At 32.8% G+C, this 70,484-nt stretch overlaps 7 protein-coding genes across 10 annotated transcripts; 5 read left to right on the top strand and 2 right to left on the bottom strand.

The window, feature by feature from the left end:
- Positions 1-4,800: 4,800 nt before the first annotated feature.
- On the bottom strand, positions 4,801-12,850 carry LOC130973029 (DEK domain-containing chromatin-associated protein 4). Of its 2 annotated transcripts, none has more exons than XM_057897423.1 (12): positions 12,726-12,850; positions 10,649-11,698; positions 10,439-10,472; positions 9,477-9,556; positions 9,180-9,239; positions 8,924-9,034; positions 8,680-8,760; positions 8,479-8,553; positions 7,172-7,637; positions 6,512-6,618; positions 5,684-5,714; positions 4,801-5,397 (listed from the first exon to the last, which is right to left on the bottom strand). In XM_057897423.1, the coding sequence occupies exons 2-12, from the start codon at positions 11,606-11,608 to the stop codon at positions 5,240-5,242; spliced, it is 2,163 nt and encodes a 720-aa protein (XP_057753406.1). In that variant the 5' UTR covers positions 11,609-11,698; positions 12,726-12,850; the 3' UTR covers positions 4,801-5,239. The 2 variants fall into 2 exon arrangements, with proteins under 2 accessions (XP_057753406.1, XP_057753486.1); XM_057897503.1 differs by having other exon boundaries at positions 7,172-7,628.
- Positions 12,851-21,443: 8,593 nt separating this feature from the next.
- On the top strand, positions 21,444-25,477 carry LOC130960562 (uncharacterized). Of its 2 annotated transcripts, none has more exons than XM_057885990.1 (9): positions 21,444-21,887; positions 23,193-23,398; positions 23,487-23,570; positions 23,697-23,777; positions 23,896-24,035; positions 24,127-24,244; positions 24,343-24,394; positions 24,800-24,862; positions 24,941-25,477. In XM_057885990.1, the coding sequence occupies exons 2-9, from the start codon at positions 23,337-23,339 to the stop codon at positions 25,016-25,018; spliced, it is 678 nt and encodes a 225-aa protein (XP_057741973.1). In that variant the 5' UTR covers positions 21,444-21,887; positions 23,193-23,336; the 3' UTR covers positions 25,019-25,477. The 2 variants fall into 2 exon arrangements, with proteins under 2 accessions (XP_057741973.1, XP_057741982.1); XM_057885999.1 differs by having other exon boundaries at positions 21,444-21,891.
- Positions 25,478-27,466: 1,989 nt separating this feature from the next.
- LOC130948687 (mitochondrial import inner membrane translocase subunit TIM50) lies at positions 27,467-33,781 on the top strand. The gene is made up of 10 exons (XM_057877563.1): positions 27,467-27,753; positions 28,428-28,516; positions 29,221-29,257; positions 31,262-31,323; positions 31,422-31,535; positions 31,720-31,824; positions 31,922-32,023; positions 32,474-32,633; positions 32,725-32,827; positions 33,378-33,781. The coding sequence occupies exons 1-10, from the start codon at positions 27,552-27,554 to the stop codon at positions 33,421-33,423; spliced, it is 1,020 nt and encodes a 339-aa protein (XP_057733546.1). The 5' UTR covers positions 27,467-27,551; the 3' UTR covers positions 33,424-33,781.
- A 7,512-nt stretch (positions 33,782-41,293) lies between these two features.
- On the top strand, positions 41,294-43,446 carry LOC130966408 (zinc transporter 11). Its single transcript, XM_057891209.1, has 3 exons — positions 41,294-41,841; positions 42,517-42,572; positions 42,663-43,446. The coding sequence occupies exons 1-3, from the start codon at positions 41,385-41,387 to the stop codon at positions 43,188-43,190; spliced, it is 1,041 nt and encodes a 346-aa protein (XP_057747192.1). The 5' UTR covers positions 41,294-41,384; the 3' UTR covers positions 43,191-43,446.
- A 5,571-nt stretch (positions 43,447-49,017) lies between these two features.
- Positions 49,018-54,119, top strand: LOC130938044 (uncharacterized). Of its 2 annotated transcripts, XM_057867126.1 has the most exons (6): positions 49,018-49,236; positions 51,112-51,329; positions 51,776-51,971; positions 52,789-53,496; positions 53,645-53,836; positions 53,934-54,119. In XM_057867126.1, the coding sequence occupies exons 2-5, from the start codon at positions 51,169-51,171 to the stop codon at positions 53,834-53,836; spliced, it is 1,257 nt and encodes a 418-aa protein (XP_057723109.1). In that variant the 5' UTR covers positions 49,018-49,236; positions 51,112-51,168; the 3' UTR covers positions 53,934-54,119. The 2 variants fall into 2 exon arrangements, with proteins under 2 accessions (XP_057723109.1, XP_057723108.1); XM_057867125.1 differs by having other exon boundaries at positions 53,645-54,119.
- A 1,394-nt stretch (positions 54,120-55,513) lies between these two features.
- LOC130966924 (uncharacterized) lies at positions 55,514-60,941 on the top strand. The gene is made up of 7 exons (XM_057891747.1): positions 55,514-56,160; positions 56,347-56,843; positions 57,447-57,541; positions 57,644-57,766; positions 57,971-58,777; positions 59,472-59,691; positions 60,131-60,941. The coding sequence occupies exons 2-7, from the start codon at positions 56,549-56,551 to the stop codon at positions 60,658-60,660; spliced, it is 2,070 nt and encodes a 689-aa protein (XP_057747730.1). The 5' UTR covers positions 55,514-56,160; positions 56,347-56,548; the 3' UTR covers positions 60,661-60,941.
- Positions 60,942-61,800: 859 nt separating this feature from the next.
- Positions 61,801-63,479, bottom strand: LOC130973887 (cytochrome b561 and DOMON domain-containing protein At3g59070-like). The gene is made up of 2 exons (XM_057898576.1): positions 62,868-63,479; positions 61,801-62,346 (listed from the first exon to the last, which is right to left on the bottom strand). Exons 1-2 carry the CDS (start codon positions 63,477-63,479, stop codon positions 61,801-61,803), a joined length of 1,158 nt encoding a protein of 385 aa, XP_057754559.1.
- Positions 63,480-70,484: the final 7,005 nt, after the last annotated feature.

Raw genomic sequence — 70,484 nt, 5'->3', positions numbered from 1 at the left:
TTTCAATTTATCAAGAAAAGTATTATATTTTGAGTTTTATTTAGTTAAGAAGAGAATTATGTATTGAGTATGAATTATTGATGAACGGAATGGGAGGTGTGATCATGATAATTGTTGAATGAATTGAATGATGATGAGAATGAATTTGATATAGAATTGTTTTGTGGGGATTGTGGTTATTTACCGCCCACCAGATTTAATAAGAAATTATTTTGTAGGGATCGTGGTTATTTACCGCCCACGTGTGTACTATTTTCCAATTGAAAATGTCTGTGGGAATCGAGGTGGTTTACCGCCCGTAGATGGTGTGGATCGAGGTGGTTTATCGCTCAACAGGTGAGGATCGTGATACTGTATCGCTCACCAGTTTTCAAGAGGACGATGTTCGGGTTAGCTACCGGACATGTCGGGTTGGCTTTATAACCGACAAATGAGACTCATCAGCTATAGGGCAGACATACATCATATGCATATGTGTGTTTCGTTTGATTGTGCATTAATTGGGCTTGCCTATATGAATATTATGCTTATCTGCTATATTTGCTATCTGCTATATCTGTATCCTACTTGTGTTTGCTTTGTCTGTATTGCTTGTCTGTGCACCGGAGTTTTGGAGGATTGGAGGAAGGCAGAAATTAGGGTTTAAGTTAGAAAGGAATTAGAAACAAGAATCTTAGATAACCTACCCTATTTTTGGTTCTCCATTTATAAACTTAAGGTTTAAATTTGAGTGTCGGAGTCCTAGGATCGCCTCTGACTTTTTCGGGACCTATGTATGTGGGCATCATTACTATGCTGAGAACCTCCGGTTCACATTCTATATCTATGTTGTTGTTTTCAGATGCAGGTCGAGATGTGCCTCATTGAGCATCTGGAGGTTTCTCTGGCAAGCGAAGTTGGAAAATTATATTTTGGAGTTGTTTGTTATGTATTTTCTATTCATAGATTCTCTTATGTATATATATAAATAAATGATGTTTAATCCTCTTAGAGGCTTTTTGGAGAACTAGGTGCTTTCTTTATGCATGTTGGGTTATTTTGGAGAACTAAGTGCTTTCTTTAGCTTCGCAAGTTGCGTCTGAAGCCTGATATTCTGTATTTTGGTACTCGACTCTTTGCATATACTCATGTCTTACCCTTATCTTTTTCTGGTTTTACGTCTTTGAGTGTAATGCGCTTTTCTTTTCGCGATTTTTTTCTTAACCACCCTTCAAGGCTCCTCGAATATTATATTCATTCAATTATATTATGTATGTATATTTTATTTTAGATGTCGCAATACCTCACCACTTCTGTTTTACGATTTAAGCAAAAAGTTCTGTGTGGTAGGGTGTTATAATCCCATCGTCATCCCCAACATCACTACCGTTTTACTCGCCTCTCATAATACATTGACCTCTACCTCGATGTCCACCCATCTCTCCCTCTCGATCGCGCCCTCTACCTCGTCGACGACCTCGACTCCTCCCCTCCATGGCGTCAATCGTATCATCGAGCCACCTCCACTCACAATCACTGGCTCATGTACCAACATGACATTTCCGCTCCACTCGATGTCTGTTAGGAACATCTGACACTTGGTCCAATGTTTGTGCCAACTTCGTAGAGTGCCTGGAAACCATAGGTCCCCGTCTTTACCATCCTTTGACATAAAAAAAAATTAATGTCGAGTGTTGGCCGTGGGCGATGCTGTACTCCAGGAACATATCATGCTGTCTCCTCATGCTGGTAATACATCGATATGGCTGTAGCACAAAAAAAAAAATTTTAGAACCATTACAAGTAACAAACTAATTCACTAAAAGACCATTAAATAATGCAGATCCTTTTTAACAAAATCATATCCGAGTGGACATAAACTTTAATACTGGTGATACACTAAAGTATAAAGTATAAAATTAAACTAAATTAAATTACATTAATTTAATAATTAACATTTATGGATTAAATTACATTAATTTTAGATAAATTAAACTAAATTAAATTAATAAAAAATTTAAACAACCCAAACTAAATTAATTTTTAATAAATTAAAAATAAACTAAACTACTGACTCATTAACCTAACGTTTAGGAATTATATTAAATATAAAAAATTAAACTAATTTACATTTTTTTCAAACTTTTACTGTTTATTTAATCTAACATTAAAAAACCTAAATTAGATTTATCTAAACTCCTAAAAAAATTTTAATCTAGTTAATCACTACTCTAACTAAGTATTGTTAATAACTATTCCACCGTACATTTGTACTTTTAAAATTACAGGAAAACACTAAACCATTATTCTAAATACTATTTGTAGTTTAAAAATCTCAGTAGCACATATAATAAAATTCTAAGCAACTTAACATCACAAACTTACTTGTTTTTTACAAATATTCAATTTAAAAAACTAACCTTTTCATGAATGAAACCAGTAATATAGGCGACGCCGCCTAACCGATAGATACGATTCAGGTCGTCTTCCATTTTCACAGTTTCAATCCTACGATTTTTTAGGCATAAACTTTTTCTGGGATTCATTTTTTGGGCAGTGGAGTTCGGTGAAATATAATTCGAAGCAAGTGGATTCGAATTCTTTATATAGGTATATAAACACTAAATCGAAGCTAGTGAATTCGATTTACTACTAGATTTTGTTCAATGTAAATCGAAGTAAGTTCATTCGATTTACTAGTACTTAATTCGAATCCACTTAATTTGAATTATTAAGTAAAAAACTGTGTGTGTAATTCGAAGTTAATGGTTTTGGTTTACTATGGATGTACTTCAAAATCAATTAAATCGAATATAGTCCATTCGATCTATGCATAATCTTAGTAATTCGAATTTAATTGATTCGATTTACTACTATAATGACTAAATCGACTTTAATCAATTCAATCTATATAAAAGTATCTATGAGAGTATGTACATAACGTTTTTTGTTTTAGAAAATCTATGTAATTTTATGATTTAAAGGATTTATTAATGTGCTTTACCCTATTTTTAAGTAAATAACGTATTTTTCTTATCGTCGAACTGATTGAGTGATATTAAAGTTTATGCTTGCAGTAGCAATAATTTTATTTGGGTTAACAATTATACTAATCTTGTCATGTCAAAGAATCACCATTATAAGATTCATAAGGCTTATATTATAATAATATTTTAGGATTCAAATAGAAGAATGTAAAATTAGCAAGTATGTAAAAAAGTATATATTTTGGTAACAAATATTATTAGGAAAACCTTTTAACTGTAAATTGGGACAAAATGACACCAATGAAGTGCATTATTCATATCCTATATGATTTGCTCTTAATTTGAAGTTAATGAAACATTTTTATTTAAAATTTGGTGATTTTATACAAAGTAAATATTTTTTAATATAAAAGTTTGCTAAATATAATTTTTTATTATTTATAAAAACTATAATATTTATTGGTTCTTTTTGTCGTATTTTTAAATCTTTTTAGAACTATTTTATTAATAACATGTTTTAGAAATTTTTTTGTCAGCGACAGAATTTTTTAAATACCGAATTAGTAGTTAATTTTATCTTTTAATCATTGGAATGCTTTAAAAAAAATTTAAAAAATCTATAAGTTGAATTTTGTTCCAATTTTTATATGCACATTTTAAATTAATTATCCAAATGTGTACACAAAAATTTAAATCAAATAGACAAATTATTTATTAAATACAAATATTATTTACCATTTATAAAAAAAATATAATATTTTTTATTTTTATCATATTTTTAAATTATTCAAAAACTTATTTTTTTATCCTTATCTTTCAAAATTATTTTTGTTAGCTATATGAATTTTTGAATACTATTTTTAATAGTTTATTTTTAAATCTACATGTCAACAAAAACTTGGCACATGAAAATTTGAAAAAGTTCTATGCCCCAAAACAATGCATCAAAAGGAGTCAAGGGAATAATAAACAAAGTAGAAGAAAGACCTAACTTAGTCATTGTCTATTTTCACAAAGGATAAGACATCTTTGTCCAAAAAAAAAAAAGATCTGCGACTATATTATCTTATTTCATTTCTTGTTCGATACTATTTTTTTCCTTTAAAAAGTTTGCGTACTAGTACTATAATTACTTTTTTCTCCATTTAACTACCACCAATGAAAGAATTTTTTTAAAATAAACTTATTAATAATTTGCAAAAATGTAAAACCCCACAAATTAAAAATAAAATCCCTATAAAAATAACTTTCGTTACTATTTAACAAATTTTTTCAACAAAAAAATCGTATTATCCTAAAATAAAAAAATTAAAAGTCAAAAAGTCCTTTTTTTTTACAAGAACCGAATTAAATTTTTACTCATTAAAGTAAGAACGTGAACCATTTAACAAGAACGGTGGTTAAGGGAAGTGGAGGTGGTGATATGAATTGAAGCAACACAAATATTTGGGTTGGTATGAACAGAAACTGACAAGCTCAATGAAAAGAGAAATCGACAAGTGGTCTTAGACGGAATTGCTAGGAAAGAGTTGGTATGGTACGGTATGGTGCAAAAGGGTGGGTGATGGTTGGAGTTTTGATGGAGACGAAAATAGAGAACTAGAGGATAAAAGAAAAATTCTGAACACCTTTAAAAATATAATAGGTATTTATTTAAACTAAAATTACTTCAAAAATAGATGGATCAGCTGAGCAGACGAAAAGAAAGAAAAAAACAAAAAACAAAACCCCAGACACACTGCTTGTATATTTATTTCTTCATTAAATAACATATCAAGTTAACACAAAAATAATCAATGAATAGAAGAATGAACAAACTACAGACAAGTGCATCTAAATCAAAGTTCAGAGGAGTTAATTGAACTTTCCCTTAAATAAGATGACATAAAGTAAAAGCAGAAGAGTTGCGAGGGGAATAACCCAACAGCAGCAAAAGTTTATCATGCACAGAAAGGTGACAGCTTCACAGGTAAGTGTTTATTGAACTACACAGACTGTTGAAGCTAATGTTTGGTCAGTAAATATTCACGGATAGTACTAAAACCCTACAGATTCTGTTGCGTACACAAAGGGTTGCTCACTGGCAGCCACCAAATGTTTCTACTAAATTTTCACAAATACTAGTTTCTCCTCCTCTTGTGATTCCATGGATGCCAAGAATAAGTTACAGCCACTTTTACTTGGCAAAAGGCAAAGTGTACTTATGTAGCATGATGGGGGTTAAAAGTATACATTGCTAAACCTATCTCCAAGAAGTCAAGGCTAATCCTTACTCAGGTTTCAACTTCCTGGCCAGTAGGTTGGGTTTCCCCTTTCTCAGCATCCTCTTCATCTTCTTCGTCTGCTTCATCAGCTAGCTTTGTCAGCTCCTCTTGAATCATGATCTTTATAGATGCCTTTCTCGGTGTGAGATCCAAATCAAAACGTGTGGCTGAAAAATGAACTAGTTTGTCAGAGGCACCTGAAGTTTATTTAGGTTCTTATCTTTTCCTGAATGCAAAGTTCTACCATTTCCTTTCTGTATGTATTTGAACATTATGTAACTTGTAGCACTTTAAAATTAGATGCCAGATTATTCAAGGGGGAACAACCAAAATATCAGTAATTAAGTGAACTCATGAGGCACAAACAAAAGCAGAATTAGTTATTTAAAGGCATAAATTTGCACTAAATGACTGTTGAACCAGTTAAAAGAAAGTTAATATTAAAAGACGTACCAAGTTGCTTCAGAATATCAGTAAATGTGGCCTGCAAAGAGAAACTAATATTTAATATTGATAAACAAAAATCTTCAGCCAATATTAGATGAATTATTGAGTTTTTCAAGGATAAAATAATGAACAACAAATATTAACAAAACTGGCCACACAACGTCAAAAGCAGTACAAGGTTTAAGGTGAAGGAAATCTGCTGCACATTACAGCCTACCAAGAGGAATGAACTGCACACATTCAAGCTGCTAAAGAAAATACCCTTGAAAATCACCAAAACTGCCCCCAAAAGGATTTAGCTGCTAACAAAAATACCCTTGAAAGATCAAAACAACAAAAACACCTCCAAAAGATTTTAAAACGTAACAAAAATAACCAAAAGAACACCATTTTTTATAAGTTGCAAACATCTAAACAAAATCTGATCTCTGGACCTCTTCTTTCAATTTTTTGTTTAAAAAAATCTCCTGTTAAAAAAATTAAATAAATAAAGAAAATCCAAAATCCACCAAAAAAAAAAATTACTTGGTGCAAAATCACCAAACTTCATGGATAAAAATGTCTCCATTTTCTTACTAATCATGCTTACAACAAACCACATCAAAATCAAATTTCTAAAGCCCTTTTTAAGAATATATACATTTGGTTATTTTTCACGCTTTTAAATTTTTTTAGAAGCACTTTTGATGTTTTGATCTCTCGAGTATTTTTGGCGGTTTACTCTTATTATGAAGTAGAATGATAAAGATAAAACTTGTTCATCATTGCTTATCTAAAAAAATTATGAAAATTAACCAGCCATAGGATAAGTATATTTTAGTCCTGACAGCATACCGTATTGAAATCAACTTCTTTAAGAATTTCACAAATTGAATTGCGCAGCTGATCATCAGTGGGGATCTTTTTCTGATTCTTCTTGCCCTTTCCTTTGGTAACTTTTTCTGTGATACAACAGAGAGATGTATTAGAAAACCACATAATGGCAGTACATTAAGTGGGGAAAATGCACGTAACCAACTATACTGAGTTGCATTGAGAGTGGGGTTGTTAAAGCTATATGAGGTGAATGAATGATAACAGTTGGAATATCTCAGAAAGTTGGGGCAAAAAACTGGAACTACGTGATATTCAGACCTCTCAAAAGTCTTCGAGCCTTTTACTGTTTTCTTCTATTTCTCAGTAAATAACACAAGTAGGAGTTAGATCACTGTGGTTCTGCTCAAATCCAGCATTTATACTGCTAGATTCAACTTTTCAATAGTTCTTGCAATATGTTCCATAAAGCACAAGGGATGAAAAAGGGTGTACATAATACTCATCCATCAGTTTTATTGATTGAAAACATCTATTGAGGTTAATGTAAAAGGAAAAGTTAACATGCTAACTAATAATCCCTCAATGCTTAAAGTGAAAACTATGATTTTTTCACTAAAACACAATACACATGGTATATATTGAGATTAATAATGACAACAGGGAAGCAGTTTTCTCAACCTGTTTTCTCTTTGGAAGCAGACTTGGATGGAGTTGATGTCTTCTGCTTTCCAGCCTTATCATTTTGCTTCTTTCTTGAAAAGACCTTTGGACTTTCATCGCCCTCATCATCAACCTTGGTAGTGGTGGCTGATGATTTCTTAGGTGTCCTCTTTGGTGTTGACCGAGATTTTTTCGTAACTGTAACGCTCTCAGTTTTACTTTTTGTAGCAGATTCTTTCTTTGTGGATGATGTTTTTGAATTTTGTTTCCTTTTTTTATCATCTTCAGATTCACTTGCAGAATCACTTTCATCCTCACTTTCAGATTTCTCTGGCGTTTCATCCTCAGATTTGTCATGAACACCATTTTCATTTTCCTCCTCATTTTCTTTGTCTTTCTCTTCATCCTCAGACTCATTTTCTGTGTCACTCCTTGTTTCCTCTGCTGGTGAAGAATCTTCATTTTTCTTCCGACTCTTAATAATATGCAAGAATGAACAAAACCAAATATAAGCAGGAGACTGCAATAATTAAATAAATACAAAGACAAATTTACCTTTTCTTAAAATTATAAATTATTGGCAGAAAAGAAGAAAGAGAGAGAATATACTCTCATGCGAAATGTTCATGTGATCTGATCATGTGAATTTTAACTATTGATCCACTCTTGCCATTAATCTTCTCTGGCCCCACCTTCAGAACCAAAGGTCAAAATTCACATAACCAAATGATGTGAATACTTCACATACAAGATCCATTCTTGAAAAGAGAATAGAAATTGAATGACATATAACTAGACTGACATGAAATGTGATACCCTAATAACAGTACAAAGCACAAACAACAATTTGCACTGATGAAGCAAGTAATGGTGTAGAAATACTGGTACCAGACCAGGTCAATATGACACTACAAACCCAACAAAACTCAGACCTTTAAAAAAGTAATATAGCTTTATACGCTCAACACAAAAGTGTGGTATTCACATGTGGAAACGCTATGAGCTGCTCAAACTTCTATCATTTAAATTAATAAATGTTATCAAATAAACAGAACTATAATACAATATAACATGTAATTTAATGGAAGTGACCCCAATTTTCTTCAAACAATTAAAGAGAGGAGTGACAATAATAGTGAACCATGTATATGCTAACTACTCCAATTAAGAGTGCAAAACAAGCAGAAACAATACAAACATACATAGTCTGAAGGCAGCAAGACTGATAATCTACCAAAAAAATTAACTTTGGAATGTACTTCATGACTAACAGCATGTTGCCTAAGTCACATTTCATTCCTGTCGTTACAGGGGTGGGAAAGTACCTTAGTAGAACGTCTTGAAGTTGTTATCCCAGACCTTGAAGTACCTCGTTTCACAACACGCTTGCGCTTTCTTCCCTAATAACAGATAAAACACAAATAACATGAACTATCAAACACAATATATAGGGAAAACCAAAATACCTAACCATCCTGAAGGAGAAATTTAAGAAACAAAAAAGGAAAAAAGAAATTGAAGTAAACCTTTTCTTTTTCTGCAAGTAGCACAGTTGTGGTTGCATGAGGAGCAACTAAGAAGTCAATCAACTTGGAAATAATATCTTCCTGCATGTGAATATATTTAATAGGATGAGATGCAAGAGAGATGTTAATGTTAACGCATCAACCACATGAGATTGAATTTAAGTTCAAATTTTCATAAAGATGAGAAATCACTTGAAACACAGGTTGTGGCAGGAAAAACATTTTCTACAAGAAGCCAACAAACCTTCCTTGTTGTTGCCTTGGCAATTGCTATGTCAAGCACATCACAAAATTCCAGTAGTTTTTCTTTGTTACACTTGTCAAATTTTTCCTTAACTTTGATCATATGCTTTTCCTGCAGCAACAATATTTGGATTATTTGGTGAATACACAGTAAATGAAATGTCGACAAGACAAGCAAATCAATAAACCCTGCAACAGTTACATCACCAGTGGCAAGTTACAAGTTTTTTTTTTTTGTGGGTATTAGGTGTAGTTACCTCGTTGTCATGCCACACAAAACCAGAAAACCTTGATATATTACTCTTGATTTGAACTGCCTGCAAAAAGAAAAAAGCAAAAACAGAACCACAGGGGATCACAACATGAGAGACGCCCACCAATTCCATAATCCTAGACATCCTAACAACGTTTGCCTTTTAACAGTCTCACCCTGTAATATCTTATATCTTAATTTACAGAGATGGCACAATACTGAACACAAGAAATTCAAAAAGTGATGGTGTATAAAACGACTATAACAGAAAAGCAAAGATAGTGGATGAAGCAGAACATACCTTCCCTCTCCTTCCAAAGAGAATTGTATGGAGCAACTTGAAAGTATCATCAGTCTTCCTTCTAGATAATTTAAATGCCACTGAAGCACAAAATGCAAGAGTCAAAAAGTTATTAGCTGCATTGAAGAAGCAGAAACATCATCCAAAACTTAACACAGGCAAACAAAGGCAAAATTATCAAATAAATATATTAGGTTAACCTTAGATATGGAAAACGGTACTCTTCTCTTACTCCCAACTATGGCCATTTACACTTCACCCATTATCTCAAGTGCTTAAGTTTTGGTAGACCAAGTTTACAAGTGATATATTGTCTCATTAAATAACATGGAACAACTATAATTATCTTAAACTCATGCCATAAAACTTTTTAAACTGGAAGAAAGAAGCTAGAATATTTTCAACTTTATGCAACTATTATCATCATTTAAGGTACTGTGTGTGGGAAACGGAAGATGCAGTTGTAAAAAAATTCTTTTACCAGAAAAGGAAGTGAACATAAACCTTTTTATAAAAACGTTTAGAATTGAAAAGAATTCATGTAGCTAGTTAATAAGACAAAACCCAGTGCATGCTAATGGACTTGTCAAGTCATCACTAAAATGACTACTAATAAGTCTGAATAATCATCTTGTGCATGTCTGCAGGATTCAAGATGCAAACTCCTCAACATCTGGGAAAATGCATTTAAGCATTTAGCCTTGTCATACATTATCATTGAAGGTTCACAAAACAGTTATATAATCATAATCTTCAATTGACCATTTGCACATGCGGTGCTTCTTTTCCCTTATAGGGGGATCTCATGAAAAATATATATTCTGCTAAATTCAAAAACCAAGGAAGAAATTGGAAAATTCACACATTGAATTAACTTCTGCTTGTTTGAGTACATATATTAGCAGATTCATAAACCATATTTAAAAAGGCATTCACTATCCAATCAAATGAGAGCACCATACCATTGGGTATATCTTTTAAAGGTGTACCACGACCCTGCAATTCGAAAATGAGAGAGAGAGCAAATTGGGTTAAAACAAAAATATACAATTACAACAAACAAAGCTTTTCCTTTTCTCACCATGTGGAGCCACCTAATGGGATCAAGTAACACCTTAATACAAGACACAATTGTGGCAACATCTTTTAAATATTGAATTGAAAATGATCACCTTTTCAATGTGGAATTCTTTGTTTGCATCTTTCTCTATTGATGCTACCAACCTCTCAACAGATTTCCTCTCTCGAACAGGACGATCAACAGTTGGAGTCCTTGGCTCTATCTTCGTCAATTCCTTCTTTTTCTCTTTCACTTTCTCCCCATTGACCTTCCCTCTCGAACGCTTTTTCGATCCTTTATTATCCTTGCTATCTTCAGCTTTGTCTTCTTCTTTTGACTTTCCAGCATTATCCACATCCTCATCCTCCTCTTCCTTGTTGCCGTCCAGCTCTGCTTCAATTTTCTCCTTGTCTTCCTTTTCCCCACTCTCCTGCATGTCTTTAGTGTTACCATCTATTTCCATTGCATCCACTTCTGGTTTTTCAGCTTCAACCTTTTCCTTTTCTTCTTTACTTTCCTTGACCTCATCTGCATCTGTTTTCTCATTCTCAGGTTTAAGTCCATCATCATCTTTCTTAACCTCTGATACTTCTTTCACACCATCAATTTCCTTATCCTCCTTTCCTTCTTCCACACTAACAAGTTCCTTATTTTCCTTTACTTCTTCGACACTGTTAACTTCCTTATCCTCTTTGACTTCTGCACCATCATCTTTCTTGTCCTCGTTTTCTTCTTCCACATCATCATCTTTCTTGTCCTTTTTTACTTCTTTCACATCTTCAACTTTCTTGTCATCCTTTGCTTCTTCAATTTTCTTGTCATCTTTTGCTACTTCTGCACTACCAACTTTTTTATCTCCTTCAATCTCTTCCACACCATCAGCTCTCTTCTCTTCATTAGCTCCATTTATTTCAGCCCCTTTCAACTTTTTTACTCCATTATTCTCCAAGACATTTCCTCCATCAGTTCCCAAGTCCTTCTTTTCTGCCCCTTCATTTAAAGTTTTCTCCAACAAACTCTTGCCATTTGAATCTGCTTTGGAAACTTCAGTCACAGGTTCTTCCTCACCCATACTGATCTTATTTACAGATTACAGGAATGCTACAAAACTAACTCTTTATAAATACACTTTTGACTGCACTTTGTTAAAATGGACAACAACCTGGGAAAAGAAAATCATTACTCTAAATATGTCAAACAACAAAAGCAAGTAAAAGACATAAAAGGAAAAAGATAAGAAAGACATGTACCATTGAATGATAGTATATGTTCATACAAATTGTTTTAAAGATTTTACTGGAAAACGGTTGTTTTGTTGACATGATATTCGTAAATTTTGAATGCTAATATCCTTGTTGAGATCAATTGAAAAGGCATTACAAGCAACAGATTAAAATTTAACCAAAGTTGAACTGAACTAAATATTTCTGTTGTTGCACCCCACCAACCAGAACAAAAAAGAGATTTCATGCAGTAAATGACAATTTTTTTGTTTAAACTATAATATTTACAGATAAAAATTATTTAAATTTTGGATTCATCTGAGTTTGTGGTTCGAGCATTTAATAGAAATGCACCCCCAAAAAAAATTTTAAAAATTCATGCCAATCAATACTTCAATAGCTATGAATGAACGGAATTTGACCCACATGCAAACCAACAAATGAATGGAATTTGACCCACATGCAAAGCGAGAAAAAGGGGTGAACATGATAAACAGTACTATCCACCTGAGGAAGAGAAATAATTAAAATTTCACCAATTAAGAAGCAATAATTAAAAACTCAAATTTGGAAATTCAATTTTGCATTAACTCCTACCAAACTCAACAAGAACCAAATCATCCACCACGAAACAATATTCTCAACAGCACAGCACACTCACAGTCAGAAACTTAAAAAGTCAAAACACCATAATCTTCTTAATTACACCATAGAGGTAACCTATTCTCTCTAATCCAACTCAAAGAATCAAATCAGATCAAATCAAGCAAGTCCCAGTCTTCTAACCCAATTAACCAATTCAAAGCCCTATATTCCACACCTCAGATTCCACCCCACCCAAAAGAACAAATAAAAAAGACCTACACAACAATTGAAGCTAGAAAATTATAAAGACGCAAGCAAACTTTGCAAATCAAAGAGCTAAAACGGTGCGTTAGAAGGGAAATTGGAAGAGCAGGAACTTACAGATTCAGAGCTTCGAAGAGAACAGAATAGAGCTTATGTTGTTCCTCCCTCTCTCTCGCTCTCTGTGCCACTGTCAGTAAGTGAAGGTGGAGAGTTGTTTCCGACAATATATAGTTCGGACTTCAAATGCGGATTTAAACTGCAGTTAACTCCCACGTAGGAATATTGGCATCGCTCAAATTCGGATCCGACGGCTAAGATAGGGTGTTCGTGACGTACGTGCAAGATCAACGATCGTGACTTGGGAATTCCTTGTGTTTTTAGAATCATCAAAAGTGTACGAATAGATGGATAAGTTAAAATGGAATAAAAAAGTGAGTATTTAATTATTTTTAAATTAAAATAGTAAAACTAATATGATTGAATTTACAAATTTAACCATGATTTTTTTTATGTTATTATATATCATTTGTATAAAAATATATAATAAATTTTTATTGTAAGTACATATTGGAAAAAAAATTTGCACAAGGGAGACAATGGCTTCACAGCTAAGTTCTTTTAGCATTACTAGAAAATCATTAAGAATGACCTAGTTGAGATAATGTGAAATTTCTTTTCAGAAGACAAAATACTTTGAATCCTAAATTAGACTTAAATTTGCTTGATTACTAAGGTGTTAAAAATATATTTTGTGAGTCAAATTAGATTCATCAGTCTAATTTCAATCTTCTATAAGGTAATTAGAGTTTATTGTATGTAATGTAAGACGTTCTTTTTAAGATAATCAGTGGCAATCAAAATATTTACATTAAGTGTAGATTAATAAGTGACAACATATAAATAAATATCCAAAATGGTCTCTAAATTTTAAATTGCTACTCAATTTAGTCCTCTACTTTTAAAAATGATCAACTAAATTCCTTAAATTCCAAAACGTGTATCTTCGTTAGTCCCTTAGATAAGTGTCGTCTAAATGTTAATGATGTGGAACGCAAAGTGTCATGTGCGCATTCCAGCTGTATGCTGATGTGTACCAAACTTGAATAGTTGAATGTGATTCAAATTGGTATCTAGAATTACTTAATAATACCCAAATTAGTCTATTTTTAATTATAAAACCTTAATCACCAAATTATTGTCTTCTCTTCTTTGACATTTTCGCTATCTTCTCGTTCATCTTGTTTTCTCGTCTTCATCTGCGTGAGTGATGATGGGTGGTGGAGAGAGATGCCAAAGTAGCTCAAGTATGAACAACTCTACAGGGAGACCTTATAGCAACAAAAGAATGTGCAATAGGGGAGGTAAGAACGTTGTTTTCTGCAACTGCGGGCTTCAAATAGTGATGAAGTACTCAACGATGACAGAGAATCCTAGTAGACCATTTTATGGTTGTCCAAACTATCAGGTAAAATTATGTCTCTGAAGAAAATGTTAAAATGGTTCCACTTTGAGGTTAGATTCACCTGCGTTTTTTACTTTTTAGTATGGAATCCATTGTAATTTCTTCCATTGGGCTAATGGATGTGAAGAACCATTTTGTGTAACACTCATTCGACAAGAAATTTTGCATGAGTTCAATTAGAGGATGACAAGCTTAGAGAGTGATGTTAAGTGCTTGAAGACGATGATAATGGTGTTGCTAGTTTTTGGTGTGTGTTTATGTGTTAGCTTGCTGGGTTTTATTTTCAATAAATGATAATCATGTTGTGAAATTTTAAATTTCTTAAGTGCTATGTAATGCGTTGATGAAAATGCAATGAAATGAAATATTAAGTTTGCATGAGTTCAACTCTTGAATATTCTGCTAAAATTGTGATCAATTAAACAAACAAAAAAAAGAGATAAATAAAAACATACAAAGAAGCTAAATATGAATTTAAGTTAACATAACATAACATTTCTGGAAACATGAAACAAGTGTTGTTTGTACTAAAGCACAATGTACATAACATACGATCACAACCCAAAATATCATAGGTCATAACAACATCAAAAGCCATAGATACAAGTTTCAAAAATTACACCACAAAAAACATAACATTGTTTAACAGTTTAACTTTAGCAGTCAACCACAACAGTATAACTCAAAAAGTAATTACACATTGTTCTAGCTAGACATTACAAGTTTATAAAAGGGAAATGCATCATGAAAAATTTTTTTAGTGGGTTGAATCTTGGGGTTGAAACAAACTTCAAGAAGGATGTCAATTTTCCAAAGGTTGTTGCACTAGCTCCCTGTCTAGTCTCTCTTGAAATCTCAATTGGATGTGGAGCAGCAACAGTAGCAATAGTGAATGCAATTGTCCTCTTGATAGAGAGTTTGTTGTGCCTCTCACTTTTAGTCTTTAGAAATCCTTTCTTGACATTCTTTGTAGTCTGTAATAGCAATAACAACAATAACATCTATAATGCCAGCCAACAACAACAACAACAACAATAATAATAACAACAATTACCTTAGTTGCATGTTCTTATTCAACTCCTTAACCCCAACCACAGCTCTTGCACCAACAACCTTACCTTCCTGACCTTCAGCACCAGCGTCACCCTCATTTGCAGCATCTTCAGCATCTTTTGCAGCAGCTGCTAGCTCATCAGCCTTTTATTTTTTTGTTTTTTGCTATTTCACAATCCCTTGTTATGTGACCAACATCTCCACATGTCCCACAAGTGAATTTGCCATATTTTCTCTTCAATTTTGTTGCAGTGCGCTCCTAGCTCCCCCCCAACAAGTGTCTCATGTGCATATTTTTTTTCTTGCATAATGTAATAGCCTTCCACAAGGCTTGCTCCTTACAGGTGGTAAGCAATAGAGGTATTGTGAGATCTTCCACAACTCTTGGCCTCTTACAGGGTTGATATGGTACTCATAAGTCTTGTTGTAGGATCCCATTATTAGCCATGCATGAACATAATTCTCGAGCCTACTATCCCATACAATTATATAGAAGCAAACAAAATATTGCTTACTCGATAACTGCTAAGATCTACAGCTACATGTTTGGTTTCCCAAATCAACCACTACATTATGTGGTTCACCATGCACTTCAAACATGATCTCAGCCGCATCTCCAAACTACATTGGTGTATGATACCTACTGTGATACCTCTCCTTTGCAAGTCTACTTTGTTGAATCGAAGGTAGGTGTCCCACATGGCTAGAGAGTTTCAATTAGTTCCTTGCCATATCAATCATAGCATACTTCCTAACCTCATCCAGTAAAATCAAAATGGACTTGCATTTGTATGGTTTAGTGGCAACATTGAACACCTCACACACGTTACACACATTGTTAACCTTTAGAAAGTCCCTGTAGTGACTCCTGGTTTATGCATGCTTAGAAAAAGTTGTCTAAATATGTTCACGCCTTCTTATTCACCCTATTTGTTGACTGCATATGCCCTTTGAATTCCTGGACGGTCATTACTTTAACGCACTTTCAAAACAAGCTCTTCAGGTGTGAGTCCTTCTATTGCTTCTAGAAGTTTTACCATAGGTGCCATGAACAAAAACAGTGATGCGCACCTAGCATAATCTCACGCAATGCTGGGATCAGACCCTACAAAGCAACAAAATAGTCATTCAATATAGGTTATAGTCACTCATAACACAGATAAGTTAATTCAAAATAGTCCTTCACAATGTGTTTATTAATTCAAAATGGTCCTTATATTCATATATCGTGCTTCTAAATGAACCCTATAGGTTACCTTCTGCATGTCAAAGATAAAACACCAACCATGCTCTATCTGGTCTCCAATATCTTCATGCAAGAGCTCCAATAACTACTTTCAGTTGTCTTTGTTCTCAACATGTACCATATCCCATGCAATTGGGCATACAGGATTATTTGCATCCTGACCCATGGCGCACAACATCCAACCTCCATAATAGGTCTTCAAAAAAGCACCATTTAGTCCTACCAAGGGTCTACAGCCACCCATAAAACCTTTCTTGCATCCATCCAAACAGACATAAAACCTTTTGAAGTGCACCGTCTCCATTAGGTATCAGACTTACACCTAACTTGACAGTTTAGCATATTCTGCAGCTTCATTACCCCTCACTATCTTCCTTGCATCACCCAAAGCTCTTGTGATTGTAGTCCTAGACAACTGTATTACAATTTTTACTTTAAAGTAATTAAAAATCTTACAGTGTCTAAATGTGGGGAGCTTCCTAACCTTCTTAAAGAGTATATCAGTCACCCAAGATTTAGTTGCACATCTATTCTTGAAAGTTCTCTCACATGTATGGTCATCATTAAAAGTCTTAATTTGTCAACATCCATTTGTTATAAGAACAAAATACCATTTAGGGACAATCTTCATTCTTGCACACCACCCTACATATAGTAATATCATTTTTCTTATACCTAACACTCCCACCTTCTAGCAATGCATAATTTCTAACCCCTTTCTTAAAAGTATCTCTAGTGGTAAACTTTATACCTAACTCTAATCTCACATGTCCAAACTTGGCAGCATCATTGAAGATGGAATTCACAGCTGGGTCTGCATTGTCTTCAGTTCATCAGATTTCCAACTATCATCATAAAAAGATATTGCCATACAGATTCATGCATTACATCAATAGCAAAAAAAATTAAGTAATTATAATTTATATACATTGCAAGTTTTCTTCCTCATTATCATCATCTACCTCCTTCTCATTATTAAATTCACCCATTGAAAGGGGAGGGCGAATATCTTCGTCACTAATAGCTTTTTTCTTGTCTTTATCATTATCATTGGTAGCCTTCCTTTTCCTCATATCCCTTGAAGGACCAATATCATCATCACTGTCACTGCTTAAGTTCACACACCCAAGTGGCATGTGTGGCTTGTATAAATTGTCCTCTATAGACTTATAGGGATCAGATGAGCTATCAACATTCAAGTGAACTGGCTCATTGTTTACTTGTTTTCTCTAGTCTTAAGATCTTGTGATATACCTTCTAGACATTCTTGTAGATGTGTTAAATTTAAAGTTAGTAGACTTGGCTTGTTTCTTTGATGCACTAGGTTTTTTTATTTGTTCATTGTTGGGGGTTGGGTTAAGAGAGGACTTTGTGGGATATGAGTTTGGAAGCAATGAGATTTGGTTGGGATAGAGATTTAGGGGACTTGGCATGTGAGCAAGGTTTGGGGACATTTGTCTTGGGTGCACTTGAACTGGGAGGTGCTTTGGGTTTTGGTGCAGTGGACTTAGGAGCAGTGGATTTTCATGGAGTGGGATCTATTGAAGTACGCTTGGAGGCAGTGGGTAGTGGGCTTGGGGCGGTGGATAGTGGGCATAGGACAGTGGATTTCAGTTCAACTGGGATATCAAAGGTAATTAGTTCTTCAAGTTGACTTAGTATTGTGTTGGTTTTCTTTACACATTCAACATCTTCTACTCTAACTTCTTTCGTCCCTTCCATTCTAACCTTATGGCTTATAACAGGATCATCATCATCTTTAGTCTCAGACAACTCAATTCTATAAAAAATTGAAGGTCCGCACTCAAAATAGACGTGGATGACGTTGTTATTCTCGTGGCAGTGCCTGATCATATTCCTAAGGTCTTGGTCCACTTGCAGTCTCCTAAGACCGAACTCCAACCCCTCATTTGGGTCCAAAAATCAACATGCTTCAGCCTTGTCATATCCTAATTCCTTATAATAACTTGCTACCATAAACACGTCAAGATAGTCTTCATCAACTACAACTCATTCATCATACAAGGCAAATGTGTAGATAACACTTCCACCAAAATCTGTAACACCCTACCATACAGTGTTTTACACCTAGGACGTAAATCAAAGGTGGTGAAGTGCTACGACCTCTAAAAACAAAGTACGTACATAGATATACGTGAAGAATAGTTTAACCAGGAGCCTTAAAAGAAAAAGTCATGCAAAACCAAGACTATACAAGAACATCACACTCGAAAAGCGTTAAGCATAAAACAAACAGATAACAGCATATAGAAGCATAAGGTGCATATGATATAGGAGTGTCAAAGATACAAATAGCAACTTCCAAGCTCGACTTGCAAAGCAAAGGTAGCCAAAGTATATATATATATATATATATATATATATATATATATATATATATATATATATATATATATATATATATATATATATAATACCCAACCATATCCAATAGACAAAATACAAATCCTAGTTCTCTAAAGTCAACCTCTAAGAGGAACAAAACATGTTTTTATACAAAATCAGAGATAGTACACATGTATAACTAAAAACATAATATAAAAAGCCCAAAATATAGATATTCGCTTCCAAAGAGTCTCCAGCACGCTCAGTAAGGTGCCTCACGTCCTACATTTGAAAAATAACATACATGTATGGAATGTGAATCGGGAGTTCTCAGCATGATAGAGGTGCCCACATAGATAATATATAATGTTCTAAGAAAGCCAGAAGCATTTCTAAAACTTCGACACTCATATTTAAACTTACAAAAGTATACTAAACTAAAAATTTGGAAATTTATTTGTGGATTCTAGTTCTAATCTAACTCTTCACCTCCTGATATTACATTCCGTAGGACAGCAACAGACAAAAGGAGTAAAAAAATTTACTACAGATATCCAACCGAAATAGATGACAATTTGTTTTATAAAAGGTATGTCACAGTTGGCTTGGCTCTATTGTTAGTATGTTTATTAGACCGCAGTTTTGATAAATATTTCTGTTTTTTGAATTAGGTATCGGTTACATGATGACGAGGACGTACGTCTTATAAGGTCGTGGCACAACCGATGGACAAATGTTCATCTATTAGAATTATTCGTGTTTCTCGTTGAGTTGGGTGAACGATGATCATCTGCAGATACTGTCGATGATAGTCTGTTAAGTGGAGCTGTTAGATGGAATATTAGACGGGCGATGATCGATCTAAATATGCCACCTAAATGTAGTCAAGAGGGGTCTAACGTTGAAGTTGGTAATGCTGACATGATGGAAGAGAATGTTGAAGTCATGAGGGTTCTGCTATCAGGGATCCGATAATGGATCAATATGAAGTTAACCCCGATTATAAAGATGATGTTGATGATGAGCCAACAGAAATTTCTGATGATGGTGACAAGGAAGAAGAGATGAACTATTGCGGTGGCACACAAATCGCTCTGTATGCGGATGAGGGTCGTCGGTTTGGTCACATGATGACAAATATCTCGGAGTGCGTTAACGCTGTCATGAAGGGTTCTCGTAATTTGCCAATCATGACTCTTGTTAAGTCAAGTTATTTTTCGTTTGGGTGAACTTTTTGCTAGGAAGTGTTCAGAGGCCCTTGCCCAACTTCAAGTTAGTGATGAATTTTCACGGATGTTGATGAAGGCCATAGAATTCATTTCGAAGCACGTCAACACTATGAATGTTTACCAGTTTGATTGGTCGAGGACTACCTTCACGGTTGAAGAGTTAGCGACTGTACTGGGGTCCAGGCAACAGAATTACCAAGTGCTACTTGATGAGGGTAAGTATGACTGTGGCTATTTGAAGTGCTCGCCCCTGGCATTATCTGGCTGGTACGTAACCCTCTATAATACCGTGAATGATTACACATTATTGCTCAATTTCATTAACTAATTAATGAATTTAATAAATAAAAGTACAAAAACGAATAATACCTCTCAACCAGTGGAAATCGTCGAGTATCAAATCTATTAGGCCATAGCAGCAGAATATGGTGATAGGCCTAGGAGAGCAACAAACCCACGCAACCACCCAAATTGCGCTGGCCATGCTCCGTGGCACGACACATCCGGCGGTACAACCATGATAGTAACTCTGTAACTTTAACATGTAAACAGTAATTTTGTAACTCTAACTAACATGTAAACACTAAACAGTAACTTTAACTAACATGTAAACAATAACTCTAACTAACATAATATACATTGACCTGAAACTGACGATGTAGTGGATAACGAACTTTACGGATGTCGAAAGACAGAAAATCTTGTACAGAAGAATCTGAATATCACAAACGAAGAAGGAATAAAGTGGATTTAGAGGAGAGTTTTGGAATGAAAGCAACAAATGATAATAGCCTTACGCTTATATAGTATGGCGAATTCAACTTGAAGTTCGTCGGGGTGCAGCGAACTTGTCCTAAATGTAAAAAAAAAACCGTATTTAAAAAATTAAAGTTCAAAAATCTTGTTTGGGAAAATATATTTTTTTTATTTTATTCCAGAAAAAATCCCCAATTTTAAGAACCATTTTAAGAATTGTTTTGTAAAAATTGGACCGACCCACTTAGTCGAACCAAAAAATTAGTCAACCAGCCACTAAATCGGACCGAGTTGCTAATAGGATCAGACTTGCAACAGAATCGGTGAAAAACCGTTTTGAACCATTTAGATATAAGAAAACTGATGACCTAGCCGATTTTTCTTTTAGAAACGGGACCGGGTCAAATTTTTTAAAACCTCTAATAAACGACGCATACTATCCAAAATAATCACCCATACTATCTTTGGTCCAATATGAATGAAATGAATATTACCTATACTATCCAAAATAATCATCCGGGTAGTAAGAATAAAAAATTTAAACTGATTTTGGGGTTTACCAAAGATTAAACTTTTAACATTTCGAATCTAGAATTCTAATATTATATCATGAAACTACTCAACCTAAAAACTTAACCTAACAAAAAAAATAACACTAATAGTTATATTTCTAATACTGAATAAACCTCCGTTAAATTTCCATTTGTTCCCATACTTTCTCGTAAAAAAAAAAAAAGAGAAAAAACCCCTAATTCAGCGGCACCCCCAAGTCGCATCTCTCAACCATCCCCAACCTCAACTCACTCTCTCCCAAGAATCACAACGGCAGCCAACGGCGGAGTTCGTTACTTGTCACTCTCATCGCCGGCTCCTCTGCCTCGTCCCCGCACCGTCAGTGTTTGCTAGCCTCTGCCTCCTCCGTCTGTGTCGTCCCGGCCGCCTTGGCTCCGCCGTGCCTCGTCTGTCTCTGCCTCCGCCTCGTCTGCCTCTGCCTCTGCCTCTGCTTCCTCAGTCGCCATCGTGTTGGCTCCTTTGCAGGCTCTGCTCTGCTCCTCTCCGAAGCTCTGCCTCCGCCGAAGCTCTTCCCTCTCTCGCCGGCGGCTTGCTCTGCAACGGTGCAACAACACGGCAACGACCCCAAGTTGGAAAATCGTCCCTGACTCCGTTTCTGGCTTTCTGCTTCTGCTGTAGGTGAATTTTTTTTAGTTATTCTTATTAATTTTTTATACTGGATTTTTGCTGTTTTAATGTATTGATGCTGATTGTACTTGTATGTAGAACTGATTGATTTAATTTGTAATAGATTGAGATGAATTGTACTCGTATATAAAACTAATTGATTTAATTTGTTGTTCTCTTTGTTCTTTTTCCTTTCTTGAGGCTTGTATACTAAAGTTGGAGAAACTGAGAGAGATAATAGAGGAGAAGATATTTTCATTAACACTACAAAATTTGTCTCCTAGCTTGATGATCAAATGATGAAGATTCAATAAAAGGGTCTCTCTTCTGGTGTTGTGTAGCACTCTAATTTCCTCAGTGGATTAATCACTTTGCAATAGTTTGATTTGGAGTTCAGTAGTGATACATAAGAGTTTGTTTTATTAAAAAGAGAGAAAATGGGAAGATTCTAGCAATTTTAAGTTTCAACATGAAATTGTCATTTGAATTGAAGTTTTTTCATTATATTTGTCTTGTTTTTCATTCAGGAAGGGTCTTCAATGTTCTGTTCTTTGGTCCTTTTGTTTTCCTTTGCATGTTTAGAACAAAGATGCTAAAAGGTGCCAAAAAAAGAGTGACTGTAGTGTATGTAAAACTAGAAACAAGAAAATATTCAACAATGAATCTTTGAATGTGGAGGAGATGAAAAGGCTGATTTCGTTTTATTTGGAGTCTTGGAAACGAGGCAGGGAAGGCAGGATAATTGATCATTGAAGCTGTTTTGTTTCGTGCCTGTAGCTAGTGGATTTTTTTGTGTTAGGAGATATTACTAGTTATTTTGTTTTGTGTTGATTGATTAGCGTTTTGTATTCTTGTTTTGGTTGTATCTTTTCGTCTTGTTGCTGCTGGTTGTTGTAGTTGTTTTGCTCCTCACCACCCTCGTTGGGTTTCTGTGAGTGATTTTAAGTATCCAAAAAACAAAGAGAGAAAGTGACCGTAGAAGAAATATTCTGGCACATAAAAACATAATCACAAGTCCGCACACTTGGAAGAAGTTGAAGTGGTTAGAGTGGATTGTTTGGACTGCATCAAAATGTTGCCACCTTATTCTATGTTCCTATTTGTTTAAGTTTGACTTATAGAATATGCTTAAAATCAATGTGTATTTTTTGCTATGGATGTGACTTGGGCTTTTCTAGAGGAATGTTCATGTTCACACACAAAAAAAAAATATTGGAATGCTGCTATATGAGTTTATTTTCCAATGGAACATATTTCCTTGAAAAACAAATAAGTCATAATTTGAGGCTTTGCATTATAACTTTAATTTTCAGGTGTTTTCTTTTTCTTGATTAATCGCTGGATAATTGATTATTCTGGGTCAACCGGTTCATCCACCGACCCACCAGTTGAACCACTCCCAGAGCAAAACTGTCATTTGCCATAACTGAAGTAACGGATTTCGTTTTTTGCTTTCCATGCCGCGTTACAAAGATGATTCCCCTGCCATTCGCGTCTACACTGTTTGCGATGAATCTCGGTCTCTATCCCTTACCCTTCTACTCCATTCCAAATTCACCTCTCAATTTCATTCATAAATTAACAACAATCATATTTGGAAGGTGCAGGTATTTGATTGTGAGGAATGTTCCGTCATTGGGCTGCGGAGATGATCTAAAACAATTGTTTTCATCCTATGGAGAAGTAGAAGAGTGAGTTCATCACTTCTCGAATTGCTCACTCCTTTTGTTCTCCTTCCTCTGTTCCTCATACTTCTTTATAAATGTATTTTCTTTTATTTTATTTGAATGATTTTTTATTTATTTATGTTGGTTTAGGTGTAAGCCAATGGATGCGGAGGACTGTGAGCCATTCACTGATGTCTATTGGATCAAATTCCGTCTTTTCAGCAATGCCAGGTTCTTCTCTCTCTCTCTCATTCATATCATGAGCTTTGAGTAGAACTGTGCATTTGCATTTGCATTTTTATTTGATTTTTGACTGTGTTTAGTACTCTACCACATTTAATTGTTTCAGGTTTGCTAAAAGAAAATTGGATGATTTTGTTTTCCTTGGGAATCGACTGCAGGTTTCATATGCTCCCCAATTTGAGACGCTCTCTGACACAAAGGATAAGTTAGAGGGGAGAAGAAGAGAGGTTTTGGCGCGACTAAACCGTAAGTTTAGGGTTTAAGGGTTAGTGTTGCTTGTTGTATTGACTGTTGTAATTACTTTGTATGTGTGTGTTCTTGATGATATTGAAATCAGCTAGAAGATCCAAAGAGATTGGAGCCCCCTCAAGCTCGAAAACTATGAGTAAGAGTGAGGTAGTTGCTGTTTCCTCAAATACCAGTTTCGTATCGGCACATTTGGATCATAATGAAAGGTAAGTTGTGGTCTGTCTGTTTGCCTATGCTTGATTCTAGTCGAAGTTATGGCAACTTGTATAATTGATTCTCTTTTTGCTTGGGATGTTGAATCCAGAGGCAGTTCACACGTTGGTAATCTTCCAATAACAACGGTCTCCTCTAATCAGGTTTGTCACCTTTTTTGTGTTCACCTTAATTTGACAAGAAAAGCTTTTGTAGGAACGAATCAAACTTTTCCTTGCTAGAATTTCTTTACGAGCATTTTGAAGTTAAATTGTTTTATCTTTAATACCATTATTACTCAAGACAAATTGGAACAAACCTATCTTCATTCCCCAGCACTATTTTGTTAAACTCTTGGAATCTTATGTTTTCTATTGGAAAATCATTTTTCGCGTTTGTAATATTTTTGCAGCCTGTTAGGCCCTGGCCCAGCGGATGATGATATATTATAGCCATGTTATTGGACATATTAATCTTTGCTGACTATGGACTATGGTGTTATATGTAAAGAAATAATACTTGCTTGGCATCTATTATTACCTCTTACTAATAAATTCCATGATGAACAGGATTATTTTCCTTCTGATTCCTTGAATCAAACAGTGAGACTTGTCCGGGATAAGCTTGATAAGGTGATTTATCCAACTCCATAATAGGTTTCTGATGTCTTTTATTTCACTTCCAAGAAATAATTTCACTTTCTCATCCAGATTCAAGCCAGTGGGGAGCATCCACAAGCTGGATCTGCATCCAAGAAAGCAAGAGTTGATAACAGGAGGAGGATTTAACAATCGCAAAATTGTTGGTGTTCCCGTGATTTTATTTGCCGTTGCCTTAATCGAATGAACTCCACTTAAGATATGATTTCAACTCAAGTACACATATAGTAGCTCAATCCCAAAGTGTCTTGGCAATTTTTATTTCTTATCTTCAAGTTTTCTTCCGCAATTGGAATCTAAGGCACTTAGAGCCACTCAATCCTGCGAGGGTCATCCAGTTATAGTATTATACTGTAAATGAAGTAGCTAGCAAGAACTTCACCAAATTATCAGTCACCATGCAATTGTTTGGTGGGCGTGTTCTTTTCCAAGTCAGGCCATCTTGTAAGAAAGCTTATTATTTGAACTGTGGTCAATGTGGTTTCATCTGGAATAGCAATGATGCAAGTTGCCATAAGGAAAACACCTGTGACCAACCAAGCACTTTTGCCTAGTGCCTATAAAGTATAAACCATTGTCTTTAACTTAGACACAGCTACTGGAATATTTACCAATTTTCGGTGGCAAGGGACCGTAGCTGATTTGCATCTATATAAATTTGTATCCTACAAGCTAGATGTAGGTGGGGATGGAGTGAGGGGTGGTTGGAGTTGGGGTTGGGTTTAGTAGAGTTTGGTGTGTTAGTGGTTGGGGTTGGGACGACGGTGGTGTGAGGAGCGTGGCAATGTTGGTGGCAAAGGGTGCAGGATGGTTATTGGTGGGGTTGGGTTACGGTTGAAGAGCCGGGAAAATATTTTTAAAATAAGAAAAAAATTGTAAAATAATAAAGTAAAGAATTAACACACACACACACACATATATATATATATATGAGTCTTTACTCTTTTTATGTTTTTGGGAAGGAAAAGTATAGGTAAATAATAAAAATACTAAACAATGTGAATAATGAATATATCGAATATTTATTTTACTAAGTGTGTGGATAATTATTCTAATATTAAAATTTAGATATGGTAATTTTGGAGGTGTAGTGTGTCTTTATTTTATCGGTGGTTGTTCATATTGTTCAAAAAAGTTATTGATTACCTAGTATAACCCGAAAAGGGAATCATCACTCTCAATTTCTAAAGCTCAAATCCAGCACTTGCTGAAGGACAGGCAGAAGAGGAAGTAATTAATATAGTTTTTACCTATAAAAAAAATTTGAAAAGAGACCATGTTATTCTAATCCAACCTTGGAATTCTTGCATTTTCTTATATCCAATCTTCTTTACAGGGCACGTTCTTGGGATTACAAAAGCAAATTTCATGTTACTATTTTCTATAAATTAACAACATAGAGAGTTGGTTTAGCATTCTAAGACCTTACTAGATTTCATCTCTTCTTTGTGGTCTCAAATTCGAATATTAAAAAAGGTAGTAAAAAATGTTGTTGTTAAAATGAATAGTCACGAATTTTACCCCAAAATAATCTATTTCCCATTTATAGAATCAAATATTAGTAGTAATAAAAATTATTACTACATTGCAAGTTAATTTGGCATCATCATAGTTAAGAACAACGTTTATATTGTATAAAATTTGATTTTTTTTAATAAATAGAAAATATCTAAGAGCTGAAGAAAAAAATAAGGGAAAAAAAAGATATATAAGGTAGTATTTGTTTTTAAATAATGGAATTGTGATTGAAAAACTGAGACTAAAATTAAAATTTTAGTTTTTGAGACACAATTTTGGTTTCTTCAGTATTTTTAAAAGTAAGGACACAAGTGATTGAAATTTTTGAGGACATAGATTGAATCTTTAATAATATTTTTTTAATAATTATGGATATTTTAATAAATATTCTTATTTTATCTTTATATTTATCTTGAATCAAATATGATATTAAGACATATTTAATTATTAAATTGTTAATATGTATAACAATTAATATATATTGATATTGAAAAATAATCTTATTAAAATTTTCTTAATATTAAAATAATATATATTAATATCAAAAAATTAATAGTAAAATATAAAAAAATTGTTAACAAAAATTTTGGTAAAATCATAATTTAATAATTAAAAAAATTATTGAAAGATATCTTAAAAAATAATTTAGTTATTAAATTTTTCTAAAATATTTTGATAAAAAATAATTTATTAAAAGATATTTTGGTAAGTAAAATTTAATAAAAGAATAAAATTTTTGCTATAAGATATTTTTGTAAAAAATAAATTTTTTTTTGAAAAATAGATAAAATTAACACAAAAAAATTTAAAATTAATTAAAGAAAAATTTTTTAAAAGTGACAAAAAGAAGAGAATGTACATCTTATAAATAAAAAAGAAAAAAATGTTATTTTAATATTTTACAGAAGAAAAAAAAGTAAAATTTTTTCTAAAATTTATTAAAAATCAAATTTTAACAATTTAGACCCGATTTTAATATAATCCGAAAATAATATGATTTTACCGAATTTAAAAGTAGTTAAAAATCTCAAAAATTTCTCCAAACTCCAAACACTTGTAATTGTATTTGTGTGCGCCGTGCAAATTGCAAAACCCTACCTGAACCCTCTCAAGTTTCAACACACATTGTTTCCCCCAAACAACAATGTCTCTCAGCATTCTCCGATCGCGATCCATTTCCGTCGCAGCCACCCGCCTCCTCTGCACAGCCAGTTCTGCCCCCGCTTCCGCTTCGGAGTCGGCTCCGCCACCGGAGGCCGAGCCACGCCGCCACGGTGGCTTCCTCAAGTTCGCCGTCGGAAGCATACTCACCGGTGCCATCGCCACTGCCGGTTACGCATCTTACGGTTAGATTTCTCCCTCTTTCCGCTTTACTTCTTTAGCGTTCTAAAGCGAGTTGTTTTTGTTGTTCTATCCGTTGGCGTTGCTATTGAATCAATTTAACTTGGAAATGATAAAAAGATAAAAATTAAATGTGCCTAATGTACTGTTTTCATTGAATAAAGTTGATTTGGAAATTATTCAAAGTGGAGGTTTATGTTTTTTAATGCTGTTACTTATTTTCTGAATATCAATCTTGGAACTTATTTTGATGTAATCTTTACGTAGATTTGAATCAATTTGGTTATTGTTCATTGAGTTATCTGTTCTTTAATAAATTTGGAGGCTTGGAGCAACTGTTTATGCGCTTAGGACAGCTATTTGATCAAATCGATATGGAATGATAAATTTATTCCTTTTGTTTTATACATGCTTAGTGTTTTTATTGAACAAGGGCATGAGTCTTGGCGTAACAATAAGCTAGCTGCCTAGTGAGTAGTGACATGAAGATCATAAGTTTAAATCTTACAAACAGCATAATTTTCTTGCAGGACCATGTAAGAACCTTGTGTGCATTGATCCTCCTTTATAGTGTTGCTATTGATCCAAATTCCAAAGTGATTTTGAATTGAGCGAAAATGAAGATTTACTTTAATTTGTATTGATTCTGCACTTAAATCATTTGGAATTTCTTCTGCAGCTTACAGTTTGAATGAAATAGAAGAAAAAACTAAGCCTTTCCGTGAGTCAGTGAAGAAGAGTCCAGGTGATGGAGCTACTTCACTTGATGTGAGTATTAATTATTTCTCCACCCTCCTTAACATTCAATCTCTTGCGCTAATTCTTTGTTTCACGTTTTTTTTTGGGAACTATTAATTGATAAATTTATTTCAAATATGTTCGGGGTTAATTAGTTGCGTATGTGAAATAACTCTTGGAATGTCGCCGTTCTTGTTTGATGTTGAGAATTTGGCATCAATCGAATGTAAAAAATGTATTCACCGTTTTAACAACTTTCTGCTTGGGTTCTATATGTATTTTTCTACTTGTTGTACAAGTAAAGTTTAACTATAACAGATTAAAGATTATCTTATTTTAGTACTTGAAATGGCAATCTTTTTTAATACATGATGACACTAAACATTGATCCATTTCTGTTTAAGCACCACATGGTTGATCTTGTTCCTACGGATTTTAGGGAAAAAAATGTGATTGAGATTGACTGGCAATTATTCTTGGTTTTGGTTTAGTAGATTGTGTTTGAAGTTTTTCCCATTATATTGAGTTGGAGGACTAACATGATTATGCTAGTAACTCAGTAATTGCCTGGTCCATTAGGATCTTCCATTGCCAATCTTACGCTTTTACATAGCTTTTGGTTCCATTCTTTTTGAAAAGATAAATTACAATTATCTCTTCACTTTTCAGTCTTTCTTTATAGGCCAGAAGAATCACGTTAGGCATAACATATTCTTGTGTATATGGTTCTGCAGAAATTTCAAGGGTTGCTATACTCTGCAGCAATGACAGGTTTTTCCTCAACCCCAAGCTATATGATGTTTACATCTTGTGTTATATATGTGTGCTGCTTCTTTAAATGAGTTATCTGTCTTCTACTTTCTTCATGTGATTGATTTGGATGATTTCTGTAGTTTTGGTGGTTCTTCAAGTAGCCCTGTTTCTTTTTTTATTCATGAACTGAAAATAATGCTTAAATATAAGTCTATGGGTTTTTGTGGACCTAGTTGTAGAATAATTAGTTGCAACAAATGGTTTAGTGATGTAATTAATGGTAACAGACTAACACATAATTGATGGTTGAGTTCCATCACAAACCCCTACTATTTTGTTCATAGTAAGGACCTTGAAAAAAGGGCAGTCCAGTGCACAAGCATCCCGCGTTAAGCAGGGTCCAGGGAAGGGCCGCACTCAAAGGGTGTAATATACGCAATCTAATCTGATATTTTATTCATAGTAAGTACCTAATTAATTTTTTTTTAAATCTAGTATTGAGATATATGCATGCATCTTTTATGTGTGTGGCCTGACGAGATTGGTAGGGAACTTGATTTTAGGCTCTTGTGAGAACAACAATAAAAGGCTCCAGTGAGAAAAGTCAATTGGATAGAAGATTGTCCAATTAATAATGGAAGAAAGACCATTATACATATAAAAAAAAGAAAAAGACAAAGGGAATACCATTATGAAGGACCTTCTGAAAATTTTGTAGTAAAATGTTAAGTCCTTTTATTGAGAAGATTGTGTGATTGGTCTATGTATCCAATTCCCCTTAGTTGGATGAGACTTTGTTGTTGTTGTTAATGTGATATGGTATGAGGACATTCTTTTAGCCACCTGACCAACCGAAAAGATTACCCTCTTGATCAAATAATCAATTGATTAGATACGAAGGGCTTAAAGAAGGAGGCAGTAGTGAGCAGGTATGAAAGCCAACCAAAACAGTGAAATTTAGACAGTCAATTAGGACACGTTTAGTTAGGATTTTAGTTCTATTCTTAAGTTCAAGGGAGAAGTTTTCTTTTCTTTGCCCATAATCTCGGTGGTAGAGAGATTGCGTTAGTGTCATTTTTCTAGTTGAAAGGTATTTGTGTAATTGGCTACTATTTAATTGTTAATACTATATTCTGATGCCTAATAGAGATTCAGCTTATGGCAATTGTGATCTGCAGGGAAGATTGGTGTAGAAAAAATGATTAACTTTCGGGTGTTAAAGTGCTGTGATGAGCCATACTTTATTATACTAGATGTCGGGTGGTGAAGTGCCAGTAAGAGCATAAGATAGTTTTGCGAGGATGAAATTGTTGCAACGTAGGAGTTGTCATTGTACAAGAAAGATAAGATTATTAATGAGTATATTCAAAATTACTGTAGTAAAGGTGGTAAAAGCATGTCTAAAGTAGTGTGGTTTGGACATGTTCAAAGGAGAGCAATAAAATCATTTGTTAGGACCATGGGCCATTAATTAGAGGTATTGAGAGACCATTTCATTTGCTTAGCAGAGTTGATCAATGGAGGATGGTGATACTTTATGGTATTGGTGAAAAGGAGCGAAATGCCTTTCATTTTGATTTGGAGATAAGATAATGGATTTTATTTTTGTTTTGTTTTGGAGGGGGTGGGTGGAGCTTTTGGTTAGGACATACAAGAATAATGGAGAGGAAAAGAAATAGTTATAATGTAAATGTAATGTAATTTGTTTTTTAATTAAAAATTTATACATTCGCCCTACTTGCTTTCACGTTATTTTCCCTCCTTTCCTCTCATCAAGCTAATGAGAGTGGTCGCCATTCTTACATTCCCTTCCCGATCCCTTTTCCGATATTATCTGCATCCAACAGTACTTAAATGATTAAAATGAATTTAGAGCTAAATATTTCACAATTACTTGGTTTGTACTAGAACATGATGGGTTTTGTTTTATTCATGTAATTAATTCTTCCTGGTGGTAAAAGGACTGGTATTGGTGGTGATAGTTATTAACAGAATTTGATTGTTTTATATGTAACATCTCAGTGCCTGCTAAAGCGATAGAGCTCTATTTGGATGCAAGAAAGTTAGTTGAAGAACAAGTTCGGGTACGTGTACAGTTTTCTTCTATAAATGTGATTTTAGTATGTGTTTTTTTTTTTTATCATTATTTAAATAACAGTATGATCTTTTTACTGATCATTAGAGCTACACGGAGCCACATGCAGAGAAGCTTCTTCCAGATTTGTCTCCTCAAGAGCAACATGCGTTTACACTTGTTCTGGATCTCAACGAGACATTGATTCATTATATGTGGACGGTAAGGCTTCAACTGTAAGTCACCTTAAATGAATAATTAGACTGGTTGGTAGCATATTCTTTTAGGTAACCATTTATTCTATACACGGTTACACAGATTTTTTACCTCTTCGTGACTTGCCACTGCTGCTTACTTAGGGATGTGTTGTATGAAACTGGTTTGTATTTTTGTTTGATATGGACAGCGAGAGACAGGCTGGCAGACATTTAAGAGACCTGGTGTTGATGCATTCTTGGAACATCTTAGTAAATATTATGAAATTGTCGTCTACAGCGATGAACAAAATACTGTAAGTTGATATTGTTTCTCCCTTTGATGAACAGATATGTTACTTTTATGACATATTATTCATTTGTGGTTTCAATATATTTATTTTATTTTCCCAGTTTGTAGATCCTGTCGTAGAAAGGCTGAATAATCCCAGGCCAACTATACGATTTGCGCTAGCAAGGACAGCTACGAAGTATCAAGATGGGAAACATTTCAGAGTATGCTTAAGTTATTATTCTTGTGTTCGCTCATATTATATCCTTGTTCTTGCTGTTCTTTACTTTATTGTCTCAAATTGTATCTGTGATCTTGTTGTTCTTTAATGTGCATGTTGCTTCATGATAATTAGTTTTGTCAATTCCCAATGTTGAAGAATAAAACCTTGAATTTTGTATGCATGTCAGAAAATTGATTTTTTGGGAAAATAATGGAAGGGAATTATTTGATGCAGAGTAGAGTTGGATGAAGAGTGAAGATTGTAACTAAATTTGTGAGGAGAGTGTGCATTGCATGTGATTTTTTATTTTTTTTTCCTACATTATAAAATGGACAATCTACACGCTTCATTAAAAGAGGACTTTGATAAAAGTGACTCTAACATGTTTGTAAAAAAATATATATATTTTGATGTTCTTGTAATTTGTTCTTTTACTCACCTTGCTTGGCAGGATCTTTCAAAATTAAACAGGGATCCTGCAAAAGTTCTCTATTTAAGTGGCCATGCTTTTGAAGGTTGCCTTCAACCTGAGAACTGCGTCCCAATTAAGCCATGGCAGCAGACCGATAAAGATGATACAGCTCTGTTGGATTTTATACCATTTCTCGAGTGTAAGCACTTAGTTATGATATGTTCAACCACCAACTCTAATTATCAGCACAGACAGTGTCTTATATTGCATTAATTATTTTCTTTGTGTAGATGTTGCCTGTAGTAGTCCAGCTGATATAAGGCAAGTGCTAGCATCTTATCAGGGATGTGATATTCCAGCTGAATTTATTAGACGTTCCAAAGATCACCAAAGGTAATATTTGGAGTTTTCTGCATATTAAACTTAGCGAGATCGAAGATGGGTATTGTTTCTTTATATTTGTTTGGTATAATTATTGTCCGATTTCCTAGGTAATGTGTGTTGTGTTGTAAACTGACTTGTTGGATCTTGCTTCATGTACTAATACCGGTCTTAGCATTTTTTTTCTTTCTCCATATACATATACAAGTATATAGCGGTACGTTGAGTTGGAGGAAACTAGCTAGAGATTAGAATTAGTCATAATGGAGGTTTTTCCGTGTTACACCTTTTTCATCCATGAACTTGTGTGTACTGTATTAGTCTGTACTCTGCATTGGGTGTTTCTATCTTCAAATCAGATTATTTCTGTGCAGGTAGTTCTCTCATGTAAACTATATTCCCATTAGTCCAATAGACTCCGGATATTGATAGTTTATGCCAAAATGTTCCTTAGATGGATGGATCACTCTTCGGTGATTGAAGGATTCTATTTATATACATGATTTTGCAAGTTCATTGACATTAACTCCCTGTTTTTCTCCAAACGTTTCCAAATATGCAGGAAAATGCAAGAGCAGAAAGGTCGAGGTCGCTTCTGGAGAAATTGATCCCAGGATTAACGTAAAAATGGAAAAATTATTGCGCCTCCTCATTGCTGCGAGATGAGAATATTTAGTTTCATTGCAAGTTGATGATAATGATGAGTGATTACATTGTATTGATTTTAGAGAAACATTAACCCACATGATTTTTCAATTTCTGCGTTTGCACTTTTTTTTATCATAAAGGGAGAGAAAAACTGGCCTAAAAAAAGTTCAGTGTAAAAGGGGTCTCAAAATTCTAGGAGAACCAGTAGGATTTATCTAGAGAGAAAAATGTAAATTTTTGGTTTTTTTTTTTCCCAATATTTTGCCGTCTGTTGAAATTCTGTTGCTGTTCAATTTATAAATTCCAGCTAGCTTTTGGTCGTTCATTCTTTGCTTCTAACTTTTTTTTCTTTTGTAGTTGGGTGAATGCAAGACAGAAAATAACGGAAGAAAAAAAAATAAGGACAAGTTATTTAAATAAATTGTTTGAAAATTAAATTTTTTAAAAACTAAATTTATTAGATTATATTTTTTTAATATAGCATACAAAATTGCAATCTTTCTATATCTATAGAAATTGTTACAGGGTATAGTAATTTTCAATTGAACGGAATTCGCTCGCTACAGGTGTAGCTGCCAAATATTGCTTTGCATAAACCGTGGCATACATGAGCAATTTATGTATAAGGGGATTGTCTATATAAATAAAAAAATAGATATTTAAATAATAATAATGATGATAATAAATACCTTTTAATAAAATTCTAATTCACATTAATCTTGATAGTAATATAAAAAAAATTATTATATAGCTAGTGTTTGATGTTTTATTGTGTATGATATAGTTGGTGAAATAGAAAATAAATATAAAATGTGTCATGTATATTTTGTTTTGTTTTTTTTTTTTTTGTTACTCCTACTAGAATTCCTTTCTTTTTTATTGGGATTTAAAACTTACTGAGATTTCATATCAGTAAAATCTCCGTAAAAATAACACAATGGTCTTTTTTTATAAATGACTTTATTTGGATAAAAAAATTATATAAATTTTTTAAATAATTTTATTTTGATATAACAATTAAATCAATGTTTTTTTATTTTTTATTTTTTATATTAAGTTGTAAGAAAATATAATATTTGAAAAAATAAAATATGTTAATTCTTTAATTTAAAATTTATTTTGAATTAAGTTAAATACGTAATTGCAGTAAAAATTGTGATTAAGTTAAATATTTTTACTTGATATTATTTTTTTACACTACTAATATATATGACACGCATTCTTAATTATAATTTAAATAAGATAATTAAATTTGAAATACGATTTCATTATTCTTTCTTCTTGATGAAGTATAATGATTATACTTCAATATAAATTTTAAAAATCGCATTTTTTCTATCAAATAACAAACCAATTACTAATACAATTAACTAGTATAATTTTTTAAGAATTATAATACCAGTCAAATTAATTTTTATATTAATAAATTAAACTATAAATAGAATACTAACAGCTCTCTACATGAACCACTATTGTGTGCTACTGTTTATATAAGACACCGTTATAGTTATTTGCGGTTTTTGATAAGCAAAATTTGTTCAAAAACCGAATTTCGTTCAATTAAAAATCACTACACCTATAGCGATTTCTATAAACATAAAAGAGTTATATTAAAAAAAAAGTTATAATCTAATAAATTTGATTTTTAAAGAGTTTATATACATAACTTGGCTGAACTTTTTAGATATGATATTGGAGTGTGAGTTATGCTGGAATATGATGTTTATGGGTGATTTACACTGTTATGACGGCGTTGCATTTTTGGAATTTTGGGGGAAGAAATCGGTGGCACCGATTTGAAGTAGGAGAAATCGGTACCACCGATTTGTGTGAGCGAAATCGGTGGGACCGATTTGAGGAAGGGGAGGCTGTTGGGTATGAAATCGGTGCCACCGATTTGTGGGTGCTCTAATTTTATTTTAATCCGGGGTGCACCAATCGGAGCCACCGATTTGGGTGTGCAGCGGTCGGTCCCTCCGATTTGCCCTTAGTCGACACAAAAAGCGGATGGTGGTATCACAGAAGCTTCATTTCTTCCTCGTCCGCTAATGTCCATCCTCTTCTCCTCTCTTCTCTTCTCCTCTCTGATTCTTCTCTTTCATTTTTGTAAAAAAAATTTCTGTGAGGCTGAGAATAGATAGTGTTATGGATGATAGAGTTGTATTGAAGATTTATTATTACGGACAGATCTTATTACAAACATATGAGGGAGTTCAATTTGTGTGTGAAAATCCATTAGATGTTGTTATTCCGTTCACATTGTCATTTGAGGAGTTGAAAGGTGTGATTTGTGAGAAGATAGGCACGCAAAGATGTAGGAGAATATCGTGTATTTTGTACAGGTATCCTTTACCTGTGTTTGGCGGATTTGTTCAATTTCAGACCAAGTATGTGATGGACGAGTATGCAGGAAATGTTTTCAATGTACATGGAAAATTGCCACCGAATATCGTGCATCGAGTTATAAAGCTCCCTCTACAGTCACTTTTGCTGGGTGCAATTCTAAATTGGTGCAAGCACTCGGCTTCCAATGCCTCAAAACTACTCATGGTCGGACCTGTAACCGGAAGACCATTTGTTGGCAGACCGAGAATTACCGCCACATCCTCCAAGGTCACGGCACACTCACCAACCGGAAAATGAAAAGTATGAGTCTCGGGCCGCCATCTCTCAATCAGAGCATTAATCATTGCTGACTGGCCTTTAATGACTCCAATTTGGGATACATAATAAAATCCAGTCTCGCGTAACTGTGCCTCAACAATTTGGTTATATGGATCCGGCAGGTGTAAACGATCGCACATCAACATCCTTGACGCCTACAATACCACATTTTCCAGTATAAGAACAAATATAATATAACTATATTATTCAAAAACACAATTATGCTTAACATGTCCATTAAAATTAATTCCCAACATAATTGCAATTCAAACATGTCCATTATTATTATTCATATAAAAAAACAGCATACTAATCTTTTATTATTATTAGTATTATTATTATTATTATTAATTATTATTATTATTGTTATTATTATTATTATTCATATAAAAAAATAGCATACTACTAATTTATTATTATTATTATTATTATTATTATTATTATTATTATTATTATTATTATTATTATTCAAACAGCATACATACTAATTTCTCTATTATTATGATTATTATTATTGTTATTATTATTATTCATATAAAAAAACAGCATACTAATTTTTATTATTATTATTATTATTATTATTATTAATATTATTATTCAAACAGCATACATACTAATTTTTCTATTATTATGATTATTATTATTGTTATTATTATTATTATTCAAATAAAAAAAACAGCATACTAATTTCTGATTATTATTATTATTATTATTATTATTATTATTATTATTATTATTATTATTATTATTATTCAAACAGCATACATACTAATTTCTCTATTATTATGATTATTATTATTGTTATTATTATTATTATTCATATAAAAAAACAGCATACTAATTTATTATTATTATTATTATTATTATTATTATTATTATTATTATTCAAATAGCATACATACTAATTTTTTTATTATTATTATTATTTATTATTATTTATATAAACCAAACAACATACTAATTTTTTATTATTATTATTATTCAAACAGTATATATACTAATTTTATTATTAATCATAATAATTAACGATCAATAAAATAATTAATAAAATTTTCATTATTAATCGTAATAATTTATTAAATTCGATTACTAATACTGATAATAACAACAACAATATATCAATATCTCCCTATTCCAATTTAATATGTACAGATCTTACTTTTTTTTTCTTTCATGTATTATTTTTTTAAACATTTCTTTTTTTTTTTTTTAAATAATATACATTACCCAGGGCTTCATCTTCATCACCAGTACAAACAAACAAACATTCATCTCCATACATACATACATACAAGGTTTATTCCTATTTTTATTTCTATTTCTAACCACCTAATAATAAAATACATACATATATGTTTAATTTCTAATTTCTACTTAGTGTCATTACAATATATACTGTTAATAAAATCTAAAATTATCACTATTATTATCATTAAATAAAATTATTAAAAAAAAAACTTACATGATTTGGATCTCCAAGATAATTAACAATATGAAACTCCGATTGATTTACTTTGGTTTTCCTTTTTTTTGGCATTTTTATTTAATTTTTCTCCTGAGATATGGTGGTCCAACAATGGTGAAGTAGTGGGGTTGAGAGTAAGTAAAAAGGGAAAGTTGAGAGTGAAAGAGAGAGTGTTGGAGAGTGAAAGAGATAGGGGTATCCGGGCGGTGAAATACAGATAAGGGGTCACGGGCCACCCAGGAACCAGCTGCATGCGCGACGTGTGGCAAGGAGGTCACCAATCGGTGCCACCGATTTGAGCACCTCCCCTTCCTAGAAATCGGTGCCACCGATTTCTTTAACAACGTCGTCATATCTCCGTCAAACACCCCAAACTCCCATAACGTTGAAAAACACCTACACCTTCCCCATATCAAAATTAAAAATTCCACATAATTTACCCCAAAAATTAATGTTGAAAAGTAAAAAAAGGATACAGCTAGATAAAAATATAGAAATATTTGGATATATAAAATTAGAAATAAAAGCAGATAAATGTCTGACTGAGCGAGGCATAACATAGGTTTGAAGGTTTCAACTTCAAACTGTTTTGAAATCTGACTCAATGCTAGCAAGCAACTACATTGTGATGCCCCTTAAGAAGATAAAGAACGATTATGAAGCAACCAAGTACCAACTGAGCAGGTCTGTTATGTAAAAACGCGAGTTAATAGTTAAATTTGTCTCAAATCATTTAGTCTTTAAAAAAAAATTTTAGTTATATTAGTACTTAAAAGATAAAACATAAATTAAATTGGTCATTCCGTTAGTTAGATGATAACGACATGATGACGTGTCACGTTAAATGCCACGTGACATGATGACATGGTAGGTTAATGTCACGTATGGTTGACGTATTAGGTCAGTGATACCTAACATGTCACGTGTCACTTGACGTATTAAAAAGTTATTTATAATCAAAATAGTTCTTGAAAGTTTAGACCTAAGTCATTTTTATCCTTAAAATTTTAAAAATTAATCAAATTAGTTCTTATATATATATATATTTTTTAAATTTTTTTTATAAAATTAAATTTAAAATATTTTTTGATAGTACTAATTTTAATATTATTTTTAGACATTAATAAATATTTTTTTTACATAAAATAATAAAAATAATTAAATTATTATAAAATTACTTTGTCATTTGTATTTTAAATTTTATATTTTCAAATTATAATTTTTTATAATGATATTTTTTTATTTAAATGAATTTATCAAATTATTGTTGATTATATATTTAAAAATTTAATATTTTAAGTTTATAATTTTTTCTAAAATAACTATTATATTTATTTAGTGAGATATAAAAGATTAAAATATTTAAAATAACTTTTTTTGGTGACTTAAATATTTAAAATAACTGTTATATTTATTTAGTAAAATTTAAAATATTAAAATTCTAGTTTTTTAATATTTTAAAATAACTACTATATTTATTTAGTGAAATATAAAAGATTAAAATATTTAAAATAACTACTATATTTATTTAGTGAAATTCAAAATATTAAAACTCTAATTTTTTAATATTTTAAAATAACTACTATATTAATTTAGTGAGATATAAAAGATTAGAAAATTTAAAATAAGGACAAATCACTCATATAAGCCAATGGCACAGCAAAATTTCACAATTCAGCCAAAAAAAAAAAAATAGATACATGAATCAACCATATAAACGTTTCTATGTTTCTATGTAATTTAAATTAGAGCAATTTAAATTACACATTCACAGTAATTCGAATCACACTTATTCGAATTACACACAAACTCACATACAAGTTCGAATTGGACTTATTCAAACTAGTACCCGGTATATTGGCTCACAGTAATTCGAAACATGCTGATTTGAATTATAGAATATTTGCCAAAAAGATATTAGAAAAAATATTAGTGAAATATTTATCAAAAATATTAGAAAAAAATACTATATAATATAAAAAAATATACTACAAAAAATATAAAAAAATTATAAATATTAGTTGAACGTGAATTCTATAGCATAAATCTTTTAATTCATACAATTATTTTAATACACCAACAATTATATTTATATAGAGCCAATGCTAAACCGAATTCAATTAGTTCGATAATATGAGTCTATAAAAAAAATTGCATTTTATAAAGTTTAAAATTTTTTATTATGTAATAGGTTAATAAGGAGTACATTACAAATCTTTATCGTAACAATGTTTAATTTAAGAGTAAAGTTAGGGAACCAAAAGCATATCAGCCAAAACCCAGCCAAATATCTTTGGATGAATTCAAAATCTCTACGAGTTAATATATGGATGTTTCTTTTACTAAATATCAGAATGTTTCTTTTTCATATTAAATGGATGTTCTTTTATATATTTTTCGAATTTTTTTGTATTGCAAATGTGAATGTCTCTATTTTTTTAAGAATTTTATATTTTTTTTTAAATTTTATATTAAATTTTTAAATATATAATCAACAATAATTTGATAAATTCATTTAAATAAAAAAATTTCGTTATAAAAAAATTATAATTTAAAAATATAAAATTTAAAATATAAATGACAAAAATAACTTTATAGTAATTTAATTATTTTTATTATTTTATGTAAAGAAAATTTTATTTATTAAGGAATAATATTAAAATTAATACTATAAAAATTACTTCAAATTTAATAGTATGAAAAAAAATAAAAAAATTTATATAGGGATTAATTTGATTAATTTTTAAAATTTTAAGGATAAAAATGATTTGTATTTAAACTTTTAAGAACCATTTTAATTATAAATAATCTTTTTACACGTTAAGTAATATGTGACATGTTAGGTGTTACTAACCTAACACGTTAACCAATTATATTGTGACATGTGACATTAACCTGCCACATCATCAGTCGTTATCATCTAAGAAGGACTAATTTGATTTATGTTTTATCTTTTAAAGACTAATATAATTAAAAAAAATTTTAAAAATTAATTTAAAAAAATGAATAATTTTTTAAGAATAAATTTGACTATTAACTCTAAGATAAAATCACAGAGACACGATTGAAAACGCGGTCCACACTTTACACAATTCATGCTGTCATGATGATGAAAAGAAGATGCAAAAACCGAATAATTTGGTCTGTAATGCTGATGCTTATGAAACCTAATTATTTAAATTTGGGTTAATAATCCTACCTTGAATAAATTAATAAAAAGTGGTATAACTTTCTAAGTTTTTCTATATACCTTTTTAATTATAAAATGAATAAAAGGTAGATATCATAAATATTTAAGTTTAGAAATAGCAAAACTTTTTGTATAAAATTGAAGATATTGGAAAAGAGGGGAAAAAAAAAATTGCGCATCAAGATCAACTGATGGCTAAACCAGCAGTCCAGTAGTCCGCAGCCTAGAATAAAAGAACCAAAAAACCAGGAGAAAGGTCTAATTTTGTAGTAAGCAAACCTTTTTTTCCTTCCATCTTGGTGTAAACATAATTAAGGAAGGTAATAAATCATTAAATCCTGCCCAGCGTAGTACAAAGTACAAACTCTCTCTCTCTCTCTCTCTCTCTCCGTGTACTACACGAATTTCTATCTCTATCCAAGTAAGTAGTACCATCAACCATAGCTGCCAAAGAACCCTTCAAATCCAAAATCCCCAAAATCTCCCTCATCAATGACTCCTCCATTGACTCTATTTAACCCTCTTCTCTTCCACGCCACGCCAATCTTCAAAACAAAACATTCATTTCATTATTTCCTTTCTCCTCCTCCTTCTTCTTCGCCATGTCTTCTCAACTCATCGTCTTCTTCTTCTTCCTCCTTGTCTTATCCGCTTCAGCTCACAGCGGTCACGACGACGACGATGCCGATGCCGATGCCGCTGGAGGCGACGCCGTCAATCTCCGTTCCAAGTCATTGATCCTTGCCAAGATTTACTGCCTCATAGTGATCTTCTTCGCGACATTCATCGCCGGAGTTTCCCCATGCGTGCTGAAATGGAACGAAGGGTTTCTTGTTTTGGGAACACAGTTCGCTGGCGGAGTGTTCTTGGGAACAGCAATGATGCATTTTCTGAGCGATGCTAACGAGACTTTTGGGAGCTTGACGGAGAAAGAGTACCCTTTCGCTTTCATGTTAGCTTGCGTTGGTTACTTGATTACTATGCTCTTAGATTGTGTCATCTCAACTGTTTTGAACAAGCAGGCTCCTCAATCTTCTGCTGCCGATGTTGAGATTCAAGGTTCGTAACTCGTTTCACTAATTTCAAGGCTTGTTTGATCTTTTCAGGGGCTAAATTGGTAATTTAGTTTCGTTTATTTGCTATCATGCAATTCAAATTTTATTTTCATTTTTTTTTAATTTTAATCTCTTATAGTTCTTGAGTAAATTAGAGGTTTAGGATTATATTTAAGTAACTGTTAAAGAGTTTGTGAGCACTTAAATCTTTAGATGGCATGTTACACTTTTATGGGATTTGAATCTGCAATGTTGGTGAATGGCGATACATGATTCATTGTGCTGTAAACTAACATTTTACTCCTTGTATAAAGGGTAAGGAGTTCTAAACCGTTTTAAAGTAGAAATGAACAATCTTTCTTGTACTGCTATAAGTTCGGAAAATCTAAGGATAGAGGGTTGTTTGTACTCTGTAATGATGTTTGATTGTCGTTAGAAAAAATAAATAAACTTCTTCATGAAATACAAAGGAAATTTTACTAATAAACTTATTATAGTCATCAAAATTTTGACCTTATTTCATAGCATAGTGGTACTCTTTGACTTGGTCAATGGTTATCATAAGACATTTGATTCAGCAAACATGAAATCAAATTTTGATTATTTATATATATAAGCAAATCCAAGGTTGACCTTACCTAACACGAGGCTGCATTCTATTTTTATGTTCCTGTTGCAGGGTCTATGACAGTCAAAAGAAGTGGCAATGGAGTTGCTTCTCAGTCACAATTCCAGGTTAGACACTATGATATGTTTACATAACAAATTTCACTTTAGTCATTGTTATCACTCATTTAGTTCTTTATTTGTATGCGTTGGCTGCAGAATAATTCCGGTGCCGGCCACCACCTAGCAAACCCTGCTCTTACATCTATCACCTCATTTGGAGATACCATCTTGTTAATTGTTGCTCTCTGCTCTCACTCCGTGTTCGAGGGCTTAGCCATAGGAGTTGCCGAGACAAAAGCAGATGCTTGGAAAGCTTTATGGACAATAAGTCTGCACAAAATATTTGCTGCCATTGCCATGGGTATTGCTCTCCTAAGAATGATTCCTGACCGTCCTTTACTATCCTGTGCGGCCTATGCTTTCGCCTTTGCAATTTCCAGTCCAATTGGCGTAGCCATTGGAATTGTAATAGACGCCACGACACAAGGTGCTGTCGCGGATTGGATCTTTGCTATATCGATGGGTCTAGCTTGTGGGGTGTTCGTCTATGTATCAATAAACCATCTTTTGTCGAAGGGATACACACCCCATAGGCCAATAGTGGTGGATTCAGCCTATTTCAGGTTTCTTGCTGTGTTGTTTGGCGTTGGAGTGATAGCGGTTGTGATGATCTGGGACACCTAATGTCATCCAGGTGCAGCGAGTCATAATCATCGATGCTGATTCAGAGATAACTTCTCTTTGAAGTTATAGAATATATCTCTCCTATGATTCACGGAGACGAACACACACCCGACAAACACATCAATTTTAAGTTCTTATAAGACATGGGAATATTGCGTATACATATATCTGTAAAATATAAAAGTATTTTTTAGATGAATTGTAATGATATTTTTATTTTTTATTGATATTAAAATATAAATTAATTTTTAAACTATTTTTAATGAATTTTTTTAATTATATATAATATTAAAATATTTTTATTTTAATAAATAATAATATATATATTATTTTTAAATTCAAATTTAAGAATATATTAAGAATAAAATTAAATTTGTTGATACATAATGGTATTTAAATGTGTTTTGACAAGTGTCAAATGAATATCCGTGCTTTTAATATTTGTTTATTATATATAGTTACTTTTAATGATGATACTATACTGATTTTGTATGATTGCTAGGTATTCATGATCTCCCATGGATCATATTGATTTTCAAATATGCCTCCGCACCCAGCTTTGGCATTTTGCAGGTAGGCAGCCGTCAACATTAAATTTGGGATTTGGGGCATATTTGCTAATAAATATGAGAGCTCCATCAAAGGAGTTATCCATGGGAGTTCCATGGAATGCCTTGCCTGGTAACCGTATGATAGGTACAATTGTTTTGGAGAGGTTGTTGGTATGTTAACGCTGATTTTTTGAGATTTGCTATACATATAAGTTTTTTTGGCATATAAGTTAATGTTAATTCTGATCCGACAAAATCTACTTTCATGACGTTCCTTTTCCAGCGTTTGTATCTCGCGTTCCTCCTCTTCCTCCTTTTTCTTTTTCTTTTTCTTTGCGTTCTTCCTTTTTTTTTGCGCGTTCTTTTTTCTTCTTTCCGTGTTTTATTATCTTTGTCATTTTTTTTATTACTGCTGTTGTTGTTGCACTTTTTTTTCCTTCTCTTTTTATTAATTTTACAATATTATGTATTTTTTTAGAAGGCAAAACAAGAAGAAAAAGATGAATAAAAAATAGCAGCAGATGAGGAGGAGAAAGAAAAAGAATTTTGAATTATGCATAATTTATCAGTACAAATCTACTTAAAATTCTGAAACAATACACTTAAATGTCTTAGTTTTATCTTGAAATTTGCTGCAACAAAACAAAAATATTTTATCTAATGTTGCATTTTTTTCTTCGTTTTTTTCTTATTTCTTTCTTTTTTAGTTGAATGAATGTAAGTTCATTCTCTTTTAAGTAATTTTACAGTATTATGTGTTTCTTCTTCTTCTTTATTTGATTTTTTGTTTTTATTTTTATTAAAAAAGAATAAAATAAGAAGAAACTTGAGAAGGTAAAACAAAAAATAAAAGATAAATAAGAAAAAAAGAAGAAGATGGTGATGATGATACAAAAAGAAGCAGCAGCAGAAGATGAATAGGAGAAAGAGAAAGTTTTGAATTATGCAGAATTTATCAGTACAAATTCACCGGAAAATCTTAAACAATATATCTAAATGTCTTAGTTTTATTCCAAAATTTGCTGCAACTACACAAAAATGTTTTCTCTAATACTACATTTTTTTCTTCTTTTTTTTCTTATTTCTTTCTTTCTTTTAGTTAAATGAATGTAAGTTCATCATTTTCTAAGTAATTTTGTAGCATTATGTGTTTCTTTTTATTCTTTGTTTAATTTTTTTTTTGTTTTTATTCTTGTTAATAAAGAGTAAAAAAGCAGTAGAAGATGATGATAAAAAAGTGAATAAGAAAAAAGAAGAATAGGATGAATAAGAAAAACACTTAAGAAGGTAAAATAAGAAATGAAAAATGAATAAGAAAAAAGAAGCTGATGATAAAAAGAAGAAGAAGAAGAAGAAGAAGTAGAAGATGAGGAGGAGGAAGAGGAAGAACTTTGAATTATCCATAATTTATCAGTATAAATTTATCGAAAATTTTTAAACAATACACACCTAAATGTCTTAGTTTTACTCCAAAATTTGCTGCAACTATACAAATTGAGAAAATTTTATGGCAAAAATTTTGGATCAGACAACGTCATCAATATGACAAAATTTTTACGATAACGATAACAATAATAATAATGACGATACGTATAAGAAGAAGACGACGATGCTATAACGATGATGATCATATTGTTGAAGATGAGAGAGGAGAATGAGAAAAAGGAAGAAGGAGAAAAAAGTACAATGAGAAAAGGAGGAGGAGGAGGAAGAGGTGGTGGTGTTGGTAACGACGATAACAAAAGAGAAAAATAACAAAAAAGAAGGGGAAGAAAAAGAAGACGAAGTATCAGGAGAAGAAGAAGAAGAACGTGTAGGGCGCGTAAATATAAATGACTTGTATGGACTTATATGTGTAAATAACTTGTATCTGGAGAATAATTGTTATTTTTGTACCTCTTGTTAAAAATATAGCGGACCACTAGACCTTTCAACTTGGTGTGAAAAAATGCGCTGGACATAGTTTTTGCCCACATTTTTCTTTTACATGATCATTCTGCATGGACAATTCTAATTCCCTTAGACTGCATTTGTTTGCAGAGACAGAACACTGAGACACAAAATCGTGTTTGGCAGAGGAGACATGGATAGAGATAATGTGTCCAAAGATATTGAATTAGTGTATTTTGTGTCTATCCTGACAGGAATGATACTGAGACACTAACAAGAGACACAACTTATTTTTTTATTTTTTCTTTCATTATTCTTGTTAATTTTTCATAATTATATTTTTTATTGTTATATTTTTCATCTCAAATTTTTTGAATGAAAAAAATGAGAATAAATTGAATTTTCATAATTTTTTCTAGTTTATCACCAAATAGAATACAAGAACACAAAATTTTGTATCTCTGTTCATCAGTGTCTTATCCTATCTTGTTCTATCCTATTCTTAAAAACAAACGCAGTCTTAGTGATAAAAAAACAAATACTCCAACCCCTTATTTGCCCACATTGCGTGCTAAGTATTTTTCCAACATGTCTACATGATTAATGCTTGGAAATATGTCAAATTGAGAGTTAATTTTTATATAGTCAATACAACAATTAATATTAGGCTTTTTTATTTAAATAAAATAAAAAAATCAATTTTATCATATTTTTTTAAATGAAATTTTAAAATACGAATTTCCTAAATCTATTAATATATAAATTATCCCAAAATTTTGTGTATTAGATAATATATTAAACACCGCACCCTAGAATAATTTATACATGAAACTCCTTCAAGAAATGTACATAAATCGTTCCAAAGCACTGAGCTTTTCAAGTTAAATATAACTTGTCCTAGAGTAGTATGGTTTACATGTTTTTAACCTAAATCACTAGGGATAGCACAATTTATGTGTTTAGCACAACACACAACAACCTAACATGATTTACGGTGAAAAAATCTAAAGCACAATAGGTTAGGATGATTTATAGTCGAAAACATAAAGTTCAAGATCTTGGGATGATTTATGAAGATAAAGAGCCTATAAATAAACGAGTATGATATATAATGAGCCATAGATGAATTGAAAGTTTTGAAAGAGATGATTGAAAGTGTGTTTTTACTAGTTCATTATTGAGAAAAATTTGATGAAAACACAAGTGAGGGTGTAGCCTTCTCTAGTAAAAAGCATATTGGAGTGTTTGTAAATCCTTCAATAAGTTTATTGGATTTACAAAATAGTATATTACAGAAGTTAGAAAAGTGTGGCAAAAAATTTGTAAAGTAATTATTTTTCCGGATTCCTATCTCACTCAGGCAAGGTTATGTTAAGTTTGGAAAGTATGAGATGCTAGGCGATGACGACATGCGAGTTATATTTCACAGTCAATCTAGATTTCTAGATTTGGGGGCTAATGAACTTGTTTGCGAGAATGGTTGATGTAAAAGGTAGTTCGGGTGGATCTACAACGGCGTGATAGAAGGAGGTTCTAGCGCCATTCCAACTCATCATGAGGTTACGACTCATGTTTTGTTTCCGTCATTTGCAGCAGATTTGCCCATTAAGGCAAATAATGCAGATGGCTTGGGTGATATGCGTACCTTCGAAGAGATTGCAGTTGGAATGAGAGCATCACCTATATTGGATGGTGCACCAGCATTCATGGAGGTCAGAGATAGAGATCCATTTACTGAGGCTATATGCAATGATAGGTCAGATTCGGAACCACCTATTATTGGTGATGATATCAACAACGAGAAAGACACAACACGAGTTGGGAGATCACAAGCTCAGTCAAGCTCTCAGACACAACAGTACCCTCCACACTTCTCTAATTTGGATATTAAGGCAATGAATCAATCGGCATTTTTAGATCAACAACTGCCTAATATTCATTGAGACAGGCCTGGTATGTTTGGCACAAACGAGTTTCAAATTTGCCAGCGGTTCCAAAGCAAAGAGGATGTTGTATTGACAGTGAAGAATTATAATATTCGTTGGGGACTGTTTGAGTCTGATTGATTGAAGTATCACGGAAAATGTGTGCAGTTTGGGAATGGATGTAATTGGCTGATACGTGTAATTATGTAGCAGAGAAAAGGCTACTGGAAAGTTTGAAAGTACAACGGGCCATACACATATTTTGCAATCGAGATATCCACCGATCATAGGTAGCTCAATTATTATGTCATATGTGCGTCAATTCTATTGCTGGTCATGGTGGATAGGGGTATTCAAAATCGGTCCGGACCGAATAAAATTGACCAAAATCAAAAATCAAATAAACCAAAAATAGAAAAAACAAAAAAATCACGTTTTATTATTTTTTCCACAGTTCAGTTAGGTTTTCGGTTTTAACATTGAAAATTCTAACTGAACCGAATAGAACTGGTCCACCTAAAAAATCCTAACAAAACCAACCCTCCAAAGGCCCAAATTCCACCGATATATTTTGCTTAGTTTTTGGTGTTTTTTTATTTTATTTTATTTTTAACAGTTATTTAGATGTCAAGGTACATAATTATTTTGGGATTTAACTAAATATTAATTTAAATGTTAATATATATTATTTTAAATAGTTTAATATCAACTCAAATTATCTAAGGATTCTCATATGAATAATTATCATGGTTTTAAAAATTGGACTGAATCGGCCGGTCGAACCAGTTCAATCGAGAACCGACAATAAAAACAGTCCGATCCGCTACATATACCCGTTGGAGCGAAAACTAGGGGTGACAATACTACTCGAACCCGCGGGTATCCGCTCCGCCCCTACCGTTCGGGGCGGGTAATTACCCGCACCCGCACCGAGGCGGGTTTTAGCCGGGTGGGTTCTTGAGTGGGGCGGGGCAGAGTCGGGTTTAGGTTAAACCCGCCCCTACCCGCCCCGGTATATATAATAGATATATAAATATATATATATTTTTAATATATAATATATGTAATATATAAATAATTAGTAAAATGATTAATAATATTGTATCATATTTAAATTTTTACTTTAATTTATGTTATGAATGTAAATAATGGCTATATAATTTTTAAAATTTTATTTTATTTTTTGAATTTAATAATTATTGGGGCAGATAGGGGAGGGACGAATACCCAGGAGTGAGTTAGGATTTAATATTTTACTACCCACAGATAGAAGTGGCGCAGATTTAATGCGAATTTTTGTTGAGCAGGATGGGATCGAGTAGAGCAAAAACCCGCCCCGTTGCCACCCTAGCGAAAACTGCTTGAAAACTGTGAAACGGCCGATTTATTTGGGAAAAAAAAAATAACGAAACAAAAGCAAAACCATTCGTGAACCAAACACTCCCCCCCCCCCCCCCCCCCCTTCCCCCAATCGTGCACTCCTGGAGACCTCTGAACCCAAGGAAAACCGTAGCCCGCCGCCGCCGCCGCCGCCGCCGCCCCCGGGTCCTTAGCGCCGCCGCTGCTTCCTCTTCCCCGTGTTGTTTTCGTCTTCGCTGGCACCTCGTTTTCATCTTCCTCTTTCCCAGGTAGCTCGGCACGTCGTTTTCATCTTCGCTGGCTTCTCGGTAGGGAACCCAGGTTAGTGGCCCTGCTTTCAATTCTTCGCCTCCGCTTCTTCCTTTCAATTTCTGAATGTTCGGTCTTCTTCTTGGTTTGAAGTTCTGAAATTGTTGTTCAATTTTTGTTCCTTTTTTCTTGTAATGTTTTGTAAATTGTAATTGTCTGCTGCTGATGGATCTGTCTTGTATTTGCTGGTTGCTGATGGCTGTAATTTTTTTTTCAAATTTACTTATGGCTCGATGGCTCTGTTAGTCTGTTGCTTTCAATTCTTTGCTCTGTTAATGATGGCTCTGTTACTGATGGCTCGATGGCTCTGTTAGTTGCTGATGGCTCTTAATTTTTTTGTTCACATTTACTGATGGCTTTGTTTGTAGTTGCTCGTTTTGCTGGGTGAAGGTTTAGTGTTTTGGAATGTTTTATAATGTGCTAATGTTTGTAATTGCTGGCTTTGTTTGTAATTGCTGGGTGAAGGTTTAGTGTTCTGTGATTATTGGTTAATGTTTTGGTTTAGTGTTCTCTCTTTTCCAGATTTCCCTTCTCCCTGTATTTCTGCATGTGCCTGAATTGGTAATCAATAAATTTGCCTTTTTGCTGTAAATCGAGACTTTACTAGGATTTGTTAAATTTGTTGCTGTAACTTGAATTTGTTGCTGAATTTGTTGCTTCCCAGTCACAGAATCAGAACAGAATGCTCAGTCAGTGCTTGATTGATTGGCTTTGCTCACTGATTGTATTTGATGATAAATTTTAAATTGTTAACTTTTAAATTTTAAATTTGCACTGCCTATGTTACTGATTCACTGTTCTTTCAGTGCTTTTTGTTGTTGTTAATCATTGTGATGAGCTTTGTTAAAATTTGCACTGCCTATATTACTAAGTGTTCCCTCAGTGCTTTTTGTTGTTATTAATCATTGTGATGAACTTTGTTAAAATTTGCACTGCCTATGTCACTGATTCACGGATTCATCCCTCTCGTCATTATCATTGGCATGAACTCCGAACCAAAACCCCAACTCTTTGGATAAAATTGTAACGAAAGCTGATTGGGACTTTTTCTTCTACTTAAGGTTGAATCAGAATGATGAGGCAAGTTGTGAATACACAAGTGTCAACGGACTATAATATATATTGAGTTTGTGACATTAGAAGGGTGTAATAATAACAATAATGGAGTCATGTTATTTGAATATTGAGGTTTAACATTTAAACTCTCAGCTTCTCAGCCCTGTTTGATTCTTCATCTCAGGCAATTGAATCGAATCAACCAGGCCTTCCTTTTCTTTTTCTTTTAGTTGATTCTTAATTTTTCTAATATATGTAGCTTTCTGAATCAAGTGGATCATATTATGTAGTTTTCTTGATTTGGAATATTTTCGGAGATGCATTAGAAGAGCTATTTTATTATTATGTTTGCTATAATAATATTCACATGTTCTGTATGCTTGTGATTGTTTCGGTGTTTACATTTTCTTTCCAAGTCACTTGCTGTGGTTGTTCTTTGAGTTAAGGCTTTGTATGTGTGTGTGAGAATATGTGATAATGTTGAATGCTGTTGCATCTAATAGGAGTTCTTGGAGTACCCTCATCTTTGGTCCTTTATAATTTATTTATTATTTTATTCTAAAACGGTTTTTTTGGTTGAACCACTAGTTAGATTGGTTGGACCAATAAACCAGTGAACCAGTGACTAAAGCAGTTTGATGACCGGTCCGGTTTTCAGAACCTTGATAATTATCATTACTTTTAGTTCTTATATTGGGCTCAATTGGTAAATGTTTTGTTGGAGGAATCCTTGACCCTCTCCCAGGCATGGTCACCGAAAGCTTTAACCAAAATCAAAACCTAATTAGAATTCTTTGAAAACCAATCCTAACGGTTGTTCTGTTCACCCAGGTCGCAGCAACGCATTCCACAATTCTGAGGGGGAATTTTTTTAGGGTTTTGGGAGTCATGAACAATGTTGGCGATCTCCACAAGGTTTGGGAAATCAACGCTCTGAAGAGGAAGCCGTTGCAAGAAGAAGCCACCAAGATGTTGGAGAAGATCGCCAAACAGGTCCAGCCCATTATGCGCAAGCACAAATGGAGGGTCAAGGTTCTCTCTGAATTCTGGTAATTCAACTATTGTTTTTAATTTGATTTTGCTTTTAGTGTCATTCACTTCTCTTGTGGTTTTTTGAACGGGTAATGCAGCAATGGAAAAAGAATGATCCAAGCAATGGCGGTAAGAGGGGAGGAAAAAACCGCATTTTTAATCAGATATTTTGCTTACTTTTTCTTTTATGGTTCTTTTGTGATTTGTTGATTTTACTAAATTTTATTGGGGTTCCAATGTCTAACAACTAGAACTTTAACAGAATATTTTGAGTAGAAACATTGTTTCTGCCCCTTATGCAGTTTCTTCAATGCTGCATTCGCTTAAATGCAGCATGACTTTTCAGTTTGGGGATTTGGGCAGGGGAATGAAACTGAATTTTTTATTTTTAACTTGATGAGTGAGTCTGTTTTGCTCTTTTCTTTTTGTGAGATTATTGAAGAACTTGCCAAAATGATTGTAGCCCAAACAATCCGCGACTTTTGGGGTTGAATGTTGGAGCTGGTATACATGTGAAGTTGCGATTGCGCAGACCGAACAGGGATTTGGACTTCTACCCATTTGATCAAGTTTTGGATACGATGCTTCATGAGCTTTGCCATAATGCCCATGGTCCTCATAATGCCAACTTCTACAAGCTTTGGGATGAACTTAGAAAGGTTCTATTTGTTCCATTCCTCTTTTAATTGTTCATGCATGTGGATTGTTATACTAGATTCTTAAAAAGAACACTTTCGTTGTTTTATACAATCACATTGGTGTTTGGAATTTATGTATTACATTTCATTTCAAGAGTAACTTTTATCTGATATTTTTCTTGTTTAAGCCTTAAGTTTCTTTGTTATACTAAAGGATATTAAGCTTGAACTCCTTCAATTTGTTCCTGTCATTCTTTTATAGTACATGCAAATAACATTCACCGTTAGATTTTTGAAGTGAAATGTTTTTGCTTAATCAAATTAGCTTGATGTTGTGAATTATTTATATCATTCAATTTCAAGAGTTATTATTGTTGTTGTTGTTGTTGTTTAATCTAATAATGTTCTTATTTAGCTATAAGTATGTCTGTAATATGTGAGAGCTAGATTGTTATAATATTAAGGCTCCATTGATCATTGAGCATTTTTACCTTAGCTCCCAACTTAATAATGAAAAATAATAGTAATATAAAGAAAATGAAAAAGATGGGGAACAAAATGTTCTCTCTCTTGTAACTTTCCTCCAACCACTAGATGTGCTAGACTCTGCAGGTAGTGATATACTTATAGAATCCTCTCCATACTTTCACTTTTGATGTATTGCTTTACAGCTTTAGTAGTAGCAAACAAGTCTTATAAATAGTAGTATTTATTATAAAAGTTCCTGCAAAGTTGAAACATTCATTCCCTGTTGCTGTGAATTCTATGTAGTAAACTATGTCTTTCTTATTAAGTTGCTATTATTCTTCTTGTCCTCCATGTTAATGATCATATACAGGAATGTGAAGAGCTGATGTCCAATGGAGTAACTGGCTCGGGAGAGGGGTTTGACCTTCCAGGAAGGCGCTTAGGTGGTCATTCCCGGCAGCCACCCCTTTCATCACTCCGTAAAACAGCACTTGCAGCTGCAGAAAAGAGATCGCGATTGGGATCACTCCTTCCCTCTGGACCTAACCGTCTTGGGGGTGATAGTGTTATAATGAAGGCACTTACTCCAGTGCAAGCGGCTGCAATGGCTGCAGAAAGGAGATTACAGGATGACATATGGTGTGGTTCTCAAACCTGTGAAGCTTCAGATCATGAAGATTTTAACTTTGAACCTGCTGAGAATATTGAGCGCAAGGGTAAAAATGTGGGTAGCTCAAGACTTCGAGACAATTCTTCTCTACCTTTGGATCTGAAATCTCAGAAAAGGAGTCGTGTCATGGATTCAAGTTTACTGGATTGCTCGTCTAGTACCCCTAAATATGTTGATTTGACCATGGATGCACCACAGATTGGATCTATCATTGAACAATGCACTGTGACTCAAGGAAGGGGTGTTGGTGGATTAGAAAGCATTTCACATTCTGAGTCAAATTCTCGGATAGGATCTACTTCTGCAAATATTCCAAGCTCCTCCACTCCACTTTCTGATGATAATAATACATCTCATTCTGAAGAACTTGCAATGTGGGAGTGCTCAATGTGCACTCTGTTAAATAAAGTAAGTATCAAAATATAGTGCTTTATTCTTTGCAAACCTTTTTTCAGTTTGTCACAAAGTACAATAAACATTTTTGGCGAGTTTACTCTTACAATGATTGTGTTGTGGCCTTTCTCTAATGCATGTGAATAATGTTGAACCACTGCAGACATTAGCTCCATTATGTGAGTTGTGTGGCACACAACAGCCGAAAGATTTTGCCACCAAATACAGTACTTGGTCTTGTAAATTCTGTACGCTGGAAAACAGTGTGAAGTTGGACAAATGCTCAGCTTGTGATCAGTGGAGATACTCTCTTGGTGCACCAGTGTCAGCCCGTGCACCTAACGTCGGCACTTGAGTACGGTAGTTTATAAGTATATGAATGCTTATAAGTTGTAACACTGGTGTTTGTGCAACTTAATGGCAAAATGATTTCATTTATTGCTTTATGGCAGTGGCTTAAGCAAATGAAGATGCCAATGCTTGATTTCTTTAACTTGAAGCTAGGTGGAAAATAGCAGTTCCATTTTGATCTTTTTCACTTGATAGATACGAGAATTTCGATATAGTATGTTGGCATGGAGATCTGTATAGCTGAACTGCTGAATTAGTAAGCATTGTTGGCACTGCTCTGAGTTTTACCTGATTTGCAGAATTTGGATGCTGACTTGTGCAAGCAATTAAGAGCTTTTCACTGAATTGGGTTTGTATGAGTATATGCCATGGTTCTCTCTTCTGCTTGGATTTCTAGTTGATGTTAGAGAATAACCAGAAAAGTTATATATAACCTGTCTTAGAATTTTGGTTATCAACTATCAGCATATTAGTTGTCGTCAACAATTTGACTTGGGGACACTGTTAACAACTAATCACCATGTTGGACTTGCGTTGTCATTTCTTTGTAATGAAGGGATTATAATTTGAAACCAGGAAGTTAATCTAGATACTTTTTATTATTACTAAAATATAAAACTCTTGTTTTAGTTGAGGAAGATCAAACCCTGTTCATCAATTTGCAAACACAACACTTTTTGTTCATCTTGAACCTTATTTTCGTCATCTTATTCTTCATATGGCTGTGTTTCCTATCTCTGCATTTGGGATTTATAAATATAGAGTTTATGCTAGTTTGGTAATTGTATTTGTTATACAAACTTGTATACAAAATAGTCAACATCTGTTCAATTTTATGACCATTCACTTTATATAAATTCTTGTATTATCTCTATTTCAGTATATTTATTTTTGTTAAGATATTTACTAACATAACTATAACAAGAAAAAAAATTAGCTAGACTTTTTGCCAATAATTATGATAGCAGAAGTTCATCATTTTATTTTCATTTTAAATTCAGAATATATAAAGTTTTTTTTCTTAGAGATAAAAAAATAGTGTAAATGCAGTTGATATAAGTTTTCGTTAACTAGTTTTTGGTATCAAATTTAAAGCTAACTAAAGGATCATGTTATAAAAAGCTAAGGGTGCTTTTGATTTATATTTTTATTTTAAGAATTTGATGAAGAAAAGAGAGAAAATAAGAAGTGAAAATAGAAAATAAAATTGTCATTTTTACTGTTTTCTCTTTTTCTTTCACAATTTAAAAAACAAGATATTGAATAAAAAAGTAGAAAATAAAAACGCAAACGAAAACGCATCTAAGTACTTTGTTATTTTTATTTTTAATATTCTTCTAGAATTTTGTTATTTTTAGAATGACTAGTTTTTATTTTCAATATTCTTTTTAGAATTTTGTTATTTTTACTTGTGCCATCAAGTTCCGAATACACAAGATCACTTAAAATGAAAAGAATAGATTAAAAGGCTTTCAAACTATAAAATTAAATTCTTTTATTAACAGAATAGATTTTTTTTCTAGAATAAAAAACTTTCAAAACACGGTTAAAAATTGTACCAAGGAAAGTCGGATATATGCTGGTTTTTATAGATGGTAAAATTTTCACATTATAATATAAATGAATATTCTCATCTTAAGATTATGGGCGATATATGCTGTGGGGAAAAAAATAAAAAATAAAAAAATTGCTGGTCTTCCATCTAACTAAGCATCTTGTATCTAACTGCTCTACCAAAATCTTGCATCTAACCGATTATTTTCACCTTAATTCTTCCAAAAAGGCAAAAACCAACAACCACTTCCCCACCTTTTTCCTTCTTCTGGCATCCAAAACCTGCCGCTTCATTTTTGGATGCACAATCTCTCAGCTCTGCAACTCTCTCAGCAATTTCAACGTACCCTCTTTCTTCTTCATCATCAGTATCACTGACCCCCATCTCTTGTTCTTCCGTGCTCTCTCTGAGCTGCTGTTAGTTCAAGATCCTCTTTTTAGTGACCCATGATCACTCATCAACGTCTTTGATAACTGTCTTCTGTAGAAAAGAAGTTTCAATCTTTTCTGCAATTCGGGACACCCTTTTGCCTTTTATGCAACATCCTCTGGAGCAGCCAAAAACCCAATAGCTTTTTTGCTTACTGGAATTTTCAGATCCTGGATCGGTTTTTCTGACGGTTGTTCTCTCTGATTTGTTTGTGAAGATGCATTAAATTGATATTGCTTTGTGGTTCAGGTCAAGTTTCAAAGAACTTTCAGTTTCAGCTGAGGATCATGCCTCTTCAAGAGGCTTTCTGGTGTTGAGAGAAAAGGCTCAATTTTGTCCACAAGGTGTTTCGTTTTTTCTCTAACTGCATAGTCCTTCTTGATTGATGAAAGGATTTTTTTTTTTGGTTTTTTGTTGGTGTTGCTTTTTTTGTTGGATATCATTAGAAAGGGAAAATCTTTATAATTAGAGTTTCTGAAAGGGTTATGTGTTTTCTGTAGTAATTATCTTTGATATTTTTTGCTAAGTAGGGTGAGGAGATTGAAGCTGTTTTGGTCTTGGGTTTGTTTGGATGATAATATGCTAGAAGGTTATTACTTTATGAGTTTGGATCTGAAAGATTGTCCTTTTGGACAAGTTAAACAAGAGGGTTTGGACCCCTTGCCATTGCTTTGAATTCAAGTGCAAATCTGGTTTTTGCATTAGCTCACTCCTCTTGGAGCTCCTTTCGAGATGGCTGTAACCGACCGGTGTTTCGTGGAATGGAAAGAGCAGTTTGTTTCCCAAGAGCGTGGCAACCGTGTGGTCCACTATTACCTGAAGGATTCTGAAGGGGAATCCATACTCGCTGTTGTGGGCACTGAGAGGAGTGTTAGGCACATGTTCTATGTTGTGGCCGATGAGTTTTTGGAAATTTGTGGGAAGGAAGGTTCTGTTCCTGCCGGTTTCAAATGGAGATCTAGAAGAGAGGTGGTTGATTGGCTGACGTCAACGCTTTCGAAGCAGCATCTTCAGGGAGATAGAACTGGTAAATTGATAATTATTTTCTATGCCTTTATCTTATTACTATTGTTTTGATGCCTTTTAGCTGTTGTCGGTTGAATTTATGTGTGCAGCTGCAAAATGAAAAATAATATAAGGATGTTACAACTTTGTGTTGCAATCAAGTTACAGGAACTTAATGTATAGTGATATGTATATTTTTCTTGTGTAAGCAACTTTATGCATATCTTCTGATACAAATCTTTGAGCTTGTTTGTAGCACGAGTGCATAAAACTCATTCATGTATGTATGTAAATGTATCTTTCTCATAGTTTTATCTTCTTCAATATCTTTGATAATGTCATTTAATCTGGAATTATAAGGAGTCTCTATCATGTGCAGTCTGGACTTTGAAAGCTCTTTAGCACTGACATTTTTCTCTAATGTTGTTTTCTTCTTACTTATTCCTGTTGTATAGGATAATAGCCCTTTCTACAAGTGTCGTTTCCTTTTTTTTCTTTTTTAAATAAAAGCTGATGCTCACAAATAGTATAAATGATAGTGAAAGCTCATTTAAGATTATAAATATTCTCTTCTTTTATATGTATTTACTTATTTATTTATTTACGTATATTTTTTATATCATAGGATCACCTAGTCATTCTTCTGGACAAGCTTATGATACCACAAATGGTAGTGTCAATGAAATTACTGGTCTTCCTGCACCGATAGCAAATAGCAAGGTATATCCCTCTTGTTTACTTTTTCTTTGTCTTCCTTTATTTATATCATTTAATTCCGGTTGTAATTAATATTTTTGATGTATACACACATCTCTTGCTCAGGGATTTCTAACCCAAAACTCTAAAATATCCAAGTCTGACATTGTTTGGTCTGGAGTGGCGTGGACATGTGGCAAGCAGCTTAAACATTATCATGCTTTTTGCAGGAATGGCATCAAAATAATTGTAAGTATCCCTCATCCATCCACTTCCTACACAAACATGGATGTATTGGAAAAGGGACTTGAACTGAGGTTTCAAGTATTGTTGTTCATCCTTTGATATTTTATTCTATAGCTTATACAGAGAAGGATCTGGTGCTTTGAGTTTAGCTTAGAGGAAAATATCTTCCAGTTGTACATATCTCATTGCCTCCTTTCTGATTTCCAGGTTCAATCATTTGTTTTTGTCATGGGCAAGGGAGAGAATCATTATGTTGCTTATTTAGAGGATATGTATGAAGATAGGAGGGGGCAGAAAAAGGTCAAAGTGAGGTGGTTTCACCATAATCAGGAAGTCAAGGGTGTGATTCCTGTACGAAATCCACATCCCCGGGAAGTTTTCATCACACCTTATTCTCAAGTCATTAGTGCAGAGTGTGTTGATGGTCCCACCACGGTCTTAAGTCGTGAACATTATGAAAAATGCATGCCTTGCTTTTCCCCAACTTCATCAGATAGAATACATATGTGCTTTAGGCAATTTAGAAGCAACAAAGTCAAGCCGTTTGACTTGAGTAAACTGCGTCGGTACTATGATCAACCAATTCTTTCTTGCTTGCAATTTGATTCTATGCTGAATCCTAAGGGAAATGGCCTAGCAGGAGGAGATGAAGAGTTGAGTGTAGGTGAAACTGTAAAGCTCAGAGCCAAGAGAAGGGATAGGGGAACCCCTCAGTCTTTGATTGGTCGGCGGGGAGTTAGGAAGTTAGTTAGGAGTCAGCAAATGATGGTATACAAAAACTCACAGGGTGTAAATAATTCTAGGGCAGATAGGAGATTGTTTTCTCTGAAGGAAGTTGAGTCTCAACCTTGGTATAATGTCACATACAGGATTGATGACAAGATAGAGGTCCTCTGTCAGGATAGCGGTATCAGAGGCTGCTGGTTCAGGTGTACGGTTGTGCAGGTATCTCGGAAGCAGATGAAAGTCCAATATGATGATATTCAGGATGAAGATGGAAGTGGGAATCTTAAGGTATAATCCTGCTTTTGTGGTACTCTAAATTCTGTTTCCATTGTTGGTTAAATCCTACAATAGTTGGCATATATAAAGCCAGCTCCTATTTAAGGTTTGTTATCATGGTCAAAAAGATTTAAGGCTCTATTTCTTTTATAGCAACTTGTAACTGGAAAGAAATGTTCTTTTATAGTTATAGGTTATATCTTATGTGGATTATGCTAGACTAATGATGGATCCAAATTGAACTGAAATAAACCACTCCCTGTTATAAATCTTCTAAATGATAAGGATCTGCATACTCATATATGGAAGTAACTGTGCTAAGTATGTTATTTGAATCAGTTTTCTTGATCCCTTATGCTAAGTGATGCTACGAAAGAATGACAGAAGATATGTAGGCTTGTCTTGCTGAGGGATTGAGTTTTTCTTAGTTCAGAAGGATGGAAATTTTGAAATTTTGGGGGAAGAAAAAAAGAGGCTAAATGGGTATGTCAGGACCAATAATGACAAGGATTGTAATCCCAAGTTCAAGTAGAGTATGATATGGTTAGAACCTTTTAAAAAATTAATGTGGAAAAAAAATAGTCTTGGAACTGAGTGGGAAATGATATATTGCAAAACAAAAGTTGTATAGTTTCCTTCAATGCATTGCATTTGCACATCTTAATTGGAATTCAACACTCTTACCTTGATCTTTTCCATGTTTTAGGAATGGATCCCTGCTTTCAAGTTGGCCATGCCTGATAAACTTGGGATGAGACATCCTGGCCGATCGACAATCAGACCAGCTCCTCCAACTTCCAAAGATCAAGAATTGGTTATTGGAGTTGGAACTGCAATTGATGCATGGTGGAGTGACGGCTGGTGGGAGGGGGTTGTAACTGGAACTGATAACTATGTTGATGATAATGTGCAAGCATACTTTCCTGGTATGCTATATTACTGTTCTGTTTTTTTGTTTAAATTTTGGTTTAATTAATGTAGTGTTTATAGTATGACTCAATTTTCAGTTATGCCATTTTAATTTAGAAGTTTTTACTTAGGTCCTTATATTGAATAAAATTGTTTGATGAAGTCCTTGGATGAAACTCTCTTTTATATAATTCAATGGATTCTTATCTAATTTTGTGAGCTAAACTATAACTATTTATTCAATTCAATTCAGTCAAATTTTTTAACAATAATTTGCTCTAGGGACATTATAATATATGTATTTTCCTGTTCTCAATGCATGTAGGATCTGATAAAAAAATTTAAATTATATGGACCTAACTGAAAACTAGACCAAACTACAAGGACCTATAGATTAGATAAGCCTATTTTATTATTTGTCTTCACTTTATAATAGAGTTATTCTTCTGATATCAGGTGAAGGCTTGCTAATGAAAGTACGCAAGAAAGATCTAAGAATATCTAGAGATTGGTCTGGGGACAGGTGGATTGGTATTAAGCCGAAGCTTGATATAACCTCAACTATATTCGCCATTAACGGCCTTAACACGAAGCATTCCACGTCCCCAGCTAAAGATGGGGACTCTATTGGTGTTGCAAATTCATGTGATGAAGTTCCAGCGAGTGACGAGCCTATTAATGAACCAGATTTTGCTGAAAAGATGGTTGAGGGTGTTGCTGAAGATGGGGATAACAATGATGATGGTGATAATGATAATAATGATAGTAAAAATAGTAATCTTGTGTCAGAAAAAGATACTCGAGCTGATAACAATGAGATTGAGATGAATAGCATTGGTAATGAAGATAATGGTGATGATTCTAATAAGGACAGTAATGACAATGTTGATAACAAAGACGGCGAAAACGATAATAAGGATAGGGAGGCATTTGGGACTTCCATGGAGGACTGTAAAGTTGACGAACCCGCTGAAATGGCTGTATAAATATTTTTGTTTGGCTAGAACTGATGACTGATTGTAGAGCACTGCAACCATCTCTTGCTTTGTTGTAATTTGAGTCTAATGTTAGTATGATAGGATTGAATGTAAATAGTGATGTTGGAAAGGTGATTCTTCGTTTTTAACCTTGTTCTAAGTTGCCTTCCATATAGGTGTACAGTGTTAAGGGGTAATGTCTCCAAGTGTGTGTTTTTTTCTATTTGAATATTGATTGTATTAGAATGTAGATTTCTTTCATAAGGGACCGGACAGATATTGTTGATTAATTTCAGTTCTTGTCTAACTAGCTACCACTTTCATTTATTTCATAGCAGCATATTAACAATTTTCTTGTTTGTTCTTCCTTCTATCCAATTTTCCTTCATGTATAGCTTCATGTACAAGTATACTACAAAAGGATTCAGTATGATTATTATGGGAAATCTATTGAACACCTGGGACACCGGGACTCCCAAACTGGACTTGGGTACTGATTAAAGTTTCTTTTATTTATTGATTTTCTTTTTTTAAAGTATCTTTTAACAAAAATATTTAAGTTAGAAATTGCTGTTAGAGGATGATAATATCATAATACAGAGAGGATGACCAGACTAAGATTCAAATGACTGATGCATGAGACTAAATGTAGTCAATTTTGATTACTTATACATTCAGTTAAAGGCGTTTAAATTCAATTTAACCCAATTAAAATTACCATATATTATTAATGTAATATAATCTAAATCAAGAACCAACTGATCTTTTTCTTTTGACTCACAAGGATTTCATTGGATTTTGATATCTTAAATTTAACTTATAATTCTAATAACATTTCTCCTTCGTTTTTCCCCTTCTTTTTTACCTTTTTTTTTCGTGTGAGAGTAACAAGACTAACCCAATTGATAGAGTGGAGAGTATAAAAGTGCATTCTAAGAAACAAAAGGGAAGAAAAAATATATACATAAAAACAAATAAACGATATAATTAACTTAAAAATGTGCTACAATGCGAAATTGTTGTAACAACCTAAAAAACAACCGTCCAAAACGGAAAAGAATATAGTTGCTGATACCTACTACTAATACTAAGATAAATTTAATATAAAGAATAAAAAAACTAGAGAAAAAGAACTGAAATATTTGTTAACTATGGATTCTGTTGGTCAACCACATCAGCTTGGTCCTTAGAGTGGGTGTTAAGCTTGTTTATGCATAGCAATATCCAAGTGATCACCTCCAAGACTATAGCAATTAGAGCCAAACATATGATCACACCCAAATACACACTCTTCCATCCTCTTGCTTCCATTATGTCAATACCTTTGAAGACGTTCCATATGCCAAGCCCAATTGTTAAGTAACCGACTACATAGTGGAAGATGTTCCAGAAGATTCTATGTCTGTGATCCTTCTTAGGCCTCAAGAACACAGCAACACAAACTTGTAGGGATGCTAGGCATATGAGAGTGATTCCAATGCATCCGTGAGAAGAGTGATGACGGTTATGTCGTGTCATGTATGAGCCAGTTGCAAAGCCAATTATGCCAATGATATATGCCATGGATTGGCATGCTCGATGCACGTGAAACCACGTGGCACCCAAACGACCATCGAACGCCTTCAAGTAACGAGCTAATATCGCCCCTATTGGCATCAGTATTCCCCAGCTTATGCCATTCAATATTCCATGAACCTGTTGAAAGCAGAAGTTGTTGTGAGAAAAATATATAAAGATATGATAAGAGGCGGTTATTGGCAAAATATGTTAAATAATTTTAATTGATCCTAATTATACTCTAACATTTTTCCTTAAACTTTTATGAAGGCACAAATCACATTGAAGTAGATCGTGAACCAATGCCTTCTTCTATCTTATGTTTCCACTAAAATTCAGTTGGCCAATTTTTTTACAAAAGTTCTTGGTGTCAAAAAGTTTGAGGCAATATTAATAAAGTTGGATATTAAAAACTTGCATGCTCCAACTTGAAGAAGGTATCAATAGATAATTAAGATATACAAAAAAATATTATATTAATAATATTTCTATAATTTAAATATAAATAATGTCAATGATCTATATGATTCATCTAATATTTAACATATTTTAACAGTTATTTTTAAAAGAAATCTTTTTGTGAAGATATCTTAATATATTTGATTAAAAGGACGGAAGAAATTATTTTACAACACAGAGAGTTTATGCATATTTCTGACCTTTCGGAGTTTGATTTTCGAATTTCCGGCGGTTTCTGAGACCTTCCCGGACACAAAATCTATAGTCCCAAAGGATTGAATGTTAGGTCCTGACAAAGAATGCATCCCAAGAGTTCCATCGTCAGAAACAGGGCCTTCTTGCCAGACATGATTCAGCAGAGTTGTATTCTCCGGGAGTTTGAAACTCGCAAAAAGGATCATATCGCCATTGGAATAAGATGCTGAGACGCTATAAACAGGAAAGCTAAGAGATCCTTCTTCCAAAAGAGTATCATAACTCGTGACAGAAGAGGTGTAGGCTTTGAGAGTAGCGTCAGAAGAATTTCTGAAAGCAAGGAATGCCTGGGATCCAACCATACCCTGTGAGGTTGGGTTGATGGCCCAAGCAACCCAGCTTGAATCCGTTGCGTTGGCCTTCTTGAATGCCACGTCGACTCTGCTTGATGATTGGTGGTAGTTCCAGTGCAGTGATGAATCAAGAACGCCCAGGTCCTTGCATGTTGCGTAGTTAACGTTATTCGGAAAATTGAACGACTTGCATGGTTCACAAGTCGCTGTGATCGACAACACAAGGAGCGAGAGTAACCACGCAAGTTTATGGATTGAGGCCATGGATGTGTGATTGGAAAGAAAAGAAAAGATTGATTGAAGTTTAAGAAGAAAACTAAATATGGTGATTGTTTGAACTCTAGGATGGCACAATGAATAGTGAGTAGTAACTAGCTTATGATGATTTATATAGGATCCAAGTTATAACGTAGCTTCAAAATCTTTATAGAATGATTTCGGATTTGTATCTTATGAAACGGTTTGAAATAGATATGATTTTGTTATCTTTTGTAATTCAGTTTAATTTAAATCAAAATATTTTACTAAAATATTCTTTAGATACTATCCTTAATTAATAATATCTTTTGTACGATACAAATAAGATATTTTAGATATATATTAGAAATTAATTATTAAATCAGTTATGTATATAAAATATGATAAAAATTTATATATATTTATTTTTATATAAAATTGATAGTTAAAAATGGTTAAATAATTTAATATTTTTTATTAAATTATTATTTTATTATTTTTAATTATCAATTTACATGAATACGGTATCACCATAGAACCTTAATCCTGCTTTTGTGGTACTCCAAATTCTGTTTCCATTGTTGGTTAAATCCTACCATAGTTGGCATATAAAAAGCCAACTCCTATTTAAGGCCTGTTATTATGGTCAAAAAGATTTAAGGCTCTATTTCTTTTGTAGCAGTTGTAACTGGAAAGAAATGTTCTTTTATAGTTATAGGTTATATCTTATGTGGATTATGCTAGACTAATGATGGATCCAAATTGAACTGAAATGAACCACTCCCTGTTATATATATTCTAAATGATAAGGATCTGCATGCTCATATATGGAAGTAACTGTGCTAAAGATGTTATTTGAATCAGTTTTCTTGATCCCTTTTGCTAAGTGATGCTACGAATCAAGTTGAAACGTATCCTCAAAATCTTTATAGAATTATTTTGAATTTGAATTTTATCAAACGATTTGAACTAGATATGATTTTGTTTAATTTTGTAGTTCAGTTTAATTTAAATCAAAATATTTTCATTGAAATATTTTTTAAATATTATCTTTAATTAATAATTTTTTTTGTATGATACAAATAACATTTTTGATATTTTATAACAATAATAATCAACATGGACTTACTGACCAACCGACTCATTTCCTAGTTTTCAGTTTGAACCGACTAGTCAGACATGATTTGAAATTTTAATAGTATAGCTTAATTAATTGAATATAATTGATCCAACTCATACTTTTAGTTGGCAAAAATTCGATATATAATTGATTCTGTGATTAATCTCGAACAATTATTTTAGATGTATATTAAAAATTAGTTATTAAATTAATTATATATAAGATTTGGTAAAAGTTTATATATATAAAGTTAATATTTAAAAAAAAAACAGATTTAGTTAAAAATCAATTATAAAGTTGATTCCAATCTGTTAAATTATTATTTAATTATTAATTTATATGAATATAATTACATGTAAATTTTTATTATAAAATATGTATTAAAATATAAAATACACATAAAAAATAATTTTAAATTTATATATAAATACATAATGATTAATTTAATGTCTGATTTTTATTGTGCAGCAATTCAAAACAGAGAATAAAATGATAGAAAAATAATAATAAAAATATTATTTATATATTAAAATCAGCTATTAAAATTATCATCAATATATTTATATATAAATATATGTATAGTTTAATTTATTTTTAATATTTATTTATATTTTAACATATATTTTATACTAATAATTAATTTTAGTAGTTAATTTTAATGTACACGTAATATAATTCAAAAAATAAATAAAAAAGCAACGAAGAAGAAAATCAGCAAAAACACATAAAAGAGCAGAAGATGGTTGATGATATTACAAGATCATATTTAGAAGGGTCCATCTAGTGTGCAGATGTATCTTGTACAGATTTTTGTTTTTTATTGATTCAAAAGCGTGTCACTAAAAGTGTTGCTTAAAGAGAAAGTGTTATCCTTAATCGTTAACTTGGCTCTGATACCAATTTTTAACAGTAAAACGACTTTAAAATTTTTCGAATAATTTGCCAATTCATAGTCAAAAGTATTGACCATAATTCTGATTTTTATAATTTTTCAATCTTGTTTTAGTTTATAATATTCTTTTTTGTATGGATTATTGTATATAAAATCTTTTATCTGTTTGTCTTTTTCTTTAATATATTTTCTTAAATCCTCAAAAGCTTCTTTTATTTCTACACTTTCTGTTGTTTCTAAATATCTTTTTAATTTTTCAACTTCATTCTCCATTTTTTCTTTTAATAGCTTTAATTCTTTTAAGTCATAATATGGTTTTCCAGACATTTATAAATTTTTTAAGTTTAACTCCAACTTGTTTATATTTATTCTTATTTCTATCCTTTTTATTATAAGGTCATCAATTTCGATCTGAAGATTATTTAATTCCCTTTTATACTCCTTTATTTTACTTTTTAATTTTTTCGCCCTTTTCCTTTTTATTTTATTTTCTAGTCTCTCAATCTTTATATGCTTCGTTATTTATCTTAGAATTTCTGCAAATTCTATCATTGATTCATCACTATTTTCTAGATATTCTATTAATTTTTCTAGCTCTTCGACTTCTCTTTTTAACTTGTCATAGATTATTTTTAGAGCTTCAAATGCTCTTTGATTTATTTCAGAAAACTGTAAATAATTCAACCAATTTTCTCTTTCAAAGAGCTCTTGTTTCTTGTCTTGATAAGTTACATATATTTTTTCTTTATTTATTGTCATAATTTAATGTTTAGGGTTTCATTTAATTTTTCGACCTTTTTTATTAATTCTTTTATTTCAGAATTTTCTTCTTTAATCTTTAACTTGGATAAACTTAAAGGGCTATTAATTTTAGATTCTCTTATTTGAAAATTCGATGAAACTAATTTTCCTGATGGTTCTTTTAATAATAGAACTGGATTTTCAATAACTTTATATTTTGGTATTTTTGTTTTTACAATTTTCTGAAATAATTCATCAACATAAATTCTTTCTCTGTTTTTAAATATTATACTATGATGGCTATTTGTTAAAGCATAATTTATTGCATATGTAATTGAAAATGGTTCATCATCTTGTTCCATTAGATTCTTTCTGTAAAATTTATAAGCCAAACTTATAGATCTTCCAAGATTTTCAGTTGATAAAGGTATAGCATATCCAAGATGGGCATTGAATTTAACATTTACGTTTGCCAAGTTTCCATGAACAATTCCAATTATTTGATCTATTGGGTCATCAGTAATTCTTTTGTCACAGATCGCTAAGCTTATTGGTGAATTAATTCCTTTCATATATGTAGATTTGATTAAGACTTGTATAGTACTAATATGAATCCATCCAATTTTAGATCTTTTTTGTTGATCCTTAATTTTCTCAATCTGTTTACTCAATTCTTCATCATTTATCAAAGCTATTTCAAGTTCTCCATTGGCGGATTTTATCTTTATAGGGGCTTCAAGTTGAATTTTTCCATAGTATATTATATTTTTTCTATTAAAAACTTCTTTTAAAAGATTTTGTTTATTAAAATTTTCATTTGATTTGAGATTTAATTCTGTTTTTAGAACAGCCTGTTTTTCATTATCTAATAAAGCAGATAATCTATAATAATCAAATTCTTCCGTTAATTCTAAACTTTTTAAATAATTCATAACTAAGAGATTAGGATAAAGGCGTACCTTTCTGGAGAAAAACTTCCTTTATTTAGAATATTTTACATAAGATGTTTTTATCTCCAGAGGGGAGATTGTAGATACTAACTCCAGAGGGGAGTTTAGAATTGGTTTTTCCTAAGGGAATTCTTCCTCAGACTATAGAATCGCCTCGGCAGCTTCCTCCTTGCTTTCCTAGCATATGAGTATTCTTAGCCTTCTGATTTCTATTGTCTGATGCCTTCTACAATTGCCTAAGCAACCTATGTATAATGGTTGGGTCTGATGGACAATTCCCATCCTTACCCTTCTTATGACGTCATTGCTTACGTCATTGTTTATTATCTTGCACCAGCTACATTGTTAGTGCTCTATGACCTAAGCGCTTACGTCACTATGCAATAATGTTGAGAGATGCTTCAGATGTGCTGTCCTCCTCTTTCATTACGCGTCCTTCAGATGTGTTGTCTTCTTCCTTTATCATGTGGGTTGATTCCGTTTCATTATTGCTTTCTTCAGATAACTCTGAGACACATAGCTGGCACTTGTGGTCTTCTCTGTCTTTTATCAAATAGCAGAGATTCTTCTTTATCCCTTCGGGGAGCTTTTCTAAGAGTCCAGATAAGTTGTAGAATGCTGATTCAAATTTCACTAAGAGTCTCATCTCTCTTTCTTCAATTTCATTCCTTTTACTGGACACAAGCAAAGTATTTCTGCTTTTATAATTGATTCTTGTGTGAGATTCCCTTGTTATCTTTTGAGTTCTTTCGAAGACCCTTGCTAGTGTGCTGGCTAGTCTTCCTTCATAACTGTAGATTGTTAAATCTTGAATTTGATCAATTGGTTGAAAATTTCCTGGGAAGACGGACATGAAGATTACTTGATGTGCTGGAACCAAACATTCTTCTTCTTCATTAAAAATAGGTTGACTATTCGTAAATTTTAGGGATATATCCCTTGGATTTACGTTGTCAATCATATTTTTAAATCTCTTTACTGCATCAATGAATCCTGCAGGAAACTCACTAATAATTTGCAAATCATTAAAAATTAAAATTGTATCAATTAATCCATACTGGAAAAACTAATAGGTGTCAGATGGGGAAGCATCTGGAAATATAACCAGCTTTGTTAGCTGTTCTTTGGCAATAGGATAATATCCCAAGATTGCCCTTTTTTCTTCAGTCCAATTCAGGACTATGTTAAGGGTTTCTCTGAGATTTGATCTACAGACCCTTTTCTTTTCCTTGATTTCAGCCCTTGTAGGAATGTTTCTTATTATCCCTGTTCTTTGGGTTTGAATTGGAGCTTTATCTGTTCTTTTTAGGGTTTGCTCTGGATGAAGAGCTTCATATTCCCTGAAGGATTCTTTTGCTTCTTCCAGTGTTAAAAACCCTTCTTTATGAATTATCCTTGATTGATGTGTAAATGGTGCTGCTTTTTCCCAGGCATCATATACTCCTTTCATGGGGCCATTATAAATTACATAATATTTTTTATCTTGGGTGGATTTTTTGATAATTTCAGCAATTGTTTTATTTTCTGGAATTTTTTCTTCACCTGATTTGTCCACCACGCTTAGCTGGCTGAACTCTGATGGTTTCGGTTGTTGTGTTGATTTCATTGCTTCGATGGCCTTCTTTAGGGATTGGATCTGTGTCCTTATTTGCTGACAATGCTTGCATTTTTCGAGTTCTTGTTCGTATTTTTGAATTTCTTGATCTAATGCGTTGTAGACGAACTCCATTTTCTTGTTAATGTATCTGCAATAACATTTTTGTCACCCTTAATATATTCAATTTTTATTGGATATTGTAACAAAAATAATTGATATCTTACCAATCGTCCATGATTATAATCAACTTTTAAGTTATATCGTATAAAACCTGTTAGGTAACTTGAATCTGTCCTTAATGTAAATTCTCTGGGTAGTAAATCAATTTTCCATTTCTTAAGAGATTTGATTGCTGCTAGAGTTTTCTTTTCATGAGTGGTATATCTCTGTTCTGTTGGAGTAAAAGTCCCTGAAATATACCTGCAAAGTAATTCCTTTGGGGGATATTTAGAATCTAGTGATTCTTTTTCTTGTTTCAAACTTTTTATAGCTTTCTTAGCTTTTAGACATCCTGACCAGGTTATGTCTGAAGCATCTGTTTCTACTATTAAGTAGTCATTTTCTTCTGGAATATAAAGTTCTGGAAGTTTTTCACATAATTCTTTAATTCTTTGAATTTGTATACTATCTTTTTCATCCCATTTCCATTCTTTTTTAGTACTTATTTTTGGAAATAAGCCTTTAGTGTATTCCGTTATATTCTTTAAAAATCCTTGATCCGAAATATAATTTATACACCCTAAAAATCTTTGTAATTGTTTTCTATCTTCTATTCTGTTAGGAAATAAATTTACCTTTTCTAGAACATTTGGTTGAAGTTTTAGCTTTCCTTGAGTGGATAGAATTAATCCAAGAAACTCTATTTCTTGTTTTGCTATTCTTGCTTTCTTTTTGCTAAGAACTAATCCTTTCTGTTTACATCTTTCTAAAACTATTAATAATTTTTGAAGATGATCTTCTTTATCCTGTTTTGTAAAAATTAGTATATCATCAATGTATACTAAAACAAATTCATTTAACTCTTTTAGATTTTCTTCCATAAATCTTTGATAAATACCTGGGGCTTGCTTTAATCCGAATGGTAATACATTCTATTCATAAAGCAACACACTTGTTGATTCTTTTGTTGGGCAAGTAAAAGCGGTTAATTTCTTTGTTTTTTCGTCTAAACGAAGTTGCCAATATCCTGATTTTGCATCAAGAGATGAAAACCAAGTTGCTCCTTTGATTTTTTCTAAAATAGAATCTTTTCTTGGAAGTTTATGAGCATCACCAATAGTTGCTTCATTCATTTTCTTATAGTTTATTACCATTCTTCGTTTTCCCCTTTTAATTTCATTATTGTTTTCAACGTAAAAAGATGGAGCCGCATGAGGGCTTTTACTTAATCTTATAATTCCTTTTTCCAAAAGATCTTTACATTCTAATGAGAACTCTTCTATATCTCTTGCGGAATAAGGAATTTTATTTGGAACATTTATCTCTTTTGTGGGATCTTTTAATTTAATGCTTACTAATTCGTTATTTGTATTTTTAATATCTAAAGGATTTTCAGCACAAATTTCGTCCAAGAGTTCTTCTATCTTTATTTCAAGATTATTTTTTGGAATATTTATCTGAAAGTATAGATTTAAATAACATGTTTCTAATATAGAAAATATTTTAAATTTTAAGATCTTATCTATAGTAGTAGTTGGTATTTTTATACGTTTTGATTTTTGATTTATTGAAG

Source organism: Arachis stenosperma, chromosome 1, assembly GCF_014773155.1.
Source record: "Arachis stenosperma cultivar V10309 chromosome 1, arast.V10309.gnm1.PFL2, whole genome shotgun sequence".
Lineage (NCBI taxonomy): Eukaryota > Viridiplantae > Streptophyta > Magnoliopsida > Fabales > Fabaceae > Arachis > Arachis stenosperma.
This window is presented reverse-complemented; position numbering and strand designations above follow the sequence as displayed.

What these genes read in the sequence shown, in the direction of transcription:
- LOC130973029 (XM_057897423.1), bottom strand. Translation starts at nt 11,608, where the DNA reads ATGGGTGAGGAAGAACCTGTGACTGAAGTTTCCAAAGCAGATTCAAAT. An exon ending in TCTTTGGAAGGAGAGGGAAG is followed by an intron (nt 9,240 to 9,476) that starts GTATGTTCTGCT and finishes TTCTTTTTGCAG; the next exon opens with GCAGTTCAAATCAAGAGTAA. An exon ending in AAGAAGTTGATTTCAATACG is followed by an intron (nt 5,715 to 6,511) that starts GTATGCTGTCAG and finishes TTCTCTTTGCAG; the next exon opens with GCCACATTTACTGATATTCT.
- LOC130960562 (XM_057885990.1), top strand. Translation starts at nt 23,337, where the DNA reads ATGCCGCGTTACAAAGATGATTCCCCTGCCATTCGCGTCTACACTGTT. An exon ending in TCCTATGGAGAAGTAGAAGA is followed by an intron (nt 23,571 to 23,696) that starts GTGAGTTCATCA and finishes ATGTTGGTTTAG; the next exon opens with GTGTAAGCCAATGGATGCGG. An exon ending in TCCGGGATAAGCTTGATAAG is followed by an intron (nt 24,863 to 24,940) that starts GTGATTTATCCA and finishes TTTCTCATCCAG; the next exon opens with ATTCAAGCCAGTGGGGAGCA.
- LOC130948687 (XM_057877563.1), top strand. Translation starts at nt 27,552, where the DNA reads ATGTCTCTCAGCATTCTCCGATCGCGATCCATTTCCGTCGCAGCCACC. An exon ending in TGATTCATTATATGTGGACG is followed by an intron (nt 31,536 to 31,719) that starts GTAAGGCTTCAA and finishes TGATATGGACAG; the next exon opens with CGAGAGACAGGCTGGCAGAC. An exon ending in TTTTATACCATTTCTCGAGT is followed by an intron (nt 32,634 to 32,724) that starts GTAAGCACTTAG and finishes TTCTTTGTGTAG; the next exon opens with ATGTTGCCTGTAGTAGTCCA.
- LOC130966408 (XM_057891209.1), top strand. Translation starts at nt 41,385, where the DNA reads ATGTCTTCTCAACTCATCGTCTTCTTCTTCTTCCTCCTTGTCTTATCC. An exon ending in TGCCGATGTTGAGATTCAAG is followed by an intron (nt 41,842 to 42,516) that starts GTTCGTAACTCG and finishes TTCCTGTTGCAG; the next exon opens with GGTCTATGACAGTCAAAAGA. An exon ending in CTTCTCAGTCACAATTCCAG is followed by an intron (nt 42,573 to 42,662) that starts GTTAGACACTAT and finishes CGTTGGCTGCAG; the next exon opens with AATAATTCCGGTGCCGGCCA.
- LOC130938044 (XM_057867126.1), top strand. Translation starts at nt 51,169, where the DNA reads ATGAACAATGTTGGCGATCTCCACAAGGTTTGGGAAATCAACGCTCTG. An exon ending in TTTGGGATGAACTTAGAAAG is followed by an intron (nt 51,972 to 52,788) that starts GTTCTATTTGTT and finishes GATCATATACAG; the next exon opens with GAATGTGAAGAGCTGATGTC. An exon ending in TGTGCACTCTGTTAAATAAA is followed by an intron (nt 53,497 to 53,644) that starts GTAAGTATCAAA and finishes GAACCACTGCAG; the next exon opens with ACATTAGCTCCATTATGTGA.
- LOC130966924 (XM_057891747.1), top strand. Translation starts at nt 56,549, where the DNA reads ATGGCTGTAACCGACCGGTGTTTCGTGGAATGGAAAGAGCAGTTTGTT. An exon ending in CACCGATAGCAAATAGCAAG is followed by an intron (nt 57,542 to 57,643) that starts GTATATCCCTCT and finishes TCTCTTGCTCAG; the next exon opens with GGATTTCTAACCCAAAACTC. An exon ending in TGTGCAAGCATACTTTCCTG is followed by an intron (nt 59,692 to 60,130) that starts GTATGCTATATT and finishes TTCTGATATCAG; the next exon opens with GTGAAGGCTTGCTAATGAAA.
- LOC130973887 (XM_057898576.1), bottom strand. Translation starts at nt 63,479, where the DNA reads ATGGCCTCAATCCATAAACTTGCGTGGTTACTCTCGCTCCTTGTGTTG. An exon ending in CGAAAATCAAACTCCGAAAG is followed by an intron (nt 62,347 to 62,867) that starts GTCAGAAATATG and finishes TGCTTTCAACAG; the next exon opens with GTTCATGGAATATTGAATGG.